The 55,809-nt window shown below is 52.7% G+C and overlaps 1 protein-coding gene across 1 annotated transcript; it reads left to right on the top strand.

Moving 5' to 3' along the window:
* Window positions 1-8,198: 8,198 nt before the first annotated feature.
* E2F2 (E2F transcription factor 2) lies at window positions 8,199-37,795 on the top strand. The gene is made up of 7 exons (XM_048826009.2): window positions 8,199-9,543; window positions 24,988-25,093; window positions 25,741-25,960; window positions 27,180-27,340; window positions 28,272-28,384; window positions 31,544-31,700; window positions 32,326-37,795. The coding sequence occupies exons 1-7, from the start codon at window positions 9,250-9,252 to the stop codon at window positions 32,538-32,540; spliced, it is 1,266 nt and encodes a 421-aa protein (XP_048681966.1). The 5' UTR covers window positions 8,199-9,249; the 3' UTR covers window positions 32,541-37,795.
* Window positions 37,796-55,809: the final 18,014 nt, after the last annotated feature.

Below are 55,809 nucleotides of genomic sequence, written 5' to 3'. Positions count from 1 at the left end.
GTGAGGGGCAAAGCTTTGAGGGAATGTTTGATTTGGTTGCTCAAGAGCATTTCCTAAGCATATGTAAGGCTGATGTAAAGCAGTGTCTATGGGACAAAAATATTAAGTCTGTGGATGAGATGGCGTCTCTAGCTGATGCTTTTGAACAGAGCCAGGCATCTGTTGAAAGCAAACCACTGAAAGAGGTGTTTAAAGCTGGTGGGAGGGGAGGATCCCGTTTTATCCCTAGCAAGGAGGAGGGTGGCTGGGAGGCTGGGCACTCACCTCCCCCAAACCATTCCTCTAACCCTCATCTCAAATCTCCTGTAAAAGCAGAAGAGCCCAAAAGGTGCTATCTGTATAATTCCTCCCTGTGCTAGGAGGAAGCAGGCAACCAATAGCTCATGTTAGTTCTTGCTGTCCTCAACACAGAACTCCCCCCAAGCAATTGGAACCTATCATATTGGTTTTGTGAGATTAGCCTCTGCAGAGCCAGATATGGAGCATGTTAAGGTTGTCAAAATCAATGGCAGGGAGTACTTGGGGCAGAAGGATACAGGGGCCCAGATCTCTCTGGTTAAGCAGAGTGTGGTCCCAAAGGCCAGTATGTTACCTGGCCAAATGGCAGAGATTGTGGGGGTGGGTGAAAGCAGATTCCTCGTACCACTAGATAAAATCCATGTGGTGTGGGAAGGTTTGGAAAGTGTTTTAACTGTGGGGGTAATGGAACACCTCCTAGCTGACCTGCTTCTTGGTAATGATTTTTGCTGTGTAGCTCGGGTCACACTATGACCGCAGCTTGTGTAGGCATATCTAAGACAGCTTTACTCTAGCTAGCTTGGGTTCTGGAGGAGCAGAACCGTGGCAACACAGGCTTCCATGTGGGCTAGCCCCGTGAGTAATTATCCAGGGCTTCGGGTGGGTTTCGGACACAGCGTCACAGCTACTGGGGCTCATGCTAGCTAGATTAAAGCTGGTTTCTGTATGTCTAAATGAGCTGCAATCAAGCACAGTAGCCAGGCCCTTAAGTGAAACAGAGTTGTTCCAGGTGGGAGATTAGAGACATTGATCACTCCAGCCCCGGACCCTGAAAAGTTGAGAGGGCTCTGAACCTTGCAGGCCTCTGTGTGAGGCGGCCATCGACAGACAGCCGATCTGCTAGTCTGCTTTGCACAGGTGTTATGTGAGGAAGTCAGTGCTAACGTTACACTGAAATACCCCGAGATCCACAACGAATGGCAGTGCACATGAATGTCTAACAAAGCGCTTAACCCCTAGGTCACCTGTCTTTCAAGATCTATTGCGTGGGATGGAAATCTTCTCCTCATTTGTCCTATAGCTCTGCAGTGGGGAAAACAATGAACAGAATCATAACAAGCCTATGCACATGCATCCTAGCACACTCCAGACCTGGATGCCGATCAGAGGCTAATGGTCCCAAATGTGTACGCTTTCCCGCCACATCAAACCATTCTCTACTTGCTTGGAGATGGACTGCCAGAGTGGGAGGAGTTAGTGAAGGATGAGAGAAGAGCTATCACATCTCGATGTCAAACCAGATGGACATTTGTCAGATTGACATGTGGGTATTAGAATTTTTACTTACATGTAATTAGTGTTATTCTGTAAGATGCCAATGGAGGAGGGAGGTCTCCAGCCCAAAGATAATCACAGACCTCACTGAAGCCAGTGGGGGTACCCTTTCTTTCAGGATCCACAGAAGAAGCAATCAAACCCCTTTGTGTAGTAAAAATAGCTGGGAGCTAAGGGGCTACTGCCAAGGCAATAGGCCGCATGTTGGCAGGTCAGAGCTAAGCCATGTGGGCTGAAGGATTTCCCTGGCTAGGATATTGGTTGCAGGCTTGCATGTGCATTGGCAGGGAAAGCCAGGAGAAGGAGATGAGAGTATGATAATGAGAAGAAACTGAGCAGGGATGGAAAATCTTGGGCACAGAACTCGCTGGAGCGGTAGACCTGGGGATTTCTGAGCAAGGAAACTGCCTGCAGTTCTTGGATTCAGGGAAACAAGGCTTTGGTTACAGTTTGTTGTAAACAGACAAGATCACACCAAGAATAGACCTGATTCTTGTCAGCCATTTCTCATCCTATTGGGAATGATCCTGGAAGGCCCCGAACTTTTGACTCACCGCGTGGGCCAAAGGGGCAACGTTATTATCCCGAGTCTCGGCCCAGACTTGCAGTCTCAGGTGGCTGGTGGCAGGGGCATTTTAATGTAGTTTAAAGTGGGGACAAAATTAAGGTTGAGATTTTCAAACAAATGTAGGGGAGTTAGACACTCAAATCCCCTGTTCCTTTGAAAATCTTGGCCTAAATACATAAGAGCAGTTCAGAATCAGAGAGACAAGGTGGGGGAAGGAATCTCTTTTATTGGACGGACATCTGTTGGTGAGAGAGACAAGCTTTTGAGCTAACACCAAGTTCTTCTTCTGTCCTGGGAAATGTACTCAGAAATACAAGGTGTTTCCCACCGATCTTGTCTCTCTGATATCCTGGGACCAACCCGGTTACAACAACACTGCAAAGAGTTCAGAATCAGACCCACTGAAAACTAGAGAGTCAAAATGAGACACCCTGGCACAAAGCGATCAAGCAGGCTACAGATAATACCTTTAGACAATCACAGCAGCAACACGATTATTATTTCTATTACACTAGTATCTAGTGACAGTGTTTTGTCCCCTATAAGGGATCGTGGGAATCTTCTGAAACCTTGTGTTCTAGAAGTTCTAGAGCAGCTGAGGGGCCTAGGAAATGGCAAAAGCAGATGCTGGGAGAGAGAAAGTGGTCCCAGGATACTAGTGTCTGGGGGAAAATCCAAGTTACTATTTCTTTAAGGGCCTGGGTCCAGTAGACTTGTGCTGTAGGGTGGGACAAAGCTCCGCTCTCTCTCAGCCAACAGGACAAGTTCTGGGAAAGAGGACAGATATAATCTGCCTCTTCCTTCATAGCGAGAGAGTTGCTAGCAGGAGAAAGACTTCTTACCTCTGCCAGCCCAGGGGGAAAAGGCCTGAGCTGGTTTGACTTTGGTCTCCAAGTGATGAGGATGGTTGGAAGACATCAGGGTGGAAAGGACTTGGTTATGAAGAAATAGACCCGCTCCGAAGGGGACTGTTGCTCTAACTACTCTGGACTTTGCAAAAGTTGGTGGGACACCCAGGAGGGAATTGAGGGTTAGGGTATGCTCTGAAGATGGCGTCCTGCCACAGGCCTCATTGCACTGGGTGCTCTACACTCACAAAGGGCTTGTCTACACTTCAAACACTACAAGGGGCACAGCTGGGCCACCGTAGTGCTTCATTGTAGACATGACCTGTGGTGATGGGAGGGGTTCTGCCGTTGGTGTAGGGAATCCATCTCCCCGAGAGCCAGGAGCTAGGATGATGGATACATTTTTCCAATGACTCAGTACTGTCTGCATGAGGACTTCGGTTTTTCATAGTTATGAGTAACACAGTTATGCTGACCTAATTTTCTTGTGTAGACCAGGCCAAAGAGACAGGCTGTGCCACAAAGAGCTTACAATCCAGGCAGGAGCAAAGAAGACCGCAGTCTGAAACTTGGGACAATCATGTCACCTCGCAAGATAGCCAAATTTGAAATCTAGCTGCCTGTGGAAAAGTGGTCCATTCCCCCTACCTGACTGGGAATGAGAGTAATGGCATTTAGCTTGATCACAGACAGAGGGGAGAGAGAATGTCCCATTCACTGGCCTGGCTCGGGGAGGGGACACAAGCCTTTTCTCTTCGAACTAACCAAGACTCTCCATTTGCTACACTAGTTTTGGCCAAATTTGTCAAATCTAGCTGTCTCATAATGGACACCTAAACAGAAGCTTTGATGGTGATTTCCTGACCTCACTGGGGGGCTGGGACCTGTACAAATCAGTCTTCTGTTTAGGATTTAGGAGACCGGTTTTAGGCACCCGTGTTTGAAATGTTTGCCTTCTGGCCCAGCCAGTGCAGGGTGAAATGACTTCAAACAGGCATATTTTTGCGTTCTAGCCAGTAGAGGGCAGTGGTGAGACATTGGTCCATACCTCAGTCACAACTGATTCACCTGCCCAGGTGAAACATGGCCCAACAGCCAGATGTTGGGGAATTGGTGTCTCTAGTGGCTAGGGCATGGGTTTAGGCAGCAAGAGACTTGGGATCTATTCCACCATCTGCTGCTGACCTCAGGAAAGTCCTTTCCCCTTCTGTTTATGCTCCCAAACACTTTAAGGCAGGGACTTTTTTTTTTAGCACGTCTGTAGAGCTCCCAGTACACTAGGGCGCAGATGTCAGTTTGGGTCGCTAGATGTTACTGCAATAGAAATAATATTTATTACATATTTACTGAAATGATACATAATACAGGCTTTGTAGACACACACTTTGCCAAACCTTTGTGTTCCCCTGAAGCTAAAACAACCCTAACAATCCTTCCTGAAAGTTTTAAATAACAAAGACTCCCCGAAGAAACAATCAATCAGACAGAAAACAGTGAATAGGAAAGATACGAACCAAAATATCACTTACGTCACTCATGACCAGGGACAATTCCTAGCCTGCTCACTTGGGCACCCACAAGTAATTAGGAATCATCTCCTGTGGGGGGACAGAATATTTTATTCCTATGTTGTTTCCAGTAAAAATTAAAAGATCCATGTGACTTGTGTTTGCATGGAGAAGTGTATTAGCCAGACAGCCTAGGAGACCTAGTACCTAGTACCCCATTGTACTAGGAGTTGTGCAAGCACAGAACAAAGAGGCTAAAAGGGAGAGGATTGTGTGTGCGTGGGTGTCCCTGTGCAGAAAAGGGGAGCACAGTGCAGGGGTGCTGGAACAATTTGTATAGTGGGGGTGTGGAGAGCCAATGAACCAAACTGAACCCCTGTATATCATGGAAACCACTTCAAGCCAGGGGATGTGGTAGCACTTCCAGCACCCCGAGTTCCAGGTAGGGTGACCAGAGAGCAAGGGTGAAAAATTGGGACAGGATGTGGCGGGTAATTGGCACCTATATAAGACAATGCTCCAAATATCAGGACTGTCCTTATAAAATCGGGACGTCTGATCACCCTAGTTCCAGCACTTACGGCCCAGTATGGATGTGACGGGTTGGGTCACAGAAACCCCCTTGGAGGCTGCCACCTGATGTGCCAAGACTACTTCTGCCCCTGCTTTCCTGCCCTGGCAGTTTAGAACTCCAGCCCAGCTCCCAGTGGGGTCCAAACCCCGAATAAATCCGTTTTACCCTGTATAAAGCTTGTACAGGGTAAACTCATAAATTGTTCGCCCTCTATAACACTGATAGAGAGACATGCGCAGCTGTTTACCCATCCCTCACCCCCAGTATTAATACATACTCTGGGTTAATTAATAAGTAAAAAGTGATTTTATTACATACAGAAAGTAGGATTTAAGTGGTTCCAAGTAGTAACAGACAGAATAAAGTGAATTACGAAGCAAAAGGAAATAAAACCTGCAAGTCTATGTCTAATAAAACTGAATACAGACAAAACCTCACCAGTTCTAGTAAGCTTCCTTTTACAGACTAATCTCCTTCTAGTCCGGGTCCAGCAATCACTCACACCCCCTGTAGTTACTGTCTTTCAGGTATCCTTGCGGGTGGAGAGGCTATCTCCTTAGCCAGCTGAAGACCAAATGGAGGGGTCTCCCACAGGCTTAAATAGACTCTGTCTTGTGGGTGGAGACCCCCATCCTCTCTCCTATGCACAATCCAGCTCCAAGGTGGAGTTCTGGAGTCACCTGGGCAAGTCACATGTCCATGCAGGACTCTGTTTTTACAGTCAGAAGCCATTGCCCACATGGTAACCTGAATGTCTCCAGGAAGACTTCTTATGTGGATTGGACCCTTCCAAGATGCACTGTTCCTTAAGTGCTTCTAAATTGGGCACTTAACTTCGTGAATTCCTTTCTCCAGGAACTGACCAAATGCTCTACTATGGGTTATTTAGAAATCAAGCCAGTACACAGACAATATTCATAACTTTGAATACAAAAATGATACATGCATACAAATAGGGTTAATAGATTCAGTAGATGATAACCTTTGCATAGATATGTTATATGGCATATGTAGCTATGACGAAGTGGGACTGTTCTTAACGTTTTCTCTGAATACTGTAGGGGTGCCTCAGTTTCCCCAATGCATTTCTTAAGTCTCTAGGTGGTGGGATAAGGGGGTGTAATTGTTGCAGAGCAAAGGGCCAGTGTACATAAATGGCCGACACTCTGTCTCCTGGCAACTGATGGCCTGGGCCCTTCCCCCCTGCAAGGTGATAGCTAAAGGGGCTGGAGAACAAAGGAATCAGGTGACCTCCTGGCCTGGGAAAGGGACAAAGCCCAGAGGAGGAGGGGCTGGAGGGTGAATCAGTTTGGGGCTGATTGGGGATGTGGAGTGAAGTGCAGACGTCGTCGTCTGGCTCACTGCCCCCCAAAATGGACCCGGCTGAGGGGTCCTATTCTCTGTACCTACAAGCTCTGTTTTAGAACGTGTTCCTGTCATCTAATAAACCTGTTTTACTGGCTGTCTAAGAGTCATGTCTGACTGTGGAGCAGGACCCTCTGGCTTCCCCAGGACCCCGTCTGGGCAGACTCGCTGTGGGAAGCACATGGAGGGGCAGAGGATGCTGAATGCTCCGAGGTCAGACCCAGGAAGGTGGAATTGAGCTTTTTGCCCTGAAGACAGTCTGCTCACAGAGAGGAGACTTCATCAGAGTCCTGACTGGCTTCGTAGGGAGCATCGCTCGGGGACTCCGTGAAAGTATCATAGAACATATTCCAGTTATGTCATATATATTCATAAACATATTTCCATAAAGCCTTATGGGGGGCACCGTCACAATGGAAAAGATTGAGAACCACTAATTTAAACTAGCCCGCAACCAGGGCAATCCCTCGGGGAGTGCAGGGCCTGGGGTGGAAGTGACGGATTCGTCTCTTCTGGAGCCGACCGCGCTGGCCAATCGCACAGGCCTACGGGGGCCCCCAAAGCGTGGGGCCTGGAGCACTCGCCCCGATTCGCCCTAACCCCCGGGATGGCTCTGCCCACAACCCCTCCCCACATATACGACTGCAAAGGGTAGGGCTGGGCAGCATATTCATCCCAGAATAACAATGAATAGGTGTTCGGGTCAAACCCAGTTGCCTTCCTTACCACATAAGGCCACATTAATCTGCTCTCTAGGGTTTCTGCTTTATGTTCTTGAGACATATGAGCTCACCGTGGCATGCAACTGATTATTAGTTCCTATTTGCAGAGGCTACTCAACACACTCTGCTGCTCTAGGCAACTTTTCAGTGGGCTGTCCCCGACTCACTCAGCTTTGGCCCGGCTGCCCCTCTGTCATGAAGGGTTGGCCGGGCCAAATTTTGAGCCAGTAACATTGTGACCTGGTGCAGGGGGTTGCACTCACTGCCGCTCAAAATTTGGTTTGGGTACCCTAGACAGCCGCCCAGAAATTGGCCAACCTAGGCAGCTACATAGCATGCCTATCACTAGAGCGGCCTCTGTCGATTTGCATTGCAATAGTTTCCTGAGATCAGGAACAGGGTGCCATCGTGCTAGGTGCTGTACAAGCAAGACAATCCCTACCCCAAAGAGTCTTGAAAGGGCACATTTGCCCATAGGGGCTGGAACTAAGGGTGCTGCACCCCCCTGGCATGATGTGGTTTCCATCCTATCCAGGGTGTACAGTTTGGTTCAATGGCTCTCAGCACCCGCACCCTATACATTGTTCCAGCACTCTGGCATTTGCCAGTGGGATCCCAGTCCTGTTGGCCCTGCAGCCGGCCATTATGAAACCCAGCTATCGGTTGCTTTCTCCGGCTGACTGCCTCAGGGCTTTGTTTGCAACAACAGCAAGTCCCAGCGGGGTGCATGGGCGGAGCAACCTTTGCATAAGAGCCCCCCCGCTAGGTTCCCCCCAGCCACAGCTGTGACAGCTGGTCCAGCCCAGGTCACTTTAACTCTTGGGGGGGTCTGCAGACGGCCCCTAGCTCTGCTTGCATGGACACGCCCCTTCCCGCCACCGCCACGCCCACTCGGCGCGCGGGGAGGGGGAGAGCCCGGGGCGGTGCCAGCCCCCGGGAGGAGGGCGCGCGCTGAGCGCTGCCCCTTTAAGAGCAGCCGCCTCCCGCTCCGCATAAAGTATCGAATCCGGTGGGCGGGGCCCCGGCCGGGTTGCAGCGACCAATCAGGGCGCGGCCTTTGCCGCGGGAGATCCGAATTTCGCGGCACGTCGTTTGGCGCTTAAAAAAAAAAAAAAAAAAAAAAAGAGAGACAAGAAAGAAACCAGCGAGCGGCGCCGAGAGCCGCGGGAGACGGGGAGAGAAGCGGGGCCGCTCCGCAGCCATCGCCCCCGCTGCAATCCGGCCCCATCCCGGCCCCGGCCCGCTGCAGCCCCGCCGGGAGGGAGCCGAGCCGCGGCCGCCAGCTTTGCAAGGGGGAGCCGCTCCATGAGAGACAGTGGCGGGGCCTCGGCCGGATCCAGGGCCCGGGCTGGGGGCGCAGCTCCCCCTGGCTTGATGCTGCTCAGCCCCCCCGCGCTGGGGGCCTCGGGCGAAGGGGCCGCCAAAGCAGAGATTTAGGGGGGTGATTTTATGATTATTATTATTATTTTTTTAAATGCAACACGCTCGGGTGGGGGTCGATGCGCTCTCTGGGAGCGGAAAGTCACCAGCCCCTGCAATAACCTGCACGTTACCCAGCTCCTGCAAGCTGAGGCTCGGGTCAGTGACCTGGCATCTGAGCCCTGCAAAGCCCCGGTCCCCTTAGGACAGACAGTAACTTTTAATTGTCTGTGTTTTTATAAAACAGCCGGCTGCAAATTCTGGCCGGCCGGGTAAAGGATCTTCCACGAAGAAAGGAGGGGGTTCGAGCTTTCTGTCTGAATGAGGAGAGAGAAAGGAAACAGTCATTTTTATTCTGGGGCTGGTTTAGTGATTTCCCCTCCCTTCCCCCAAATGCATTTTAGCAAAAATTCCAGCTTTATTATTATTATTATTATTATTTTTTTTTTTTGGAGATAGCCTCAGACTGGAAAGTGGGGGCCATTCACTGATCCTGCATGCTATGCCCTGTGTTAAATGGCTGGGCAATGCTAGGAGCAGCCTCCGACCGCTCTGTCTATCCTCCATGTCTCAGCTGCAGCTTGGTTTTTAAGCACCCCCCTTAAAGCTGTGCAAGTGCAACATTTCTGCCCTCCCTTCCCTGCCAGCTGGGCTTCTCGGAAAGGACTTTGCAATGCTGAGAGTCAAGGGAGTGTCTTCAGCCCCAGAAAGGGGGGGCTGTTCCCTTGCCTCTCTCCCCCCCCAGCAGCAGCAGCAAAAGAAAGTCATGCCTGTGATGAGCTCTGCAGACTTGGTGACTTCCAGCCTCAGCAGCCCTCAGATGCACTCCATCCCGGCCAGCTACTTCACACAGCTGTACCCTCAGAGTGTGGCTACTGCCCCTGCACCCAGGGGCAGTTGTCTCTACGCTACCCCTCATGGACCTGAAATCAGAACCATCCGATCTGCCTCTGCAGGAAGGCTGCCGGTAAAGTGTCTGACCCCTGTGCACCCTTGTGCTTTCCCCCTGTCTGTCTGCCCTTTTCAAACCCTCTGTGTGTTGGGTCTGGTGTCACTTGTATGTAGCAGAGTATGAACCCAGGCGAAATGTGTGATCCAATAATCTCTTCCTGGCGAGGTGCTCTGTTGCTACTGTGATGGGTGACATTATTAAAACCAAACACTAGCTAGTGTATTGAGGGGTTGGGATTTCTTTAATATGCAAAATGTTAATGGCTTGGTACTAGACCATAAGTCCCAGCACGGTGGCTCATGTATTTCTCAACTTCCCTTCAACTCCAGTTTACCCCACAAAAAGCTGCTGTCCTCTTCCTCTTTTCGGTTCTTGCAAGTAGCTATTACGGCCCATCAGAAACTCCAGCCCTGACATTTAAGGCCATAGAAAATCTCTTGCATTAAGGAAATGAATCGTACCTCACACAGTTTCCTGCAGAGTGCCTTTTGCCATCTGTTCCCTAGGCTCTGACCCCAAATCAGCCCTGGCACAAGTGAGTGTCTTTCCATTGACTTCAGTGGAAGTTAGCTCGCTCAGGGTAGGGCCCTCGCTCTGTGGCTGGCGGGTGGAGCCCTGTACAGAACGCAGCTGAGTTGAACAGGGCTCTGCGGTGATAAGATCCGAGCCTAGGGTTGTAGTGGGGTGAAGTCCGTAGTGGGGTGAAGTCCATAGCGGGGTGTAACTTTCTTTTGTGTGTACGCGTGTGTGGGGAGACTGAATTTGAATAGGATTCCATATGAATAGCAGGGATGCCCTGAAATATTACAGCTTAGGAAATCTGTACGAGAGGGACTGCAAGGATTTGGATGTTAGTTGGACAAGAAAGACCCGTGGAGGGAGGAACGGCTGAGTTTGCTGGTGCCCTGCTACCACGCTGCTGTGCAAGGGTCAAAATCCGTCTAAAGGGCAAATCCAACCTTAGTAACTAGTGTTCGTCATCTATAGATCTTAAAGCGCGTCGTAAGAGTGTGTGTAGAAATATTATTATTCCTATTTCACAGAGGGAGAAACTGAGGCACAGATAGGTGATGTGACTTGTTTGAAGTTGCACAGTCAGCAAAGCTAGGAATAAAACCCAGGCATCCTGATTCCAGTCCTTACTTGATCACATTGCCTCCAGGAGTCACATGGGGATGTATAAATAAGGCCTAGAGAATCGTGTTTCCTCTCCATCATGGGAGAGGAAAGGGGTTACGGTTTACTTTTTTGAAGCATGTGACATTGTCCTCTGTCAGTCAGAATATTGGACTATGGACCACTGGTCTAATGCAGTATGGCCTGTAGGAATTTAAAGTGCTCGTGCCCCCGATGATGAATGGAGCTATATATGACAGCCCTGCCATCACAGGGATGTGTGGATTGCACTGTAAACCAGAAGTAGGGAAAGCTCCGGAGGAAGAGCAGTCATTGCTCAGGGCCCAATCCTAGAGGCGCTGAGTGTCTTTGGCCCTGGCTAACCTGGGATGAGTCAAGGGCGTTGAGTGGCTGTGGGATCCAGGCCCTCTGGCCCTGCTGGCTTATCATTCACTTCCTCTGGGAGCTGTGCTCCCCAGGCTCTGGCTCTGTGAAAGTGGAGCTCAGACGCTGGGTCGGGCAGGCAGTTTTAACCAGCTTTACCTCCCCTTCTGTAGGCCCCTGCCGAGTGTCTGTTGAAGGCCTCTGCCAGCCCTGCTAATTGGCAGAGAGGGCTGGCGTGTAACTGCTGCTCCTGAGGCAGGCCTGGGAGCGATTCCCTCTCTCCCTGCCTGTCTGTGTTCTCCCCCAGAGCTGGTGATGCCTCCTGACAGGCGTGGGCTCCGTCACGCTCCTCTCTGAGGGCAGCCTGCGAGCGTGTCTCTTGGTTTCCCTTTCTCCGCTTGATCCATAATGTTCCTGCTCTTCTGGGGCAGTGGGTGCTGATCTGGCTCAGGGTCCACTCTCTGCACAGCCCCCACAGCCCCCGTGCCGGCAGGCTGCATCGGGCTCTGGTGGCACCTGTCTCGTCGTTTTCGCTGCGTGTGTCTGGCTGCATTTATATTCTAAACACAGAGCTTAACATGAAATGTATCCCCCCCCCAATGCCTCGTGTAGCTTCGAGGGCTGTTGTGTGCCGTGAGAGAAACCCATGCTGCTAAAACCCTTCCCCAGGCTGAAGGCAGACCATAGCCTTTGCAGAGGTGGTTTTACAGCCACCCGCTATGGGCCTGATCCTGCAACCTATGTGTGGGTCAACTGGGATCCGTGCAGGGTCTACCCGCACCAAAGTGCGTGCAGGGCAGTGGCCTAAAGAACAAATTTTCCTTTCAGAAACGCCCCTCTTTCCCCGCCCCCCCGGACACCTGAGGATTTTAAAGCTCTTTACCAACTCCTAGTGATGAAGACACACAATAGTCATGTAAGCCCTGGGCTGTTGTCCCTCTGTGACAGATGGGCAGGAGCCAGGGTACAGAGAAAGTAAGTGACTTGGCCTAGGTCACATTGTGAGTCGGTGGCAGAAGTGGGAAGCGACCCCTGAAGGCTGACTGGCTGCTCTGACCACTGGACTACACTGCCCCTTGTTAATCAAAGCATGCTTGGAGCCCATCGAAACATCACTTGATGCCCCTGGCTAATGAGCGATATAGCTGCCTTGCAGTGAAGTCACAGTGTTGTAAAAGAGAGAGATTGGGCCCTGGAATGGTCTCAGTAAGACTGTTTGTGCTAAAGCCCTAAATCAGCTGTCATGCCCTCTCCCCACCCCCTGCCCTGCACACCTTGGTGCTGTAGATGGACTCCTTAGGAGGCTGTCTATTGTTTGGCATGGTGGAAGGTGCTGGCTTTCTAATGGCTAATACCTCCATTTTAGGGGAGAAACACCAGGCAATGAACTGGTGGGTGGACAATCCGTATGGAAATCTAAGCAGATCAGGAGGGTTTGATGCTCTGCATCCCTTGTGCATTTATCCCTCCCCTTGGTGGGGCCCCACTGTTCCCAAAGGTCTCTTGCTTTCCCCATCTGATGTTTTTTCCATGCTTTAACTCCCCCCTTCCTTGGGGTCACTGCCTTGCTGTGCAGCCACTTGGGCAAAGGCTAGGACAGGGCTGCCGGCAAGGTGGCTTCTTGGACTGGGTAGCTCCATCTGCAGTCCCATCCCTCAACCCCCACCCGGCCTGGGGAAGGGGGTGTCTCCTGGCTGTAGAAGCAGGAGGAGGAGGAGAAAAGGCCTTCATGGGCTTTCTCCCTCACACTGACCCATGAGTGTTTCCAAAAGGGCCATTGGCCTCCGGGGCATCAGGCTGCCTGGCCAGTCCGCGCAGAATCCCCTCGCCTGCCTTCTCATTCCTTGCAGCCTTGTCAGTTCCATGGGCCCCATCCTTGTGCGTGTGATGCCTGCACGCTCCATCCTGCTGTCACATGGGGTGCAGCTGCCGGGGTCCTGGCTAAAACATCCCCTTTCGCAAGACCAGGTTCTAGTCCCCTCTACCTTGCTCCAGGCCCTGGGGAAATCCTGAATAAGTCTCCCACATCCTGTTTCCGGCCAAACCCGAGGGTGCCATGCAGGGCAGCCAGCCCTTAGAATCATAGAATATCAGGGTTGGAAGGGACCCCTGAAGGTCATCTAGTCCAACCCCCTGCTCGAAGCAGGACCAATTCCCAGTTAAATCATCCCAGCCAGGGCTTTGTCAAGCCCGACCTTAAAAACCTCTAAGGAAGGAGATTCTACCACCTCCCTAGGTAACGCATTCCAGTGTTTCACTACCCTCTTAGTGAAAAAGTTTTTCCTAATATCCAATCTAAACCTCCCCCACTGCAACTTGACACCATTACTCCTCGTTCTGTCATCTGCTACCATTGAGAACAGTCTAGAGCCATCCTCTTTGGAACCCCCTTTCAGGTAGTTGAAAGCAGCTATCAAATCCCCCCTCATTCTTCTCTTCTGCAGGCTAAACAATCCCAGCTCCCTCAGCCTCTCCTCATAAGTCATGTGTTCTAGACCCCTAATCATTTTTGTTGCCCTTCGCTGGACTCTCTCCAATTTATCCACATCCTTCTTGTAGTGTGGGGCCCAAAACTGGACACAGTACTCCAGATGAGGCCTCACCAATGTCGAATAGAGGGAAACGATCACGTCCCTCGATCTGCTCGCTATGCCCTTACTTATACATCCCAAAATGCCATTGGCCTTCTTGGCAACAAGGGCACACTGCTGACTCATATCCAGCTTCTCGTCCACTGTCACCCCTAGGTCCTTTTCCGCAGAACTGCTGCCTAGCCATTCGGTCCCTAGTCTGTAGCGGTGCATTGGATTCTTCCATCCTAAGTGCAGGACCCTGCACTTATCCTTATTGAACCTCATCAGATTTCTTTTGGCCCAATCCTCCAATTTGTCTAGGTCCTTCTGTATCCTATCCCTCCCCTCCAGCGTATCTACCACTCCTCCCAGTTTAGTATCCGCAAATTTGCTGAGAGTGCAATCCACACCATCCTCCAGATCATTTATGAAGATATTGAGCAAAACCGGCCCCAGGACCGACCCTTGGGGCACTCCACTTGATACCGGCTGCCAACTAGACATGAAGCCATTGATCACTACCCGTTGAGCCCGACAATCTAGCCAGCTTTCTACCCAACTTATAGTGCATTCATCCAGCCCATACTTCCTTAACTTGCTGACAAGAATACTGTGGGAGACCGTGTCAAAAGCTTTGCTAAAGTCAAGAAACAATACATCCACTGCTTTCCCTTCATCCACAGAACCAGTAATCTCATCATAAAAGGCAATTAGATTAGTCAGGCATGACCTTCCCTTGGTGAATCCATGCTGGCTGTTCCTGATCACTTTCCTCTCATGCAAGTGCTTCAGGATTGATTCTTTTGATGATTGATTCTTTCCTTGGATTTTGTCTCCTGGTGGCAGCTCTGCAGCAAGAGGAGGAGGGTTCTCCAGTGGCTGTGGGTCTAGCCTGCACGTTTGGAGGCTTTGGTTCAATCTCCTGCTCTGCCCCGGTGTCACTCTGGGCATATCACTCAAGGTATGGCTACATGTCAAGCTGGGGGTGCTGTTCCCAGCTCCAGGAGACCTGCTTATGCTAACCCTGATGGAGCCTGTGTGCTGCGAACAGTGTGCGAGCAGCTAGCTGCCCAGGGTGTGATCCTGTCGAAGGCGCTAGGCCCATACTCCAAGCCGCTAGCCCTTCCGGCTGCTACACTACATTTCTAGCACACTTGCTTGATCAGAGTCAGCCCAGGTATTTCTCCTTGGGCTGGGAATCGCACCCCCAGCTTGAAGTGTAGACATTCCTTTAGTCTCGCTCTGCCTCTGTCACCCATGTGTAGCACCTGCCGTCCTTACAGGAGTTTGATGAGAGCATGTGGTGTCTGACTCCTCTTGCAACAATCTCCCTTTGAACTCCAAGATGGAGGCAGGCAAGCAGATTCAGAAATTTTTGGGATCAGTTGCATGGAATGGCCAAACTGGCTGGGTGGTGCTCTCTGGAACCTTTGAGCTCGATTCCTCTTCAGCACAAAGACTCTTAAGAAGGTCAGGATGTATTCTTTAAACAAATGCATCCGAGCCTCTCTGCATGTTTGTTTCACTGCTTTTTTTTTTTTTTTTACCATAATCCTTGTTTCATGTGTCCTTCCAGACCTGTGCATGATCATAATGGGATTCTTGTAGGTTTGGATGCATTGAACACTCTTTGTAAGTGACCTCAAAGGAATTACAGTGTAGCTTCCCTTCTGCCTATTAAAATTCTTATCTTGACTCTTCTCTGTGGCTCCCCGAATCTAGCAGCTTGTCCCAGGCTGCTCTTGAGACAACTGATTCAGAAGACTGGGAGTGCAGAGTCCATAGGAGAAGCTGTTTGGATTTGAACGTGAAATGCTGACCAACTTTTTTCTTTGTACAAAGTGCAATTGGTGTGGCGAGTGTGCGGGGTGGTGGGTAGGAGCACAGCCCTATGGATTTCCTCCTATAAGGTTGATTGCGCTTTCTCCAATTGGCCAAGGGTTTGGAACATGACCTGTTAAGTGCCACACCTGTAAATACCTATGAGGCAGGTAGTCCGGGCATAGGTATTCAGTTACCTATCTGAAGTGTTGGTCTGGTTGCTTCCTGGGTCTTGTTACAGAGTGGGCTACTAAGGGGCAATGTGGAAGGCTTGCAAATTAATCAAAGGTGGTCTAGGGATTCCTGGTATTATTCCTGGCTTTGTGACCTAGGGCAAATCTCTTTTTATCTAGTCCTTGGTTTTCCCATCTTTAAAATGCTTAATTCTGTAGCGTTCATAACGTGCCTGGAGATCCTCCAGGTGCTGGAGATGGGCTGTTGCGTGGGAGATGGAGATCCCCTTGTGTGTGCTCTAGTCACATCTCCAGCTTCACTAGCTTTGCCGAGCTCAGTGCATTGCAAAGAGCTGCTTCTGTTTGCCCGGCTGCTGGGTATGGCCAGTGTGTGTATTGCTTGGCCAGTGTGTGATATCGTGGCCCTGACTCCATACGCTGAATTCGGGAGGTACGGAAAGGAGGTTCTCTCCCCACTGGCTTTACTTCTATGGCTGAACCCATTAGGGTCCCATCAGGGACTCTGGGTGGGTTGGTACCACCCATTCTGCAGGGCTGTATCGGGCCAGTGTGTCTCAAACTTGTATGTCACCTGAGATACAAGGCGATACTACACGCTGCATGTGGCCGACCTGTGGAACTTACTGCTTCAGGAGGAGGTCTTGAAATCAGTATTGCAGCAGGATTTAGGGTGGTCGGTATGTCCAATAGGCAGGAATCCTACAGCTGCACAGGCCCCAAGAGAAGGATAATGCAGTCTCATGCTTCTGGGTGTAAACTGATGGCTGGAGGGCTCAGGAGGGTATACCTCCTCCTCACTCAATATCCAGCAAGACACAAACAGGCGGAGGGGCAGTCCTGTCCCGCTCTGCGGGATCTGTCACTGGTGGGAGACCAGACCAGAAGAGCAGTGGTCTGATCTAGCTTTGCAGATCCTCTCTTTGCAAAGTGAAGATCAAAGGTCAGGAGGGAAAGCCCCGGCTTTGCCTAAACTAAGCTTATATAAAGGGAAAAGCCAGCACAGAGCTCTATTCCTTCTCTTCCAGCCTCCCTGGGCTAAGGGGCATCTGCACAGCTGCTGTGGCTAAAGACCCCTCTGCCTTGGCCTCCTTTAATCTTGTTAATTTGATTGGGCAGGGGACCCCCTTCTTGCCTGGCCCCTGGAGCCAGGCTCTGCGGCGTGGCATGGAACTGGGTTTCTGACTGTGCAACGGGGCTGGGGGTGTCCTTGGGGGCAGGGGTTTGAATGTTCAGCTGGGAATTTTTTTCCCTGTGTTGCATGGAGGGAGAATTTTAAGCCCTGGCCACTGGGGCTCCATCCCTTGGGCTTGAGCCAAGCTTTGCCCCTTGATGGGGTGGAGAGCGTAAAGCTGATTTTGCTTTGAGGACTTTAAATATGGCTGGGGTGGGTGGTGCCAGGCTCCCGGGCACTGCTCCAGGAAAGGCTCTGGCTTCTCTTCCAGGATGTGCCTGTGACTCACGGGTGGGGCCAGAAGAGTGTGTGCGATTGCTGGAGAGTTGTGGTGAATGAGCACGGGGTGTGGGTGAACGTCTTGGGGAATGGGAAATCCCTACCATGCTATGCTAACCCAGATTTCTCAGCTGATCCTCTTTACCTGGGGCTGCCACAGATGCAGTCCTGGGCTACAATTCTGGGCAAGCTTCCACTGCACCCTAAACCCCCTTCCCCACCCTGCTGGAGCCGAGAGATGAAGGCAGGATCCTTGGCAGCTGGGGCCAGGACAGAGCAGTGAGTTCGAGTCACTTTTGCATGCAGCTGACTGCTAGTCCGTTGCTGCCCCAGGAGTGGAGTCTGGGAGGAAACCCTTCTGGGGGCCAGAGGCACTAGTTATGGATCTGGTCCCAGCGTGGAGGGAGGTTCACGGTACCTGTCAGGCCGGCATCCAATCTGATCTACACCCAGAGCATCAGCTGTGCCCCACCCACAATGGGCAGAGCTGCCTTGTCCGTGCAGAGCCCTGCTGTGCCCAGCCTCTGGGAGCAGCACCCAGTGGGGAGGGGGGCAACAAACTGCCTAGCCCAGGCCAAACCAGAGACCGGGCAGCGAACCCCAGACCCTCGTGAGCTTGTGAAGACAGACAGGTGCAGCTAGCAACAGATGGGACCTCGTCCAACTGGGGCCTTTCGCCAGCACTCAGTTGTTGTCATTTACTGTCAGTTATTGCTGCTACCACGATCCTTCCTCTTGGGTCACGGCTGGATGCCCCGACTTTCCCTGCGAGCCTGGCAGTGCTGCTCCTGGCGGTTCTGATTAGCAGGGCTAATCCTCCCGAGTGGGCTGCCTCCCTCCCTTCTAGATGCTCCCTGGGGAGGGAGGATCTGAACTCGCATCTTACCTCTGGCGCAGGTGGATTTGGCTTGTCTTTCATTTCTTTGCAACTAACTCTCTCCCCTCCACCATGAGCCCAGCTGCTGCTTTGCCCCTGGAGGAGAAATGCTGAACAAGGCCACTGAAGATGGCTTTTCTGCTGACCCCCTCCCCCGGGACTGGTGGGGGCGAGGCGGGGGGGGGGGGGACAGGGTGGAAGGCTGCAGCATGCAGGGGGTTCCAGGAAGCGGCGGGGGAGGATTGGAGGAGGCGAGCCGGTCTTCCCCTTCATGCACAGGCTCGCTGCCAGCTCTCCCTCCCCTGGTGCGTGCATGGAGGGTGTGTGCTTTCGTGCTGTGGGACTCTGTGATAACCCAGTGGCAGTGTTCCCACGCCCTGTGGTGCAAGGGTGTGGGGGGGTGAGGGCAGGCCTCGGAGCTGCCCAGACGGGCCTGGCGAGCCCAGCCCAGTGCTGTTGAGACGAAGCACCCCCAGAAATAAAGGGCAAAGGCGCCGGGGCTGCAGTGGGTGGGCCTAGGTGCGGCAGGCTCCCATCCACCTGTGTCCCATCCTTGCAGCAGCCTTCTAGCCGCTGCCTGCCAGGCTGTGACGTTCCCCTCCCTCAGCTGTGTGGGGCTCTGTGACCTGTAGTGATCCCCCCCGCTGCTTAGCCACAGGCAGGTGGGGGTGCAGGGGAAGCTGGCAAGGAGCAGCCAGGCTGAGAGGAGTTGGAGGATGCAGGCTTCCTACGCTGGTTTCTCTTCAGAGCAGTGTGGCCTAGAGCACTGAACTGGGGTTTGTGGTATCTGGCTTCTCTCCCCAGCTCTGCCACTGGCCTGCTGGGTGACCTTGGGCAAGTCATGTCATCAACCGGTGCCTCACTTTCCCCATCTGTAAAATCGGGGAGAGTGATGCTGCCCTCCTTTTGTAAAGTGCTTGGAGATCTAGAGAAGAGCCAGGTATTATAATTATTAAATGCCGTCAGCAGAAATACAGGGGTGGGTTGAGGAAGTTTCCCCAGGCATCCTCTCCATCCCCCTTCTCCTCCCAAATTCCCGTGGCCTGGAAGCCAGGCTTCTGAGCAAAAGCAGTGTCCTGGGGCAGACAGGGGCTGGAGTCCTACAGGGCTTTTGTCTTTTTGACTCTTCCAGTGTCCACCCTGTTGCTGCTGCCCCGGAGCCCCAGCCTCGCTGCTCCCCACCCCGTGTGCCGTGGCTGTGTAAGAGTATGAGCTCTACCCTGCAGCTGGGTTGGCCAGCTGTTGTGTGGCTAATCCAGCCCCTGCCGGGGCGGGGAGACTGTGCCAGCTCTGGGCCAGGCCAGCAGCTGGCAGATCATCTGCCTTGGGCTTCCCTTTGTCCTTTCCCGCCATCTCCACAACCCTGGGGCCCCTCAAGCATCCCTCAGTTACCACACACTTGGCCTGGGGATGGCAGGGGATGACTGTTGCCCTCCGACCCCAACACAAGAGTTGGCAGGGAGGGTGTGACCCTGCCCCACATGCCGAATGGGAGGCACTGTAAACCCCACCCTGCTCCGACCGCCTGCCCCCAGCAGGGACTGCAAATCCGCCTCCTCTCTGTCCCGTTCCCTGCTGTTCGGAAAGAAGCTATGTTCCCTGCATGCTCGCTCTCAGCATGGCAGGGTGGGGTGCACACTTGACCCAGAGACCTGGGAACTTGCTCACTAGCAGAGAAAGCATCTGCTCCTGTTCTTCCCGGACTGGAGCGCCTGCCTTTCAAAGCCTTTCAGGAGCTGGGCGATAGCTCCCAGCCCAGCTCTTATCTCCCAGTTCAGTTGCATCCTCGGACCTGGCGGACCCCAAATGCTCTGTGCATTGCAGTGTCTACTGGGGCGGGCTTCCCCCAGTGGTGAAATGCAGCCACTTCTGGGGTGGAATGTGACTGCCGTGTAACAGGGCTGGTCAGGCAGCAGAATGCAGGGAGGGGGGCTAAGGAGGAGAAACATCGTTCCTGGAGTGTGGATTTGGGCAGGGCTCCCTGGCCAAAGGATCTTTGCTGGTACCAAGTTCCTCAGCCAGAGGGTGGGCCCCCTTCCATCAATACAGCGCCCCCAATGGCATTAGTTAGGCACAGTACTGCCATGGGAACAACTCCCCTGCCCCCGCATCTCTGATTCCACTTCGGCAGCAGCGAGATTGCCCTGGGCGTCTCCTTTCCACGTCTTAACCAGTCTCCATCCCTGCAAGATCTTTCTAGAGGCCAGGGTGCAGCACTGGTATATCACTAGAGGGATTTGTTTGTCCACGTGCCCTAGATGGGGCACGTTTGTGCGAGGGGAGCGACCAATCTCCTCCATTCTCAGGAGCTCTCTTCATCCGCTGTAGCGCAGAGTCATATCTGCCTTCAGCAGTTGCTTCACAGTGGCCCTTGTTTGGGGAGGATGCAGGTACACAGCCAGGAATGGGCCTGGCCCAAGACAAAGGGGTGCTAGGACAGTGCCTTGGGGAGCAGAAGTGGATTCTGAGCTCCTTCTCCCATCACATCTCATCTGGGAGCCTCTTTGCAGTGTGGCCGAGTGTCTAGAACCCTGGACTGGGATTTGAGAGTCCTTGGGTCTATTTCCAGCTCTGCCACTGGCCTGCTGGGTGACCTTGGGCAAGTCACATTTCCTGACCCGTGCCTCAGTTTCCCCATCTGTAAAATGGTGCTAGCGATTCTGCCCTCCTTTGTAAAGTGCTTTGAGATCTGTTGATGAGCCATGCAAGATACGAGCGAGGAGTTACCATCTGAATGTACCCTGTGCTCTCCCCTTCCCAGTCATCCAGGCTGGCCACAGAACCACCTTTGCTCTCCCTTTCTTGGGCATAGGGGTGAGGCAGGGTCCCAGCCAGTCTCCTTAGCGCAAGGGGAGTATCTCTAGACAGGGAGGTAGGCAATTTAGCTCTTAAACATCTTGATCTTGAGACCATCTTGACCTCCCTGGCATGGGCCCCTCCCCATATAACTTGGAAACCAGCTGCACAGCAGCATCCTAAACTCCCAAGCCTGGTCTGTGCTGTGCAGCCGAACGTCCGGGGCAGGGCGTGGGGACTGTGATGCCATCAGTGCATTGGTAGCTCTGCAGTGGTGATGGCCTTTAAGGGGGCATCTTTGGGTGCGCTGCTGTTAGTGAAGAGTAAGCCCTGGACCAGCTCCCAAAATCCTCCTTCCCCACACCTGGGGCACGGGGGGGGGGGGGGGGGGGGCTGGCCCTGCTGGCTGCTGAGCCCCTCCCTGTCTGGCCGCTCCAGCCATGCACTGTCACAGCCACCTGGTGCTGGCCCTCGCTAACTCATTTGTTGCCAACAGATGCCCTGTGGGCAGAGGGGAGGGGGAGAAACCAAGAAGACCCTCCCCCACTGCTGTCTCTGGTTTCTGGGCCTAAATGCGGGGCAGCCTGGCGCAGCAGATGTGTTTGTGGTTACTACTTTGGCAGGTGTTTCCCATGTGCTTGGGTTTAACCCTTTGGCTGCCAGGGGCTTCTGTGGGTAGAGCTTGACTGGGGGTGGGGTTAGGGTGAGACTGCGGAAGCAACGCTCACAGGAATGAAGGAGCGTCCCGGGCCTCCACGCCGAGGGCTGGACCCATTTCTTTGATTTGCCGTCTCTGTTCTAATGGCAGAGCCGCGTGGGCATAGAACTGCTCCACCCGCCCCCCACAAAAAAAGACAGCCCTGCAAGACCCCTCCACGTGCAATTCTCCCCAGGGAGAGGGTGAACCACCCGGGACTGATGTTACGTGCTTAGTGCATGACTAGAAGGCGCTCAGATACTAGAGAGAGACTGGCCTGAGAGCAGCCAGTGCAGAAAAGAGGGGATGGGCATTCACAGGGCGAGGACTGCTGCCAGCTTGCTCTGATTCTGGGGGATCCCTCCTCCCATGGCTTTCTGATCGGCTGCTCCAACGCTCCTGTGGTAGGGTTCTGTTAACCACCCAATTGCTCTGTCTGGGAATGGGGACCTTCCCCCAGTGTGGGCGTGATCCAGCAGACTTCATGTGCCCGTGACTCCCTCTACTCATCTCTGTTTCCTCTCCTTGTCTGGCACCAGCCTCCTTCATGAGCCCGTCGCACCATCTTGCCCCTGCTGGTTCAAGAGCCGTCTCCTCTGCAGCTCCTGCCCCCTGGAGCAGCCTCCCCAGACCTCTCCTGTCACTTCTCAGATCTTGTCTCTCCGGCACGGCTTCACTTCCCTCTCCCTCGGCATCTATCTAAGCTGGGCTGAACCTTCAGTGTTTCCGGCCGGGCTTGGCTACCAATTCCCTGATCAGAACTTGCCACTGGATATTTTTGTTACCGAGCCAAAACTTGAACGGAGCCTTGTGTGCCAGCTCAGATGAGGCGGGGACTTTTCGCTGACAGCTGATGTCAGCATGGTCCAACCCTAGCCCAGCTTCAACACCCTCCTCTGAGCCTAAGGCTAGTCACGATCCAGATCCAAGGACTCCTCGCTTGGTCCGTCTCTAGTTGTTTCTCTCTGTAGAGTTTTGGGGGAGGGGAAAAGATGCACCATGTGTGGAAGATGCTGCTCTGGAGGCAAATAGCTCCTAGAGAATAAAGAACCCAGCAGAGCTTTGCTCAAAGCCCGAAGCTGGGATTTCACCTTTTGCAGATGTGTGTGATCGCTAAGAGATGGAGAGGAGTGTGTGTTTTGGGGGGTGATGGGCAGAGGATGGGGTAGGGTGTTGTCTGTCTGTGGCTTCTTACATTCCCCTGTGGCCGTTCCTGGTGGGAGCAGAGCTGGTGTGTGATTCCAGATATGACTGAGCAGAGTTGGGGTGATCTCAGGCAAGGCATTTCACAGCATGGTGTTGGAAGTGGCCCTCCCCTAAGGCCCAAGAGACACAGTGGGACTCTCCCGGTTGGGTTGCCCCGGCTAGCCTGGGGGCTCAGAGGCTCACAGATGGTGAGGTTGTCTCTGAGAGCCGGGTCCCAAGGACCAGGGCTCCTGGCGATGAATGGGGAGCTGGTGGAGTTGCCGGAGGGCTAGTGTGACGTGCTCCTGTCAACCTCTCTAGCTTCAGGTTTCAGAGTAGCGGCCGCGTTGGTCTGTATCCGCAAAAAGAACAGGAGGACTTGTGGCGCCTTAGAGACTAACCAATTTATTTGAGCATAAGCGTCCGATGAAGTGAGCTGTAGCTCATGAAAGCTTATGTTCAAATTGGTTAGTCTCTAAGGTGCCACAAGTCCTCCTGTTCTTTTTTCTCTAGCTTTAGCATGCTGGGTGTGTTGTAGCATTGTCGCAGGGACCAGCCGGGAGGGGATGAAGGTGTGGATGGCGGATCACAGCGTCCCGTCCCCTTGCCAGCTGGCAGTGCAGGAGCCCTGCCCACCAACACAATCTGCTGCCTTGATTGCATGGTGTCAGTATCCTGGCAAGTGCTAGCCCGGCCCTGGCCTTCCATGGGTTCAGATTGTGCCAGCTGCTCTCTGGGCATCAGGGGGAGGGAGCTCTCCTCATCTTCCTCCTTTCTGGCTTGGTGCGATGCCCGGTAATACAGCTCCAAGGGTCTGCAACCCGGCCTGGAGGAGCCGGTGCCAAAAGGGAAGCACTTGTGGGAATGGCAGGCAGCGCCTGGGCCAGCCTCCAGTGCCGCTCGGGAAGTGGGCAGGAAGCGACCTGGCAGCTGCTGGGAGCCGGCCGCCCGGCCTTGCCACGTGCTGCTTCCCCTTCCCAACCTGCCGGGGTCACTCGCCCCTTCTGTTGTGCAATGGAAAGGGCTCAGGGCCGGCCTTTTTCCAGGGCTGCCCCCAAGCTCCTCGTGGGATGGGGCAATGCCCCTGCCGAGCCCCTCTGCCCCCACCCAGGGCTGAGCTGCAGCTGGTTCCCAGAATCTGCTGTTGTAACCGGACACGTCTCACGCAAGTGCTTTCCTGTGGCTGGGGGCTCTGATGGCGCACTTGGCCCCAGGGAAAGGCCTCTGGGCACAGATCCATGCACGCGGCCCTGCCCTGGGGTTTGAGCGCTAGGGACCGGGCTCCGTCGGTTCTCTGCCGCCCTGCGTCTGCCAGCAGCGGGGCCCGGTCATGATGGAGGTTCGGTGACACGGACGTCTGGGCGTCAGCGTGGGGGACTGTGACCCAGCAGCGAATGCCCCATAGGCCGCGGAGCAGCCGTCCCTGGTAACTCCCTGCGGCTGCTCCCAGGGGGCCACCTGTGCTGGGTTTGCACCAGGGCCCCAAACAGCGCCAGGCTTTGCCCGGTGGTGAGCTCCTGGTTCATGGGGTGGGGGCTTGTGGCTGGCTCGGCACAGCTCCCCCTACTGGTGCCATCACCGCAGGGCTGGAGGCTGCTAACTGGGTGTGTTGAGTTAAGCAGGGGGTCCAGGGCAGGGGCTGGGCTGGCGTTGCCAGCAGAGCATTAATATACAATCTGGACTCCTGTTCCTGGGGCTGGATCCTGTTGTGTTGAAAGGGTCTGTTCTAATCAGCCCGCTCTCTGGGGTTGGGGGTGAAGCAAGGCTGGGCCATCTCCTTCCAAGGTACATGTGCCCCTCCAGGCTTCTGCACTGGCAGCCGGCTTAATGTCCCTACCGATTTGGCCTCAAAGGCAGCTCCAGCTCCCCGTTTCCCTGCCACCGGTGCCAAGGACCTGGCAGGATCAGGCCCCTGTTGCTCATCTTGCCCTCTGCAGAGCAGCTGGGCCATGATGGAGTTCCTGGTGGGAGGGGGAAGGGAACTGCAGGGATCTGAGCGGGTGGGGTAACTGCTTCCTGGGGATTTGAGGCCCCCCCCCCCCCCCCCGCCCGGTGCTGCTGTGCTGATGCAACCCCCTGCTGTAGACTGGGCCCAAGCTCTGGTTATGATTTCGTTTATTTGCCTTACAGTAGCGCCAGCCAAGATCAGGGCCTCGTTGGGCTAGGAGCTGTACAAAGGCTCCCTGCCCCAGAGAGCTTACAGTCCTAGATGCCGAGGCCAGAAGGGTCTAGTTTGATCAAAGGGCGGTTGATGAGATGGTTGTGGGTGCCGCGTGGGTCTCCAGCGGGCAAACTGGGATCGTGGGTGCTGTTGTTGGTGGTCAGTCTCTTGAAGTAACTGCACAATTCTCTCTCCTGCCCATCAGGCCAAAAGGAAGCTGGATCTGGAAGGGACCGGCCAGCCGGGCATCCCGGAATTCCGGACACCCAAGGGGAAGAGCAGGACAGTCACTCGAATCCCCAGCCCCAAGAGTAAGTGGTGCTGAGCTGGGATGTGAGGGAGGGGAGATGTATGCCTGGGTGGGGGGGCTCCCGTGCAAAGGACCTGCCTTGCCCCACGGCTCTTCTGTCCGGAGCAGCTGGGTCCTGGAGACATTTGTCACCATGAAAGTGACGCTGGGATATTCCATACAGGGATGGGAGAAGCCAGCCCTGTCGGGGTGGGGCTGCCATGTGGCCTTCAGGCAGCAGTTCCACCACCTATTGTAGTTAGGAGCAGTCTGTGACGTCCTTCTGTGGGGGAGGACAGGCCTGGAGCGAACAGGCATCCATGAGCATCTGCTTCCACCCGGCTTAGTGCTGCCATAAATATAGGAGCACCTGTAACTGACCCTGCTTGGGCCCGCTGTGGGGTTTCAACCCAGGTCCCTCAACACTGGAAGCACGAGTCTCTGCTGCTTGAGCTAAAGGGGAGGGACCCAGCCTCCCTCTGCGCTAGGCTGTTGAAACCCATTGCAGGCTGCGCTCACGGCAGCCCCGATGGGTGGGGCCCTGCGTGCTTCTAGCCCGCAGCTGTTGAATCAGCCTGGCCCATTCTCTGGGCGGCATCGTGACTTTTCTCAGCTCCTCTCCCCGGCTCAGCCAACCTGACCCGTCTCCTCTCTCCCCGCCCACGACAGCCCCCAAGTCGCCCGGGGAGAAGACACGGTATGACACCTCCCTGGGGCTGCTGACCAAGAAGTTCATCCACCTGCTGAGCGAGTCGGAGGACGGGGTGCTGGACCTGAACCGGGCGGCCGAGGTGCTGGAGGTGCAGAAGCGCCGGATCTACGACATCACCAACGTGCTGGAAGGGATTCAGCTCATCCGGAAGAAATCCAAGAACAACATCCAGTGGATGTAAGGGGCTCTGTGCGGAGGAGACAGTGCGGGCAGAGATCCGGGCTCCCAGCTGGGCTCCAGGGCTGGTATCAGTTATGCTGGGACCGTCCGCTCCAAAGGGCCTTGTTTGTTCAAGTGCAGAGTCTTGTCTGGGGGGGGGGGGGGGAGGAGTGACCTTCCCTGTGTCTATTCTGGGGGGTTGCACAGATCTGGGTCTTTGTCCCCAAGCCAGCACAAGTGAGGATGCAGGGTCAAACATGATGCCAACTAGGCTGGTTTCTAACATGGTTTGGCCCGTGATTCTGGATGGGAAGGGCCCCAATGAGAACAGAATTTAAACCCAGCACCGTAGGCGAGGCCAGAACGTAGCTCTTCCAGTGATGTGGCATTTAAGCTGTCTGGCTGAACAGTCCTGAAATAGCTTGTCAGCCCTGCTCCCACCCTAGCCTGGATCAGGCAGTAGGACAGAGCAGAGTTTGGACTCTTATCCCACATTAAGCACAATGGTCTTGTTCTCTCCCCATACACACTACCATAAGGGAGAATACAGTGAATACTTTTACATGATCCACAAGATCACACTGAGGTCAACAGCTCAGCAGGATTCAAAAGCAGGATCCAATGCCCCCCGGCTGTTACAAACCCTGATGCTTCACGGCATAAGCAAAGCACTGACTGCCTGGGGTTAGGAGACACTTCTTCTATGGCAGGCCACTCTGTAATTGTCCACCGTCTGAGTCTTGCACCATGCTCTGCTGTGTCAGCTGCTAGCTGTTGTCAGAGACGTGTGGTGAGCGGGCAGGAGTACGGGATCTGATCCAATGGAGAGTCCTGTGTTCCCAGCCTCGCTGGCAGAGAGGGGGGTACATGTGCCAGATTCATTTACTATGGAATGAACACACTTGGAGGCAGCTGTCACCGAATCCAGTTTGCAGAGAGCGGCCCAAACCCCTGAACATGGCTCTGTCTTTGAACGGTTTTAAAATCCTGGCTCTGGGGGCTCTGCTTTCCGGCCGATCTCAGGCTCTGCTTGTTTCCTTTCACAGAGCCGTTTATCTGCAAGTATTTACGATGCTGCTTCGCAGAGCGCTCGGAGCTGCGCGTCTTGTGAAAGCGACATGCTCCCTCACAGGAGACCTTGCGCTGTCCCTGCTGAGGTGGATGACGCTCCCCTCCCTCCCCCGCAGTGCGCTGCTTTCCACTGATCCTCAGTGACCGGCTCTGCTTGTCTTCCCAGGGGCACAGGAATTTTCGAGGACACCTCTGTGACGGTGAAGCATCAGTCCCTGCGCCAAGAGCTGGCGGAGCTGGCCAAGACCGAGAGAACTTTGGACGAGCGCATCCAGGACTGCACCCTCCAGCTGAAGCACCTGACAGAGGACGAGACTAACCAGAGATATCCTTCATGGGGAGGCAAAGGGTTATGGAGAAAGGGGGTTGGGGTGTGTGTGTGTGGGGGGGGAGTCTCTGAATCGCGAGCAAACGCAGTCTGAAAATGACCTTCAGAGGGATATTGGGTCTGAGGGAGTATCTAGGGTGAGGGCTGAGTAGCCCGGAGGGAGGAGCCTGGGAGCAGCCCAACCTGGGGAAGAGACTTGGGCTGAACTCCTGCCTCATTGTTGATAAAACCACCGCTGAGTTTTGACTGGTCAACATGTGGGCTCTGTTTGAGCCGTCTGGGGAAAGCGCCTGCTCCCGGTGGGCCTTGCCTTCCTGTCTGAGCACAGTTTGGCTTGGATTCTGTCTCCTCTCCTCTGCCAGCGAGCCCCATGGCTTGGGTTCTGCAGCCAAGAAAGCTTTAGCTCCAGCAGCTGTCTTATCCAGGGCCTTTCCCAGCTGTGCTGCCCATGGGGGGAGGGACGGGGGATGGAGGAGACGTGGAGATGGCCGCATGCCAAGCCTCACAGGCCCAGGGCTCTGGGGTCGGTTCAGTAACAAACAGGGAGCCAGCGGCATTCTTGGAGCCATGGGATGATGGCCTGGCACCAGCCTGTGGACTCTGGCAGGGGCGTTCAGCTCCGTATACCACAATGCCTTGCTGCCTGCCCTGGGGGGAGTGGAAGTGGTAAGTGTGGTGGCCAAGGCCTTGTGGTGGGGAGAGGCAGGTAGTCCTGTGTCCCTCTCAGGACAGAAGAAGAGGTTTTTAATCTGTGCCTGGCAGGGAGGATACCTTCGTGGGCTGGGGTGGGAACCCAGCTGGTTTTGGGGGAAGATAGGAGCTGGGGAGGGTTCGGCACATGAGATCTGCAGAGAACCAACTCTGTTGTCATTTGTGGGCTGAGAAGATTCAGTCTGTGGCTGGTATTTCCTTAATTCCACCCCCCCACATTAGCATATGTCACCTACCAGGACATCCGCTCCATCAGCAACTTCCAGGAGCAGACGGTGATAGCGGTCAAGGCCCCCCCAGAAACCAAGCTGGAGGTGCCGGACTTCAATGAGGTGAGTGCGCCAGAGGAGGGCTCTGCGTGCAGGGAAAACACATCCTCCTGGCCCACAGCGGAGACCCCAGTTGAGCTCCAGATCCCGTTGTGTGAGCCTAGATAGACAGGAAGGGCAACTATCCCCATTTTACAGATGGGCAAACTGAGGCCTAGAGAGATGCAGTGACTTCCCCAAGATCACACAGGAAATCAGTGGCTGGGTGTTGACCCCAGGTCTCCGAGTCTCACCCTGGTGCCTTAGCTCCAGGACCACTGAATTCTAAGCATGTCCCGTGGGGCTAGGGACACCACCTGAGGAGCCAACCTTGGCTCAGCTGCCCCTTAGCATAGGTGCCCAGACGGGCTAGAAGTGGCTGCTTGGCAGGGAGAACATCAGAACGGCCACACTGGGTCAGACCAACGGTTCATCTAGCCCAGTGTCCTGTCTTCCAACAGTGGCCAGTGCCAGGTGCCCCAGAGGGAATGAACAGGTAATCATCAAATGATCCATTCTTTGTTGCCCATTCCCAGCTTCTGGCAAACAGAGGTTGGGGACACCATCCCTGCCCATCAATAGCCATTGATGGACCTATCCTCCATGAATTTCTCTAGTTCTTTTTTGAACGCTGTTATAGTCTTGGCCTTCATAACATCCTCTGGCAAGGAGTTCCACAGATTGACTTTGTGTTGTGTGAAGAAATACTTCCTTTTGTTTCTTTTAAACCTGCTGCCTATTAATTTCATTTGGTGACCCCTAGTTCTTGTGTAATGAGAAGGAATAATTAACACTTCCTTATTTACTTTCTCCACACCAGTCATGGTTTTATAGACCTCTATCATATCCCCACCTTAGTTGTCTCTTTTCCAAGCTGAAAAGTCCCAGTCTTATTAATCTCTCCTCATATGGCAGCTGTTCCATACCCCTAATAGTTCTTGTTGCCCTTTTCTGAATGTTTTCCAATTCCAATATATCTTTTTTGAGATGGGGTGACCACATCTGCATGCAGTATTCCAGATGTGGGCATACCATGGATTTGTATAGAGGCAATATGATATTTTCTGTCCTATTATCTCTCCCTTTCTTAATGATTCCTAATATTCTGTTCGCTTTTTTGACTGTTGCTGTCCATTGAGTGGATATTTACAAAGAACTATCCAAAGTGACTCCAAGATCTCCTTCTTGAGTGGTGACAGTTAATTTAGACCCCATCATTTTACATGTATAGTTGGGATTCTGTTTTCCAAAGTGCATTACTTTGCATTATCAACACTGAATTTCATTTGCCATTTTGTTGCCCAGTCACCCAATTTTGTGAGATCCTTTTGTAGCTCTTCGCAGTCTGCCTGGGACTTAACTATCTTGAGTAGTTTTGTATCGTGCAAATTTTGCCACCTCACTGTTTACCCCTTTTTCCAGATCATTTATGAATATACTGAATAGGACTGGGCCCAGTATAGACCCCTGGGGGACACCACTATTTACCTCTCTCCTTTCTGAAAACTGGCCATTTTATTCCTACCCTTCGTTTCCTATCTTTTAACCAATTACCAATCCATGAGAGGACTTTCCCTCTTATCCCATGACAGCTTTCTTTGCTTAAGAGCCTTTGGTGAGGGACCTCGTCAAAGGCTTTCTGAAAATCTGAGTACACTGTATCCACTGGATCCCCCTTGTCCACATGTTTGTTGACTTCCCTCAAAGAATTCTAGTAGATTGGCGAGGCATGATTTCCCTTTACAAAAACCATGTTGACTCTTCCCCAACAAATTTTGTTCATCTATATGTTTGACAATTTTGTTCTTTACTATAGTTTCAACCAGTTTGCCTGGTACTGAAGTCAGGCTTACTGGCCTGTAATTGCCGGGGTCTCCTCTGAAGCCCTTTTTAAAAATTGGCATCACGTTAGCTATCCTCCAGTCATTTGGTACAGAAGCTGATTTAAATGATAGGTTACAGACTACAGAGCTCTGCAGTTTCACATTTGAGTTCCTTCAGAACTCTTGGGTGAATTCCATCTGTTCCTGGTGACTTATTACTGTTGAGTTTATCAATTTGTTCCCAAACCTCCTCTAACGACACCTCAATTTGGGACAGTTCCTCAGATTTGTCACCTAAAAAGAATAGCTCAGGTTTGGGAATCTCCCTCACATCCTCAACCGTGAAGACCAATGCCAGGAATTCATTTAGTTTCTCTGCAATGGCCTTATCGTCCTTGAGTGCTCCTTTAGCATCTCGATCGTCCAGTGGCCCCACTGGTTGTTTAGCAGGCTTCCTGCTTCTGCTGCACTTAAACATTTTTTTGCTCTTACTTTTTGAGTCTTTGGCTAGCTGTTCTTCAAATGCTTTTTTGGCCTTCCTAATTATATTTTTACCCTTCATTTTGCCAGAGTTTATGCTCCTTTCTATTTTCCTCACTAGGATTCAACTTCCACTTTTTAAAGGATGCCTTTTTGCCTCTCACTGCTTCTTTTACTTTGTTGTTCAGCCACGGTGGCTCTTTTTTGGTTCTCTTACTATGTTTTTTAATTTGGGGTGTACATTTAACTTGAGCCTCTATTATGGTGTCTTTAAAAAGTTTCCATGCAGCTTGCAGGGATTTTACTTTTTGTGCTGTACCTTTTAATTTCTGTTTAACTAACCTTTTCATTTTTGTGTAGTCTCCCTTTCTGAAATTAAATGCTACAGTGTTGGGCTACTGTGGTGTTTTCCCTGCCACAGGGATGTTAAGTTTAATTATTTTATGGTCACTATTCCAAGCGGTCCAGCTATATACACCTCGTGGACCTGATCCTGGGCTCCATTTAGGACTAAATCAAGAATGGCCTCTACTCTTGTGGGTTCCAGGACTAGCTGCTCCAAGAAGCAGTCATTTAAGGCATCAAGAAACTTTATCTCTTCATCCCGTCTTGAGGTGACTTTAGGGCTCACTGGATGGGGCTGGGCCCCCGGCTGGGAGCTCTGTTTCCCGTGCACTTGTCTTTGCTTCTCCACCCATCTTGAGGGCAAGGCCCTGCTGCATGAGGCTTCCCCACGGAGTCATCTCTGCTGCAGGGGGGCTGGTAAGCCCCCTCTGCTGGCCAAGTTGCTGCTCTGTGCAGGGAGGGATGGGAGAGGGGATCCCCTGTGTGATGGATCCTGCTGGACTAGTCCCCGCTGACTCCTCCCCTCTCCGGGCAGGAGAATGTGCAGCTCCACCTGAAGAGCACCAACGGCCCCATCGAGGTGTACCTGTGCCCCGAGGAGATCCTGGAGGACAGCCCTGCCAAAGAGAGCAGCTTCCCCACCCCCTCCCTTCAGGACCGCATCGATGGCACCGACCCCTCCCCAGGGAAAGGTAACGCCCAGCTGGGGCTGCAGGGATCTCTGGCCAGGCCTGGCCTCTCCTCCCCCCAGTCTGATGCTGTCGTGTTTAACTTTCTCTTTCGTGGCAGCCATTGAGCTCTTGCCAGGTGGCTGCCATACCTGCCTCTGTCTCTGTGCCAAGATCCAGCCCTCAAAGCCTCCGGGTCTGCTAATTGCCAAGTGGCCTTTGGTAAGGCCCTGCTTCCCTTATGGCTTCCTGGAACCCCGGCCCGCCCTCTCCCAGTTGCACGGACTGGGAGCGAGGGGCATTAGCAAAGCAGGGCGGGGTCTGGCTGGGGGCTCAGGGCTAGAACAGCAGGGGGGCTGCGGGTTGTGTTGGAGGGGCATTGGCAGAGCTGCGGGTGGGGTGAGGATCCCCGGGCTGGAACAGCGGGAGATGATAACGAGCTGCAGGCTGGGTTTCAGGGGCATCGATAGGGCCGGGTGGTAGAATCCTACCCACTGTCTGCTCTCACCAGGCTCCTCCCATGCCGCTGGTGAATGGAGGGGGGGGGGGGCTTGTGGGGCACCTGGCCCAAGGAGGTGCCGGGGGCTCTGCTGTCCCGGGGCAGGCTGCACGCCCAAAGCTCTCCCTTCCGTCTTTCCGATTTCCCCAGCTGAGCCCCTGATGGAGGTGGAGGATGGACTCCTGGACATGCCCCATCACCTGCTGCAGCAGACAGAGGACCAGCTGCCCTATGGTGACCCCGCCCCCTTCGTCAGCTTCTCCCCGCCCCTCGACCAGGACGACTACCTGTGGGGGCTGGAGGGGGGCGAGGGAGTGAGCGACCTCTTTGAGGCCTATGACCTTGGTGACCTACTGAAGAACTGAGCCGGCGAGGGGGCCCCTCTCCCTCCTTGCTATGGTGCTAATGGCCTTGCTGGAGTCCGGGGCTCTGACTTGAAGCATGGACTCCGAGCCCCTGCCCTCCCGGCCACCAGAGTAGGGGCATGGAGACCTCCTGTGGGGCAGGGCTTCCTCCCGCTCCTCCCCACCCATGCGTGATCTCCACAGCTCCTCCTCCACTCTTCCTTGCTGCTGGGGCCAGCACAGACTGGGCGTAGCAGTCAGTGCAATGCAAGACCCCAGAGGGCAACCTGGGGAAGAGTCTCCCACCACGTGCCCTAAGAACCTACTGCAGGAATGGAGCGCCTTTGCCCGTTTATCTTTTTCCCTGCCTCACACACATGCCGGTAACACGTTCCTGGCCTGTCCAGGGATGCTGGGGCTGGGCAAGGAGCCCCTGGGAGACTGGGACTCTGTCATGGAGAGCAAATCTTCTCATCCTGCCCCCGAAGCGACCCATCTGCAGAACACACAGGGTGGCTGTGTCTGGGGGGCGGAGGGGGAGTAGAACGCTCCGTGGTCTGCCAGGGGATTTGCGTGGCGGGGCAAGAGATCCCGTTCCCTGAAATCTGGGCAGGGTGGGGGATGCGTGCGCTTGTGTGAATGAAGAAATCCTTCAGCTCCTGCAGCTGCTTGGGGGCCCCAAAGGGATCTGTGACGGCAGCGCAGCTGCGGGACACTTGTCTGTTTCGCTCTGCCGGGCCCAGGCGGCCCCTTTGGATCTGACCCAGATGGGTCTTGCTTCCCCCTCCCTGAATGTTTTGCTTGGAGCGTACGGGGTCCGAGCCAACCCAGAAATGCAGAGTGAAACCTGGTTTGTAATTGCAGCCGTCAGGTGGCTTTTGATGTGAACGGTCAGCTGAGAATGCCTCCGTAGGGCCATGGCCTCTAGGGGGACTTACCAGGGACCTGCTCTGATATCTTGTAATGAAACTTGAAACAAAGCGAGTCCGGGGTGGAGGGCGTGGTGAGACAGGGATTCACCTGCCCACTCACCTGCGATGGGAGGGATTCCAACTGCATCTCCTCCTTCCCCTTCGACTGACCCTAGGCCCCATCCCCTCTCCCCTCCGTCCTCTCACTGAAATGCCTGGCTGCCTTCGCCCTCAGTGGGTCACTTGGATCTGCTCCATCTAGACTGGTGCCAAGCGACTTTGTTCCGTTGCAGGCTGCTGTGAGGGTCACATGTATCCAGTAAATGGGCTGTTGTTCCCATGTGAGTCCCTGAGTCCAGGGTTACCCCAGATCCTTCCTGATTGGATCAGCCCTTCTCTAAATTCATTGTTGGCTTAGCATGGGATCCGTTTCATAGAGTGGGAGGAGCCCCAAGTGCCACAAGCTGGGCTGGGTCCCCTAGGAGACCAACTGCTCCCACCTCTTCTCCTTCCATGGTAGATTCTGGGAACAGGGTGGATTAAATTTGGGATTGCCAAGGTAGCGTAAGAGAGGTCTGAATGACCCGTGCACATGCGCTGTGCCTTGTAAAAACCAGGCCGTTAACCTCCACTGTGCGTCCTGTGAGGCAGGACTAATACCCGTGTCCATGTTGTGCTTTAGGATCCTCAGGGACAGGGTCTCAGTGGCGAGATCTGGACCATTATCCAAGCCCCCTGAAACAGAATGGTGTTCGGCTTCCAGGATGTGCCAGGGGCTTGCAGACCACTCTGGTTCACCAAGGTCCTGGTGCTGGTTGCTTATTGACTTGCTGCTTTCTGATTGGCTTGGTGCATGTCATGCTTCGGCCAATCGGAGACCAGTCATCTGCACACCATGAAACACACACCCGATCAGCTGCAATTTAAACTTAAATCTGCTAGTGGGGCATTTAGTGTGAAAATGGTCAAACATGGGGGCCGAGCGCTGTGCGCCTACACGAATATTTATGCAGCTCATTGTGGCTTGATTTTTTTTTTTTTATTTGAGGTGTTGAGCGTGCGCCGCTCCCTCTTTAAAATCAAGCCACTCAGAGGTGCCTAACAATGTGGATTTGGGTTGCAAACCTGAGCTACCGGAGTTCAGAAATTTTGATCTAACCTTACTTTATTTTCACTCATTGCCAGATTTTGAGAATCTCACTAGGTGCTTCTCTGCATTTTTAGGGACCTAAATTCTTCTGAAAATTTGGCCTGTAATAACGAGTGGCTCCACCGTGTTGCAACCTTGTTAGCCGCAGATTCCATTGTCAATAGTTTTTTGCAAAATTCCAGAGGGGAAGGGGAAGGTAGCTTTTTATTTCACTCTGTCCAAAATTCATCCCTCCAGAAAGGCTGGTTTGGATTTCCAGGTTTTCAATATTTGCACAATAGCTATTGGTTCACGGGTGCGGAATTTTGTCATGTGACATCCCATTAAATTCTCTTAAAAATGGAAACAAGCACATTTTCTTAACCCCTTCTTGAATGCAGCTTCTCCCTGCCTGGGGAGAATGCCAGACGGAGCCTGCAATGGATGCTGGGTGAATCATAGAATCATAGAATATAAGGGTTGGAAGGGACCCCAGAAGGTCATCTAGTCCAACCCCCTGCTCGAAGCAGGACCAATTCCCAGTTAAATCATCCCAGCCAGGGCTTTGTCAAGCCTGACCTTAAAAACCTCGGTGGGTCGCATCCCATTCATATCTGCCCAGTGGCTCTCCCTGCAGGACTGGGGCTTGTGGTATTGTAGCCAAAATGTCCACTGAAGCTAACATTAAACACTTGGTTGGCTTTTAATCTAGCAAAGGGGTTTAATGCTGCCCGGATACTATGGTGATGGGTGGCACCTTCCACGTAAAATCAATAGCTAAGTCCTCATGGAGTCTCTGACACGTCTCTCTGTTTGGGGGTGAAATCTCTGCTTGGGGGAAGGGTTTTGATTTTGTTAATTTGCCCCCCTTTGTGTGTGTGTTTGGGCATTGGGGTGGAAGGGGGATGTCAGTGCAGAGTCATTCTCGTGGTCAGATGCTGGATTCAGCTGATCTCCATTCTTACCGACCCGCCTTGGAGCTCCCCCATCTAGTGTCCCTGTCTAGGGGAGCGTGTGAGAATGGGAACTCCCCAAAATGGGGTGTGAAGAGCTGTGGGTGGCTGTGCTTGAGATGGAGAAAGGGAGGGCTGGCTCATTCGAGCCCCTTCTGGACAGGCATCTGATCGAACCAAAGGATGTTTTCTGGCATCTCAATACGCAACTGTCCCAGGGAACTAGGTCTCCATCTGGAGGTGGCTGTCATGTACCTAAACGAAAGGCCACTGTTGCTCTGGCAGGGGCTCTGTAGCTCTTGGTTTTTCAGGGAGAATCTGCAGAGATGGGACTCTGAACAGCATTAGTGTGTCCTCGAGAACTGGAGATGGGGAAAACAGTTAGTTTTCCTAATGCAACCATGTGCTATGAGGATCTCCCCTCCCCCCTGAATAATTCAAGTCCAACCCTGCTGTGAAAGTGACAGTCAAACCAGCACTGGAAGTGGCATGGCTGTGTCTCGAATGTGCTCCATGGATGAGTAAAGATATGGCTCTTTGAACTGCAACTTCCCCTTGCATTGGAGAGTCCAACTGGGTTCTCTCCTTGCACATCCTCCCCAGTAAGAGAGGTTCTGCTGGCCAGGCGAGGCCCACACCATCCCGTTATCCCAGGGTTTGTACGGGTGTCACTGAAGTCTGAGCTGCCTTGTCTGCAGTGGGGGGTTTGCCCCAATTCCAGCCACCTGTGGCTAGCAATTGGTGTAGCAGCACCAGGCACTTGCCCTTGCTATAGGCTGGGGTGGGGTGTACTAGTGCCAATGGAAGCTGGTAGCAGTTGGCCTGTCTACAAGAGGAATTTGCAGGCAGTGCAGATGAATTGGGGGGCAAATCTAGTGTGCACAGGTCCTTCGTTAACTGCTCTGATGCACAAGGGAGACTAGAATCCAGCTTCACCCCCCCCCCCAGCAGCACTGGTGGTCAGATCCGACCTGGGTCACAAGGTGTGTGGATTGAATTGACAGAGGAGATGTAAATTGGATCAAGCCAGCGACCAGCTGTCAATACTCTAGACAAGGCCAGCTGTATATTAGCGTGTGCTAAGTGGGCAGAGTTAAGGGTAGATTGAGCTAGTTAACACCATCTAAAAACTAGATTGCTAAATCCTCATCTAGACAAAGCCAAAATGGAAGAAACAAGACTCCGGTCAGGTCTATGCTAAGTACTTCTGCTGGCTTAGCTTTGCCATGAGAAACTTCAAGCGTTGAAGCAGTGATAACAGCAATGTAGTCGCTTTCACCAGTATAGTATGTTTCACTCAGGGCGAGGTGTTGGTTGGGGTGGTTTCACAATACGAGCTTTACCAGTGTAGCTGTATCCACTTCAGGAGCCCTTTGCTCATATGGTAATGCTAGTTTGCTGTAAAGCACGCTTAGAGTAGACATGTGCCCAAGGAGCAAATTGGCTGGCTAAAAGGCATCACTGGAAAATAATTCATTTTCAGGGCAGAGCTGCCCACTGAAATCGACCTGAGGGGTGTGTGTCTGTACCCATTGAGAATAAGCTTTTTTTGGAAATAGTCAGGGGTTTTTTGTTTTGTCTTAAAGTCTGATCCTGAACTTGCTTTGTACATAAACCTGAAGTGTCTGTGGGCTGAGACTGGTATATGGCTCCTTGTTAATACCTGCTTTCTATAGAGTTAAACATTAACTTAATCATTCGGGTTTGGAATCCTGTCTGTTGTAGAACAATTCTCATGCCAGTTGCTGGCTTGACCTGGCTTTCCAGGTGAGGCTTTTAACTGGAGATGAGTCTAGGCCAAAAATCTCAGATCTGTACTTTGCTGCTCAGTCTTGTTGTGAGTCTTAACAGGGCATGTCTACATGGGGAAGCTATTCTGGAGTAAGCTAGGATCTGAATTTAATGCACTCAAGCTGTTGTGGGATAGCTACTCTGGTCAGTTTCCCCACATAGACAAGCCCTAAGAGAAGTGCCTGGGAGGCCCTCTTGAATCTCCAAATCTCTTTTGTGAATGGCATATGAAATCCTTCAAAGATCCTGGCTCGGGGTGTGCCGCTGGCTTTTGTCTGAACCTTGTAAAATTGTACAGAATTATTGCACTGTATTTATAATGGGAGCCACCTTTTTACACTTTTTTTTAAGTGAGTGTATTTAAATCATTCCTGGGGTGGTTCTCCTGAAGTCCAGTGTGACAGTGTTGTGGGTGTGAATGTGTTTCTTTTGTAAACGTACGGCACTTGAAGGTTTGTGAGCAAAAAGAAATGAATAAAAATGCTTTTTTGAGCCTCTGTTCTCTGTAAAGGAACCAAACCAGTTGCAATAGGGTTTGGATTTTTTTCTCCTACCGTTCTTGATGTGAAACTTCTCTGTTTCCAGTCCCCCAGGCTGGCAGAGAGAGAGAATGCTGCGGATTCAGTGTGGTCTTCAGGTGAGGGTGGAGAGAGAAGGTAGGGCTACTGGTGACTTTTGAAGGATGCTGCTAAGAAGTGGAGTTGAGCTCAAAGGTCCACCTGTTTCAACCCAGCCAGAGAGAAGGCCTGGCAATGAATAGATGGTGGTGGGAGAGGGAAATAGAAATGGGCAGAGTTGGGGGTGACTATGTCCCTTCTCTTCCTAGATTTGGTCGTTCACGATTCCAGGGTGATCTGTGCTTGTTGGTAGCCATGCACTTCATACAAGGCACCGTATGAGCTCCTTCATTGACAGGAGAGATCTGGCTCATGGAGAGTGAGCTTTTCCCACTTCTGACAGTCTGGGCAGGGAGGGCACCCCACTGTTTCCCTGGGCTAGGACTCCACTGTAGCGTGGTGATTCTGGCTCCCCCTGGGTTGAAGCAATGGCCAGAGCTGAGGTGGAGAAGGAATCGTCTCCTTCTTCCAGCTCCTTGCCTGGGCTGGCAGCAGGGTTTTCAACCACCTTCTGCCTGGAGGATTGTGGGGTGGAGAATAACCAACGCCCTGCATCACCAAAGATTGCAGGGAAACATTGGCCTTAAAGACAGGTTTCAGAGTAGCAGCCGTGTTAATCTGTATCCGCAAAAAGAAAAGGAGGACTTGTGGCACCTTAGAGACTAACAAATTTATTTGAGCATAAGTTTTCGTGAGCTACAGCTCACTTCATCAGATGTCTTAAAGCCATCCGTCCTTCCTCCCTGACTCTGTTCATGCCTTGCTCGTGGTGGGACCTGGTATCCTGAGTTGCTAGACTTAGGGACATAGGAATGGTTAGTTCTCTCTCCAGCAGTGACTGATACCAGTTGCTCCAGAGGATGGTGCCATAGCACTTCTGGTAGCAGTTATGGGATAACCTCCCCCCAGGGAAGCTTTTTCCTGATCCCAATAGTTAGAGCTTGCCTCGCCCAGAAGGCTGAAAGGAAAAGATCCCTTCCAGAAGTCTTCTGTGATACCTCTGGATGTTCTTGTTTATCCATCTAGATTCCTTTTTTGAACCGCAGTGGTTTTCATCGGTTGATCGCCAAGTGCTTTATAAAGGCGGTTAGTAGCATTACCCTGGTTTTAAAGATGGGGAAACTGAGGCACAGAGGTGCCGTGACTTGCAGAAGGCCACCCAGCTGGCCAGTGGCGGAGCTGGGTGTAGAGCCCAGGCAGTCAGATGGGCCATGGCGGCTTCTAACCACATGGTGTGGATTCTGTGACAAACTGCCCCACGTGTCTCCGCAGTAAGCTGCGTGTAGAGGGCTGTGATAGTTGGACTATGAATTGGTGGTGGGGGTGCAGCAGCTCTAAGGAACCTGGCTCTGTTCCAGTCTCGGGGCTGGGGCGAGGGTGGGACGGCTGAGCCCTTGGACTGCTGTAGGACCTGCCCCTAGCTCGGGGAGCCCTGCGCCTAGGAACCCTGACCGTAGGGCAGGTAGGCTACCAATAGGAACCCGTTTCTATGGGTATGGCTCCCCGCCCCAGGGCTAGGGGTCCTATGAGTGGGGTGCTTGGAGGTTGCTCAGTACCTGCAGAAATCTGGCTACTGCCCTGGTGGCTAAGGGCTTAACTTTAGGCTCCAATAAAGTTTGTGTCAGGGCTTTTTTTGGCTTTGGTGGTTTAGCCCGTAGCGCCACCTAGTGCCCAACTGCTGAAATTGCCAGCTGGGGGTGTGTGCAGAGCAACAAACTAGATTCTGAGCCCCAGTTGGCGTTTGGAGCTGAGTTTCTCCAACTCTTCAACCCCCCCCTCCCCAGACAGGGAGAGAAACACGTGCCCCTAGCAGCTCAGCATCCAGCACCTGCTCATGCCTGCTCCTTTCTGGCTGAAAGGCCTGGAAGCTACCTTTTTAAGGCCCTTGTCTTTACACTTTCAGCAGAGACTTGGCGTCGGAGCTGGGCCAGCCTGGGCAACTACTGGGCAACCTTCTTCCGCCCTGCCTGGCTGCCAGGCAGCCTGACCTCTCTGCTCAAGTGCCCCCCCCACTGACCTGAGAGGGGTGCTGGGTCTCCATGCCCCAGCCCTCTGCCAACAGCCCCTGTAGAGGGCATCCAGTGGCAGGAAGGGCAGGGCTTAATTTGTGCCAGGGCTAAGCCCTGGCACCTCTGGGCTTCCTGCATCTGTTATGAATGGAAAATAATTGCTTGAGCCTTGGCATCTCTTTCATTACAAATTAAGCCCTGAGTAAGGGTCTCTCTTCCCCTAGAGCATCCCACACCCACCCGCCCCGACGGAGAGTTAAGACGGATGAGTGACTTAGAGGGGAAAGGCAAAATGCCGCATTCTCAGTCCATTTCCCAGCACAGTTAACCCCATGAAGCCTGCAATGTTCTCTAACTGGACACCCTGATGTCTTATTGCTGGGTGGAGGAGTGCGGGGGGGCAGGGGGGAAGCCTCAGGCCCATTTAATCAATGTCAGGGGCCAAGCTCCCTTCCAGGCAACTTAAACATGCAAAGGTAATGAGGTGGTCAAACCACTACCTCTGTCGTGCATGGGATTGCAGCTCTGAAAACTCGGGGGGGGGAATTGTACCCCTTTTCTCCCTCCGCCCAACCGCTCCCAGTGAAGGGGCTGGGCCTGTACAGGGGGTCCTGGCTTTTTCCCCAAGATCCCTTGTAGGATATGTTTGCCTGAGACCGTCTTGAGAGAGCCCTGCCTGTTGTGAAGGACATGCACTGGGAGGGCAGCTCCAACTGAATTGCTGTAGCAGCAGCAGGGCTAGGTCCTAGCAGGAACCGCTACAAACTCTCTGATTTGTACCAGTGGAGCCAGCCATAGTTTTAAGGAAGGTTCCTTTGCTCTGGGGTGCAAATCACAGCTGTATCTGTGCCGGGAGTTTGCATCCATGCAGATGGCTGGATGCTCTAGTGTGGCTGCGGCATCTGGGGTCCTTATGCTGTGGATGGGACTACTAGAAAGAATCCAACAGTAGAGGAAATGGCTCATTAACATAGTACTTAGATAGCCTCATGGGAAGGGTTCTCCCCATTTTACAGATGGGAAAACTGAGACCCAAGATGAAATTAGTCAGCCCGCATGTCTCAGAGAATCGGCAACAGTGCTGGGAATAGAGTCCTGACTCCCAGTCCAGTGCTCTCTCCACTAGACTCTCATTGCTCCAATTTATTTTGAATCTTGCCATTCTACGGCAAGCATTAGATCCCAGAGCAAGTCAGTAACAGAATCCAGGGCTCCAATGCCTCACCTAAAGCTCCACTGTGGAGGCGATACCTTGCTCTTATCAATAGTTTGCAAAGCCCTTTACAAAGAGGGTTGGTGTCATGATCCTTGTTTAACAGATGGGGAAACTGAGGCACGGAGAAGGGAAATGGCTCGCCCAGGGTCACCTGCAGGCCAGCGGAAGAGCTGGGACTAGAACCTATGACTTCTGAGTCCCAGGCCAGTCCACTATCCATTAGGCAATACTGCCTCCCCAATTGGCTCCTGTCTTACTAATGATGGCACCTGGGGGTGGAGATCCCTGTCCTTTAGTAGAGCAAAAGGCATTTGGTGCACGTGGGGGAGGGTGGACATGAAACACTCCACCCTCCCTGCCCCTGCCATTCCTGCACTGATTGCCTCTGCCTGGTGGAGGGCTGCTGGGGAGCATGTAACATTCCCGGGGGGACAGTGCTCAGCATTTGGGTACCTCCCCTTCAGGCTGTTTTGAGGTAATTTTATGCATGAATACATGAGAGCCCTTGACCACTTCTAACCTTCCCCCCCACTCCCCAGTTTCAAATACTACCTGGAAGGGCCCTGCCATAGGGGGTGGGAGGGCAGCGTTGCCTAGAGGTTAGGCACCTCTGTTCTGCTGCTCCCTGTGTCTCATTTACCCATCTGCAAATTGGTGCGATGATAGAGCGTGTAAGCGGGGGAGGGGGGCGTGTGCTGCGAGGTGTAATACATGCCTGTGAAGTGCTCATGGTCCAGATGCGATTTGGGTTCCACCTCTGCCAGCCCTGGCACTGGCTGGTGAGCTCAGTCCCCTGCCTGTGGGCACAGGCCATGGCAGAGCGAGAAGCTGTGTGCTGGTGTCCAGAGACAAAGGACAAAGTCTGGTAAGAGCCAATGCTGGGAAAGCCTGGGGCATTGGGCGGGGAGGCCGGGGCTGGAATAACCAGGGGGTGGAGGGGCTGCAGGGCCGCCATGAGGGGCATTGGCAGAGTTTGATTGCAGGCTCTGGGTCTGGAAGAACAGGGAATGCAAATACAGCTTAGCAGAGCTTTGTTGTGCGAGGAGCCTGGGGATGGGAGTGGGAATTGCGGGACATCAGCAGATCCGTGTGCGCTTGGGGATGTGGTGGGGCAGAACAGGAATATCAGGAGAGGCTACTGGCTGGGGTTGACAGAGCCCTGGGTGGGCCCCAAGTCTGGAAGAGCAGGGAGCGCTACAGATTGGGATTGAGGGGCGTGCTGGAAAACTGCTCAAACTCTTCGACTCTGCTGGTCCTGGTTCCAGAATTGAAGGCTGGCGCTCAAACAGCCCCCAACCCTCACTGCTCTTTACTCTGCGTGCTCCATTGCAGGAAACCTGCCAGGGGAGCTGGGTGGGAACTGTTTTTCTCCTCCTGTGAAAACTGAGACTTTGAACAATTATCCCATCTTGCATCCGGCCAGGAAATAGAAAGACTACGGCTAATTTCAGATCATTCCATTAAGCTGGCCAGTTTCAGGGGGGAAAAAATTCAAAAATTGTCGAGTCAAGAAATCTGTGGTATCTCTCCCGAGGATAGGTTTGGTTTTGACAAATCAGCTTTTTTTTTTTTTGGATGGAAACACCTTTAGTGGACAAGCTCCCAACCAGCTCTACGCTGGGCCTTCTTCGGGCCTGGCCTGGGGTGGAGACCATCGGTGAGTCTTGCTCCTGGGTGATGCAGGGGGAGTGGCCTACTGTTTCTTGTGTATTATTGAGATCCCTCTGGCAATTGACAGCTCTGAGCGACTCCCACTCTGTCGCCTCCCTGTCCTGCCCCAGAGGCTTGTAGGGGAAAAATTGAGTCCCCTAATTGCCTGTGCTGGGCCTTGCTGAGTATTGGCAACTGCAGGAGGAAATACCTTGTCAGATGGCCCTTGCAGGGGGTAAAAGGGAAGCAGGAGGGCAGCCATGCATCCTAGACCCTTAAATAGCTGTAACACCAACCCACCCGAGGGAGAAGCCTACCTGCACCCAACCACAAGCTGGCTCCACTAAGCCAGATGTGCTCTCAGCCCCAGCTGTTCCCCCATTCCATTAAGATCAGGGATCTTTTTCTAATGGGCCAGCATTAGTTGCCCCATCGTCAAAGTTATAGAGTTCAGCTTTAACTCTTTCTTCTGTATAAATGACAGGTTTCAGAGTAGCAGCCGTGTTAGTCTGTATTCGCAAAAAGAAAAGGAGGACTTGTGGCACCTTAGAGACTAACCAATTTACTTGAGCATGAGCTTTCGTGAGCTACAGCATCCAATGAAGTGAGCTGTAGCTCACGAAAGCTTATGCTCAAGTAAATTGGTTAGTCTCTAAGGTGCCACAAGTCCTCCTTTTCTTTCTGTATAAATCTCACTGAAACGGCAAAACCCAAGGCACAGACTATAAACTCTGAGGATAGTTTGAAGTGCTTATGGCACGGGGCTTCGATGGGACACACGCTGATGGTCGCAAGCACTTTGGAGGACAGGGTTAGACATTGAAATGACCTTGACATGCTGGAGAATTGGTCTGAATTCCACAAGATGCAGTTCAGTAAAGGCAAGTGCTAAGTAAAATGCAAATGCACAGTTACACCATGGGGACTAACTGACTGCGGATGCTACTGCTGAAAGGAATCTGGGGGCTCTACTGGCATATGAGTCAACAATGGGACGCAGTTGCAGAAAAGGCTAATATCGTTCCGGGGTGTATTAACAACAGCGTCCTGCATAAGACATGGGAGGTATTTGTCCCGCTCCACTCGGCACTCAGCCCTGGGGTACTGTGTCCAATTCTGAGCTCCACGCTTTGGGAAGGATGTGGACAAGTCAGAGAGAGGCCAGAGGAGAGCAACACAAATGACACATGGTTTAGAAAACCTGAGCTATGAAGAAAGGTTAAAATAACTGGGCATATTTAGTCTGCAAAAAAAAAAGACCGAGGACCTGATCAGTCTTCACATGGGATAAGGGCTGATATAAAGAGAACAGGGATCAATTGTTCTCCATGTGCCCTGAAGGCAGGACAAGAAGTAATGGGCTTAATCTGCAGCAAGGGAGATTTAGGTTAGATATTAGGGAAAACTTTCTAACCATAAGGGGAGTTAAGCTGTGGAACATGCTTCCAAAGGAGGTTAGAGAATTCCTGTCATTGGAGGTTTTCAAGAGTCGGTTGGACAAACACCTGCCAGGGCTGGTCTAGGTTTACTTGGTCCTGCCTCAGCGCAGGAGGCTGGACTAGATGACCGCTCAAGGTCCCTTCCAGCCCAGCATTTCCCTAATTCTGTGATGCATAGGGTGACCGTGCATCCCATTTTGGCCAGGGCACTCCCTTTTTTTAAGCCCTGTCCTGGCCATCCCACCCTTTTTGGCAAAGTGGGCATTTGTCCCATTTACCCGACTTGATCAGGTTTTTTTCCCTGAGGAAAGTGCAGATTTGGCAACAGTGAAACGTTTTGCAAATTCGTGTCCATGTCACTGAATTGTTTCTGTCAATAAAACAAACTTAAAAAAAAAAATAGTTCCCACCCCCCCATCAATGGTTTGTTTAGACATTTTTGAAATGAAACCTTTTGATTGTTTTGGTTTGAAGGGACTCCTTGTTTCAAAACCCCCTTTCACAGTCTTTGTTTTTAAAGTTTTAAAATGGTCACAGTAGAAATGAAATGTTTGTTTGGTCCAAATGTTTCAATTTTTAAAATTTTCTTTGAATTGCAGAAAACTTGAAACATGTTATTCACCCAGCTCTAACCATGAGTTCAAATCTAACCTCTTCAAAGCACTGTTTCAATTCCCACGTCATTCGCAGTTCCTATGAACTAAGACCATGAACCCCACCTCGAAGTCTGTTAGGGAACAGCTGCTGACCAATCCCCTCCTTCCGTTTTTTAAATAAGCTAGCAGCGGGTTTATGCAAGGTCATGGCAGGCCCACAACCAAATGCTCTAAGAGGAGACCCCCAATCTTATCTGCTGCACCATGCTGCCTTTCAGAGTGTTGGTTGCCCTATCTCTACCCACACGTCTCCCCCTAAGCCAAGAATAGAACCAGGATTCCTGAGCACCAGAAGTCAACTGTTGCCTACGAAATGATGGTGTAACCCGTGAGTAATATGTGGGTTAAATTAAATCCTCCTCCAGCAGCTGGTCTGGAAAGGGGCTAGCTGTTACTTCTATAGGTCAAGTGGTAAGGGTCAAAGCCAGGGAGCTGACGGGCAAGGGGGTTAAATCCTGCTGCAGCTGCTGATCGACAGGCCGGGGGACAATGGTTGTTTCTGACACAGCTTAAAAACAGACTTTACACTGAAAAATTGCGATCTGTAAATTACGGGGTGCACCACTCTCAGACACACGTTTCAGTTCATTTGTCCCACATTTTCCTTGTGTGATCCACTGGGTTGGTGGGTAGGTGTGGGTCGGATGATTATCTGCAGAGGATGTGAGTCTAGGACACCTCTCGGCTTGAGAGCCTGGCTCTTTTGTACAAGTGGTGCAGACTCGTGCTGTTCGCTCAGGAGGTCACTGGTTTGCTCCCTGCTGCTGGTCAAGAAGGCAGCTGTCTGTGTCCTACTAGGACGTGGCTGAAGGTGCAGGGAGCTGGCTTGCACGGGTAGGGAAGGAGGAGAATTATAGGGTTAGCTGCTGCTGTATTACACAGGCATATGCAGCTGCTCCTGCCTGGCTCCAATTTCCTGAAGTCCAGGTGAGGCCATGGCGTATTTTGGAAGGTGAGTGCTGACACGGGCTCCTTCAGGGATGTTTCCTCCAGCGGATGTTCTCCCTGCTAGCCGTGAAGGGCTGGTCTTCCTTCCAGTCATTTTTAAGTGGGGCTCACACGTTAGAGATGCACAGATCAGTCATGAGCAGCTGCAACAGGGCTGTTTCACCCTCTAATTCCCAGGCCGGTGCAGCTCCCCATTCTCCTGGCCTCAGGGGAGCCGTGCACAGAGGGACACCAAAGCAGGATAAAAAAATTGGACATTCACTGACGATGACGGTGTTTAGTGATGATGCCGCTGGCAGGGACACGCCCTACTTGCCCCCTTACCTTTAAAGAATGGAAATAAGAAGTTAAAGTCTCACGTACTTCCCCCCACTCCCCTTCCTCCTGGCTCCAATTCTGGTGCCAGTCAGCTCCAACCCTCCATCTCCAACAGCCATCCAAAATATACCCCCCCAGCTTTGCAATCTTGCATTCTTAATGCAAAGCCCTAATGCCATGGGTAAGGCGGACTAGCCACCCAACTGCATGGAGTGTGGGAGGAGCAGCTGTGCTGAGCTGGCAATGTAACTGACGGCCAAGCCTCTGCGGAAAGACGCCTACCTGGCAGTTTGCCTCCTGCTAAGGTGATTACTCAGTTCCCTGGCCAGCAGGTGGCAGTGCTGAGGTTAGAAATCAGGAGTTCCTGGCTCCCAGTCCTCTGCTCAGTCCACTAGACTTTGCTGCATTTTTAGCCCACAGAGTGATCAGTTGAACAGGATCCACCTGGTTAGTTGTTCTGAAGGTGCTGGGGTGGTGGGGTCCTTTAGTGGGTGCTTCCTCTCCACCTCCACCCATGCTCCTTCCACCTTGGTCTCAATCCACCTCCGCTAATGGACCCTGGCAGAACAGGCCAGACTGGCAGTGCGGGTTCCTATCCAGCCCAGGGCTGGGGCTGCCGGGCTGGATTCCATGTGGCGACGACTTACAGCAATTACAGCGCAAAGCTGGTCTGAAAACACTCGATTCATCACATTCTTCTGGCAGCAGCGAAGGGGCTGGAAACCCCAGTGTGGCGGGAGAAGAATCCCTTCCCCAAACGCATTCCTGCCAGAGAGGGAGCCCGTTAACCCCGTGGCTGCCGGGCTGCACTGCAGGGCTGGGTGGAAGGCAGGGGCTGGGGGAGGAGGGTTCATCAGAAGTGCCAGTGGGCCAGTGCCATCCCAGTGTTTCCAGGTGCCTGTAGGTGGCATGTGGCGGAGGCACTGGGGATCCATTATGAACTCCTGGACCATCTCCATTAGGCAGCACCCAAAGGGTTAACTCGAGGGTCCTGACATCCCTAAACTGTAATAGGGAGACTTCCCTTTCCAGCAAATTAGAAGGAAAATGTGGTTTGATTTTTCCAGCTGCTGGGCTAACCCCCTAGCCTAATCGCTAGCAGGCCCAGCGACCCTGCCTTGACTTCCTCCTCTCTGTGCAGCAGTGAGTGTTTGGGGAGGGGTTTGTTCAGACTCGGGGCCCTGATCCGAAGTCACTAGGTGTGCGTCCATTGACTCTGGAGGGCTTTGGCTCAAGCCCCGCAGACAGGCTTGGAAGTTGCAAGGGTTAGAAAGCTGGTGGGGCATGGCAGGAGAAAGCAGATGCAAGAGCAGCTGTATTTCACACTCCGAGAACTAAACACAGGAGTGAACGCTGCGGATTAAAAGCCACAACTGTGGGTCCTATAAACAGGATAGAGTTAGTCATCTTCACCCAGGAGAAAGAGAGCAGATGGGACAGGGGCTGGGGACCAGAGTGGCAGGAGATGGTGCTCTGCTGGGGGATTCGTTCTGCTTTTAAAGTGGAAGCAATTTGGCTGTTTGAGGCTGAAAGAGCTAAGACTTAGGCCAAATCTCTGAAACCTGGAGGCCAGCAGTTTGGCTAAGGCTCAAATTTTCAAAAGCACCTAACTGATTTAGGAACCTAAGTCCCACTTACTTTCAGTGGGAAGGGGGCTGCTAAGGCCAAATATTGGTAGGTATTTAGATGCCTAAAGGTGCAACTCACCACCTTGCGGGTAGGGGATTCACAAAGGTATTTAGGTGCCCAACTCCCACTGAGTTCAGAGTTAGGCAGCCAGCCACTTCTGAAAATCCCATTAGGTTCATAGCTGCATCTTCAGGTTCCTAAATACCTTGGAAAAATCTGGCCCTAGGCTACCAATTCACTTAGGGTAATTTTTTCAAAAGTTCCTAAGTGCAGGGTTTGGCAGCTAAATCGGCAGCTTGATTTTCCGAGATGCTGGCCCCACCACTCCCAGGGCTTTACTTTGAAAATCAAGTTGTTATTTAGGTGCCTAAATGTGAATGATGGGGCTTAATGTAAGACAGAGACCTTGCTGTGCTGGGTGTAAGAGACAGTCCTGGCCACAGAGCACTCCCTGGCTAACTAGATGAGACGAAAAAGGGTGGGAGAAAGGAAGTTTAATGATCCCCATTTTACAGATTGGGAAACTGAGGCAAAAAGTGACCAGCCCGACGGAATTTGTGACCGAAGCAAAACTTGACCCCATCTATTCTGAGTGCTAGGCGAATACCTGAATCACACAACTGTCTTTCTGCTTTAGGTGCCCAGCTTTGAAAATCTGCAGCTGTCGGTGAGGAGACCTACCTGTGCCAGGCCATGGCGTAACATCCTTCCAGCATGAGGCAACTGATACTCTGGGGTGGCAGTTGTTTTGTTTTAACCGATCCTGTGACTTTAAGAATGGCCCAGTCAAAATCAGGGCATTGGCAGCTTTGCCAACTCTTCCAATTCGTTTTTGGGCTTGCCGAAAATAAAACATGGCTGGAGTCCATGTTCTGGTAGGTGCCGCTGCCATTTAAGCCTATATTAAAACCGGTGCATGAATGTAACCTGACAAGCTCACCCGGCGCTCCTGGGGGAAGAACCCCCATGCCACCGGGGTAATGGACAAGCTTCGCCAGGGTGTGAGAGGATCCAGGAAAAGCACCTGCTCCCACTTGTGCGACTGAGCCTAACTCAGGGGCCTGGCCCGCGGTTGTGACGATCCCGGCTGGGTCTGATGCGTGCCCTTTGGCTGCTGTGGTTTATCAGGCTTATGACTCTGCGCTGAAGGAAGAGACTCAAAGTGTCTAGCGAGTGACTCAACCCAGAGGAGGACTAGGAGCACGGAAAACGGGCAGGAGGAAAACTTTGCTGGGGGTGTGGGCTGGGCTCGCTGCTTTGACTGATGTTTCTCCAGGGATCCTACGGGAGGTAGGCGGGGGCCTGATTCTAACCGAGGTGGCCTCTGATTCGCAAATGAAGCAGGCAGGGCATCTGCCCCAGGCGGAGGCAATGGGGGCCAGGTTTGTACTGTGGCACGTGGCTTCAGTCTGGCTGAAATTCATTGCACCGGGCCGACGGTTGGGCTCTATGCAGGTGACGCAGGGAGCTCTTCCTTCTCTGCTCCAAGGGTGCATGCTGCCCTCAGTCCCCATGGGGCTGCAGACAGCTGCCTTGTAAGTGTCAGTCGCTGGGCCCCCAACATGACAGAGGAAGGCTTCCATTGGCTGACGGGAGCAGTCAGGATCCGCATTGGCCCTAATGCCCCATGGGCAAGGCTATGTTTACGTACAGCTTCCCCCACCCTGGAACTCTGCATGGGCAGGGAGTGGCTGTGGATACCCCCAGGGGGCTTTGTCTCAGCGACTCCCTGGAGCTCCCAGAAGCTGTCTGGCCATAGCCGGGCGCCCCCCTTCTCCTTAGCATGCAGCACGGGTCCCTTGGCACGATCCTGCTCCTTTGGTCCCTTGGGGCAGGTTGCTGTGCATACTGCAGGATGTTCTACAGCTAGGCGATGGGATGCAGTCGTTGCTGAGCAGCCCCATGGATCTGAGCAGCCAGGAATCCGGGCAGGGGAGAACAACAGCCAGGGACTCAGCAGGGCTGGAAGGAAGAGGCAGTGCTGGGTGGGGAAGAGAAGAGCTGTGATTTTGATTTTGTTGTGGAAGGCTTGGAGGATCTGGGCCCTGCTTGGTCTAAATGGGCCCTGCCCATCCTCCGGTGCAAATGACCAGGCAGTGCTGGGTGAATGATGTCGGCCCACGTCTCTAATGATCCTCAGGGCAGCCTGGCAGAAAATACCAACGGGCGTGACCATGTGACTTCAGAATCCTTGGACACTTCTGCTGCCTGCAAGGGCCATGTCAGTCACACCAAACCTGGATGTTCACTTTCTTGGTGGGCAAGGATGGAAAGAGGAACCTACTGGAGAACCTAGAGCGAGGGCTGAGGGCACTTTCTCTGCATGGTCTTAGCTCCATGGTCCAATGGCCGGCCATGTCGTCTCTTGAGTTACACTGGTGGAACACCGTGAATTGCACTGGTGTAGCTGAGATCAGATTCTGGTCCGAAGGGAGGAGACCTGCTGCTTTGCATTTTCTATGCATCCTACAGCAAAGGACATTGGCTGGACCCCCGAGTCAAGGAGAAGATGGGTGGAGCTTAGTGATTATGTGCTGCATACCAGACATCTGACTAGCTCTCAGCCTGCAAGTGTCCTGTGGATACTGCATGGAACTGAGACCCGGGTTCTAATTATGTGTCTGCTACTGACTTGTTTGTGACCTGGGGCCAGTCACTTCCCCTCTCTGAGCCTCAGTTTCCCCACCCTCGTGCATTTATCTTATTACACTGTATGCTTTTCAGGGTGTATGCCCTGCAGCCTGAAACCCTAACGTATAGGGAGTTCGGTGTTGCCACCTGTTGGTAGGGTGATCAGACAGCAAGTGTAAAAAATTGGGACAGGGGGTGGGGGGTAATAGGTGCCTATATAAGAAAAAGCCCCCAAAATCGGGACTGTCCCTATAAAATCGGGACATCTGGTCTCCCTAGCTGTTGGTGAACAGGCAGAAGAGAGGCTCAGAGCTGCTTGAGAGCTCCAGGTGGACAGAGGCGCCATCGGGGAGGGTGCTCTCTGCTGCCATCTGTTGGTGAGCAAGGGGAAATGTAACTGGGCGAGGCTTCATTTGCATTTGTTATGTGGCAGAATGGGGCGTTTTGCTCAAAATACCGTTAAGTGTTGAGTTTGGGGCAACACGACGTTATTGTCCGTGTTTGGGAATGACAGGACAAACAAACTGCGCCGAATGGGCCTGGTGTGAGAGGTCACCCTGAGAGAGAGCGCGGTTCAGCACAAATGGATAGCAGTGCCTAGCCAAAGCACGAGGAGGTAGAGAGAGAACGGGGCTGTATCTCTTCCTGGGAGTACCACTGCCTCCCTAGGGACAAGGACTCTGTTAAGCATTCTTCAGGCCACTCAGTTCTCTCCAAAGACTTTGCAGTGGTAGCTCGAAGGCAGCGTGTGGCGTGGAAGCTGGAGGCAGAGCTCAGGTAGGTGATGGGGCTCAGGAAGCCGGAGAGAGCAGCAGGAGCTTAGCTGAAGGACACTGGTATGGGCCTCCCAACCCCGCTAGCACAGCTGCAACCATGTCCCTGGTGCAGGGTGGGAGAGCTCTCAAAGCAGCCAGAGTTCTTGGGCCTGGCCGACCAAACCCTGAGTGTGGGATCTGGTGAGGAGGGAAGTGGCTGAAAGGCCGTAGCCACTCCAAACTACCAGAGCAGGACTCGGATTGAGGCTATTGCAAAGATACCCAGGGGTGGGGGTGCGTGCATGTGCGTGTGCGGGGGGGAGTCTTACCTAATAGGTGTTGCTCATTTATTAATCGCTGGCTTTCCCAAATTTATCCTGGGTCCTTTCTCTTCCCTCCTCCCCAGTAAAAGTTCTTTGTTTTTAAACCCCTAGTGAGGGGGGAGGTATGGCTGGGCAAGCTCCCAGTGTGGAATAGATAGCTTCCCAGGTTTCTGGGTGTTTAAGTTTTCAGTAGAAACACCTAGGAAATTCAACTCGGCCCTTTTTGCTGCCGGCAGCACCTGGCGGAAGGGTTCCAGGGGCAGGGACTGTCTCTTGGAAACGTGCAGGGACTGGCCCAAAGGGACCCTGTTCTCAGTTGGGGTTTCTAGGCGTTGCCATAATACAAATAGTTACTGAAGAAGGATGAGAAAGCAAGGAGAGAAGGGGCAAGAGAGCACTGGAAGCCCACAGGCAAGCGGAGAAAAGCAGAAGAGGGAGCAAAACCCCTTCTTCAAACAGGAACATGTTCAGGGAAAGCAGAGAAACCACAGGGAAAGCAATCCAGCCCAGTTTCTTGCTGTATAAACATTCTCTCCTTCCAAGTTTGCTTCTCTCAGAGCAGCCTGCCCTGCTTGCCCAGACAGGGAGCCGAGTGAGGCCTGGTCATTTGAAATGGGAGGGATAAACACCTGGGCTTGGGACAGATTGGGCTGATTACCGTCAGGCACCCGCCTCCCCCATTTCACAACCCTTCCCGTCCCATGATCCCTTCCCAGAAAGCTGGTGAGTCAGGGCGAGAAGGCTGCAGGCAGTTGCCAGTGCAGCTAGAAAGTGATTCAGCAGGATCTGCTGTGGACAGTGTCTTCCCCCCACCCTCCCGTGCAGTATGGAGCTCGCTGGCAGGGAGCCCAGTTCTCCTGTGGGCTGCAGCAGGGACATTTGGTTCATTAACAAACAAATGTCAGAGCTCTGACTCCTTCCTCCTTGGCTCCGCTGGGCAGGAGGAACGCACGCTACACAGCTCCCTCATGCCCTCTGATCCCGCCAAGTGACTTCCCGACGCCGGGTCCCTCCACCCCCTTTTGATAGCGTCAGGGGGCATCAGGCTTCTCGAAACGGGGCAGGCAGGGGGGAAGCCACTGCTCATTAATAACGCCACCCGGGCTGGATCCACAGCAGGTGGGGCCCAAGATGAAGGACAGAAGCAGGACCTTCCACCTGGCTCTATCTTGCTCATGTGCGGTTGTTTTTATTAAGGGGTGTGGCTCCTTTGTTCCACACTGGGGGTCCTCTTTGGGTGCACAGGACCCCATTAATTCATGCATTCAGTCTCGCCACATAAATCTCTGTGTTTAACCTGACAACCATCTGATGAAGTAGGCTTTAGGTCACGAAAGCTTATGCCCAAATAAATGTGTTGGTCTCTAAGGTGCCACAAGGACTCCTCGTTCTTTTTGCTGACTTTAGAAGCTTTGTAGAGGGGAATGGGGCAAATTCAGCCTTGGTGCAACTCCATTGGTTTCAAGGGAAGCTACCCCAGAGGTGAATCTGGTCATCTGCCCTCCCCTCCCCTCCCCTCCCCCCGGCCCACCAACATTCCTGTGCTGCTGATCAGGATCAGCAACCTGTTTGCTTTCTGATGACAGCATTGCTGCCCCGTCTCCACGGCTGGGGTCCAGAGAGGTCACCGTGAAAAGAACAAAAAGTCACAGCAAAGGGCAGAGAGAACCCATTTAACCATCAACTATTGCTCAACACGACACGGGCTATCCAGACCACTCGGCACTTCCAGGCAGCAGTGGGGTAAGAACTCACGTCCTCCTGTTCTAAAACCAGAGTGTGTTTCTACTTGAGCTAAAGGCAAATCCTCACTCGCCAGCTCGGGTCTTTAATGCACCCGTAAGCAGCCCTATTCTCTCCAGTAGAGGGCAGTGGTGTATATACAGCCTAACCAGCTCATCATCCTGTTATTGTTATTGTCATTGCCATGTTGCAGATGAGGGAATGCAGGCAGATGGGAGAAATGACTTCCAGAGGGAGCTGGAATCCGCCTTAGAATTCGCACTCAGGACTTCCTGGCTCCTTGCCCTGGGCTCAGACCATGTGGCCTTTCTCATATACACCAGGACATCACTGCTCACTCTCTGAAGGCTGGGCACAGATGGGAACTACCCTGAGAACAGAGGTCAGCAGGGTTCCATGGCTTTTGGGCCCCACACGACAAGAAGGATGTGGAAAAATTGGAAAGCGTCCAACGGAGGGCAACAAAAATGATTAGGGGACTGGAACACATGACTTATGAGGAGAGGCTGAGGGAACTGGGATTGTTTAGTCTGCAGAAGAGAAGAATGAGGGGGGATTTGATAGCTGCTTTCAACTACCTGAAAGGGGGTTCCAAAGAGGATGGATCTAGACTGTTCTCAGTGGTAGCTGATGACAGAACAAGGAGTAATGGTCTCAAGTTGCAGTGGGGGAGGTTCAGGTTGGATGTTAGGAAAAACTTTCTCACTAGGAGGGTGGTGAAACACTGGAATGCGTTACCTAGGGAGGTGGTGGAATCTCCTTCCTTAGATATTTTTAAGGTCAGGCTTGACAAAGCCCTGGCTGGGATGATTTAATTGGGGATTGGTCCTGCTTTGAGCAGGGGGTTGGACTAGATGACCTCCTGAGGTCCCTTCCAACCCTGATATTCTATGATTCTGTACTGTCCCCTACCACATAGCTTGGCAGCATGATCTAGCACAGGGCTTGCTGCTCCCCTGCTAATGGTCACGATCCATGTCAGGTTCAAGTCTTTGGAAATGTTTTCTATTGATTTTAAACTTTCTGAACAGCGCACGTCTCCCTGCACCCCTGGTTTTCTGACTGTACGGAGTTGGCGGGAGAGATGTGGTATCGGAATGACTTTTTGATCGGTACTAACAACTCTGACTCCCATTATAAAACAAAGGTTCTGTCCATTCACGGCCAGTGAAGCACTTTTCCTAGGAGCAAAGGTGTTAACCCTGGTGTCACACCCAATACCAACCTGCGTAATTACATCTCGATGCCCTGATTGCTCTTCTGCAGTTTCTTTTGGAGATGGGCTCCTCCTTCATTTCCTGACCCAAAATGCTGTGTAGCCCTGGTGCAGGCTGTTAAACGGCTGCCGTGCTCCACTCCAGAGATGGCTGCATTTTTGCAAAGTTCTGTATTTCTAAAGCATTTATGTGGGGCCATATCCCTCCCCCTGCCCCCAGCAGGGTATTTGCACAGTGCTGCCCACGCTGTGCAAAGTATTATCGGGGCTGTCAAAGTGCTAGGCCCTTCAAGGCCCATTTCTGCGGTCAAGGGGACCTGTGAGACCCAAGGCTGAAGAGTCTGAAGCAGCCCGTCCTTCTGGAACCACAGCTGCTGCCACCGCTGTGTGATTCCACAACTTGGTTTGATTTCCATAGCAGGAGTCCATGTTGTGACATTGTGGCTTGTAACAAGCTCTGGCTATAAGGTGGCTTCTATTCGCCTCGGCCCCGATCCACAAAGGGAGTTAGGCTCAGTGGAAGTTAGGAGCCTAAATAGCTTTGGATCTGGGCCCTCCTGCCGTTTCTTTTCCAACTCTGCTGAAGTCCTTTATAAACTTCTTTATAAGATTGCAGATTACGTAGCGATGGTTTAGAAGGGCAGCATGACCGGGGCATGGCACTTGGGGTCTAGTGCTGGCTGTGCCACTGACTTCCTGTGTCATCTTGGGGGGGGGTGCTCTCTGCCTCAGTTTCCCCCTCTGTACATTGGGGATAATGATATTGACCTTCCTTTATAAGAGCTTAGCTACACAAGGAAGTTACTCTGAAATAAGGTAGGGCGTGAATTTAAAGTGCTAGAGTTATTTCAGAATAAGTGTCCATAGAGGGTGCTTCTCTGGTCCATTTCCCCGTGTAGCTAAGCCCTTCAAAAGAAGGGTTATTACTCCTCTTCCCCTGCTGTTGTCTTCATGCCTGTCTCATGCTGTCCCTTGTGGTCGGGGCCCCCTTCCCCTTTTTATACCCCAAGCAACCCCTGCTTTCATTATTCAAATCCCTCCTTGAATCTCACTTCTCCTGTGGCTCTTTTCAAAGTTAAACCACCAAGTACAGCATTAAAAGACACAACACAGCCATAAAGAGCTGCTTTCGCTTTGGGCCTTCAGCATGTGTATCCTATAAAGCAGATTGCTGCCATCTGTATTTGATTTAGACTCTGAACTCCAGGGGCAGAGAGTGCCTGAGTACAGAGCCGAGCATAAAGTCATTGCTTATCATAACCCAAGGAGAGGAAGGAACAGCTGGTGGTTAAGGCTCAGGGCTGTGGGTTCAACTCCTTGTTTTTCCACTTCCACAGACTCCCTGTGTGACTTGAG

This window comes from Caretta caretta, chromosome 19, assembly GCF_965140235.1.
Source record: "Caretta caretta isolate rCarCar2 chromosome 19, rCarCar1.hap1, whole genome shotgun sequence".
NCBI classification, from domain to species: Eukaryota; Metazoa; Chordata; order Testudines; family Cheloniidae; genus Caretta; species Caretta caretta.
This window is presented reverse-complemented; position numbering and strand designations above follow the sequence as displayed.

Coding starts and splice junctions, on each gene's coding strand:
- E2F2 (XM_048826009.2), top strand. CDS start 9,250: ATGCTGAGAGTCAAGGGAGTGTCTTCAGCCCCAGAAAGGGGGGGCTGT. Junction 25,961..27,179: donor AAGAACAACATCCAGTGGAT/GTAAGGGGCTCT, acceptor TTGTCTTCCCAG/GGGCACAGGAATTTTCGAGG. Junction 31,701..32,325: donor CGACCCCTCCCCAGGGAAAG/GTAACGCCCAGC, acceptor CGATTTCCCCAG/CTGAGCCCCTGATGGAGGTG.